This window comes from Homo sapiens, chromosome X (genome assembly GCF_000001405.40).
Source record: "Homo sapiens chromosome X, GRCh38.p14 Primary Assembly".
NCBI classification, from domain to species: domain Eukaryota; kingdom Metazoa; phylum Chordata; class Mammalia; order Primates; family Hominidae; genus Homo; species Homo sapiens.
The window spans coordinates 153,235,577-153,307,665 of NC_000023.11; the positions used below are offsets into that span (position 1 = coordinate 153,235,577).

The following is a 72,089-nucleotide window of genomic DNA, read 5'->3' on the forward strand; positions in this document are numbered from 1 at the left end:
ATATAAATTAATTTTACAGGAAGACTCTACTCTTATATGAATGGCAAAAAGACGTCATCTTCCTTGGCTTCTAGGTAATAGATTTCAATTCTGTCAAACTGAGGTTATAAAATTAAAGAAACTTATGTGCTTGGAGAAAAATCAAGTAAAATATATTCTTCACTGGAGACTCCAATAATTACAGGATAGTGGTTGTCTGAAATTATTTGCAGCAATGAATACAAAGCAATGATACAAATATCACGGTTCAAAAAAGCCAACAGCCATACTTTGCTCTCCGTGTGTTTTCCAAACATGTTTGATTTTTTTGATAGAAGCATTTGTATTCATTTCAAACTTTTTTCTCTTTGCAAGAAGAGCCTGTTTAATGTCAGTGAGATAGTAAACGAAAATTAATTAAAAGGTAATGTTGAAAAGTAGTTTCTTCACATATATTCAAAACAATATGGGATATGATGTTTCAGCAACTTTAGAAGAACATTAAAAATTTATAATGCAAGCATCATTTCAAAAAGCAAGATTTGCTCACTTAATTTCTGTGAAAACATTCAGATATTGGTACTCCTATTCTACACGATATAACTGAAGATCACTTTTAATTAATAGATGGAAACAAAGGCTAATAATGAAAATAGTTGCTATTTTTAAATGTGCATAAAGGGTTACAAACACAATCTTTTATTTTTAAATTTATAAATCGTCCTACAATTCAAATGACATGTTTATATGAAATATTGTCACAACCCATTGCATAAAACACACAAAAGTAATTTATTTAGGCTGGGTGTGGTGGCTCATGCCTGTAATGCCAGCACTTTGGGAGGCCGAGGCGGGCGGATCACGAGGTCAGGAGATCGAGACCATCCTGGATAACACGGTGAAACCCCGTCTCTACTAAAAATACAAAAAAATTAGCCAGGCGTGGTGGCGGGCGCCTGTAGTCCCAGCTACTCGGGAGGCTGAGGCAGGAGAATGGCGTGAACCCGGGAGGCGGAGCTTGCAGTGAGCAGCGATGGTGCCACTGCACTCCAGCCTGGGCAACAGAGCGAGACTCCGTCTCAAAAAAAAAAAAAAAAAGTAATTTATTTAATAAGACCATCAAAAGTGTAGAAATAATACAAAATAAGAAAATTATGTTTAAGCAATCCAATGACTGGTGCTTTTAACTATATTTTACTAAAAGTAGCAATGTCCGTGGGTTTAAACATTTAAGTAGATAAATAAATACAAGGACACTTTTGAAATATTTTCTTGGAGATTTTTATATGATATTTTTATCCATAGTGCTGTGTTTCAGAAAACTGTAATACTACAAATCCTTTCCTAAACATGGTTTCACATCAGACATCTACCATTAATTGCTAGTTTTCAGCAACCATAAAAGAACTGCATCATAATATGAATATTTTTACATACAGTATCCACCTATAATACTCAACTTTTTAGGCAGCTCACAACACCAGCACTTTGTCACCAACATGAACAGCAAAGCTTGTCACATATACTGCCTGTGTGAATTGTCTCTATAGAAGAGTCAAAAATTAAACTGGACTTTTTAAAAATAAGAGCATTGTCTCTACAGTCTTGACAGAAATTTACTCAGACTTGTTAAAGAATATGGTCCTATAACATAGTCAGTGCAAGGATTATTTCACATGGCAATATAAAATTTATGAGTTTCTAGATCCAATTACATGTTTCTCACTTTGTAGAAAAGTTGTCTTTACTTTTCTACTACACAGTTGATTAATGGAATAATAATGAAAAAGAACCATTTTAGAGAGTTCCATTTTGAGTGGTACTCCAAAGAAAACAAAATCAGAAAGCAATGAAAACAGAATTGCTAAATTAAGAACATGAAGAACTCTGATATTAAAAACTGATGTATCACTTCATCTGTGTATACAAAGAAGAATAGAGCTAATTCTCTGGGAAATAACTGAAATGGCACTAGGCTCATAGCTGTTGTTTGTGGCTTCTCAGGTCTATAACTTTTCTATTCTCTCAGAGCCTCTAAGTGATTGAAAGCAGTGAATGGAATAACTATAGGGTGCACATTATGATCTAACTGATTTAGTAGATGGAGCTCTTCTCTTTAAGTCTGTATTTAAATGAACATCCCAGAGAGAGTGGGGCTCTCTCTTTTAAGGTATGTCATACTACACACATAAAATTGAGGCCTGCATAGCTGGAGAAGAGATTTCCTGGTGCTTTTCAAAAGACATGAAGCATTTGTTCTGAAATGCAAAACCGTGCAGGGGAACACTAAGGATGGGGTGGGTTTGTTGATATTCTTAAGTATGAAGTTAAATCCAGCAGTTATTGTAGAATATACTTATTTATTAGCTGTTTTGTAAATGTAGAAAAATATACTGCACTTGCAAGATTTTGGCGATATTCATTGCAAATCTACCAAGCTATCCAAACTGTGGAGATCTCCTTTCATTTGATTCTTCAAAGGAATCTTAATACTGTGATGCACTTTTTTCATTTAATTAGTCTAGAGAACCTGACTAAAATGTCAGTGTGACAGCACAGTGGAGGGCAACGTAGGCATATTAGTAAAGTGCCTTTATGGAAGCCAAAATATTTTCAGCAATAACAGAAAATAGATTTTCAGTATCTGTTTTAATGAAGGAAGAACTGCTTGTTCATTTCTTTTTAAATTAATTAAAATGAATAACTGCCACAAAATTTTCGGTCAGTTTTATATTATATTCAGTACCAATAGAATAAATTTGATCATGTCTCTTCCTGGTACCAAGCGGGGAAATATATGTACACTGTATGTAATAAATTGTAGCTCTAGACAAGGCCCCAGGCAAAAACTGCAAAAGAGACTGAGTCCTTTTTAGTCCTGGTCACCTCTTTCGTCTTCTCCTCTGCCAGCAAAACCCAGGGTCCTTGTGTTAATCTGATTATTTCCTTCAACTTCCCCTATTCCAATATGATCCCCATCTCTTCCCGCAGCTCCAGTCCAAAACTGCTTTACACTAAGATAACTCTCTTGGAGTTTAAGTGATTACAGCATCAAAACATGAATGCTTTAAGCCCTCCATGGCATATTTGCATCTCAGAAGTCTTGGAAAACCTTACTAACAAGGAGACTTTTTACCCTCCTGCCTGCTCAGAATCAGCTATGTTCCCCATGTGGCTGTATCCACCCAACTCCCTCCCTCCCTCCCTCCCTCCCTCCCTCCCTCCCTTCCTTCCTTCCTTCCTTCCTTCCTTCCTTCCTTCCTTCCTTCCTTCCTTCTTCCTTTCTGCTTTCTTGCTTTCTTGCTTTCTCTTTCTTTTTTAAGAGTTGGGGCCTCGTTCTATCACCCAGGCTGGAGTACAATGTTGCAATCATAGCTCACTGCAGCCTCAAACTCCTGTCTTTCCTTTATCCTTGATCACACCTGTGATGTGAACTCAGAAAAGCAAACTTTTTTCTGGGGTAGAGAGAGAAGGGAATATAGCTTTACATAGTGAATAATACCCAGGCTGATAGCAAAGGGTCTCTCTTTCAAAAATACATCAAAATATTACTTTTTTGTATGAAAATAAGTTTCTATCTTGGATAGCCAAAACCCTAACAGGTAAGGTTACAAGAATACTGTAAACAACTTAAAACCCAAATGCTTTGTGATAAGTCAAGGCTTCTACCTCCTGTGAAATCTAGGCATTTTGCAAATTTGAATAATCAGTCATCTTGAGTCTCTTCTTTTGACAGATGAGAGTATTAAGGCTCAAACTGCACACAGTTTTTCTTCCAGGTCACCCAACTCAACAGCAGAGCCACCTCCTCAGATGCTTTTGATAGCAAAGTTGTGGAAAACTGGTAGAAGACAAGTTTGTACCCGAACCTCTGCTTTAGTCTGCAGTAACCTTGGCTGCAGTAACCTTCATGTTCTTAATTTAGCTATTAAAAACATTTTAGTGTTTATTAAAATGTTTATTTTAGCTATTCTGTTTTCATGGTATAACTTGGTATAACTTCATAGCTTTCTGATTTTGTTTTGTTTGGAGTACCACCAAAAAGTGAATCTCTAAGATGATTATTTCTTATTATTATTCCATTAATAAACTGTGTAGTGTAAAAGTAAAGACAACTTTTCTACCCAGCGAGAAACATAATTGGATCCAAAATCTCATACATTTTATATTTAAATTTTCTTTTTGTCCTTTGATGGATCTTGGCTCTCTTGCTTATCACCCAATGTAAATATTCCTTAAGGTTCTACTTTCCTTTTTTCTCTCAACAGTCTTCTTTGAAGTTTATTCCCATATTTATAGGTTGTAGTGTAGCCTCTTGGCCAATGTGTTTGCTAGTCGTAATTTCAAGTATTTCTGCTCCACTCCAGGACCCTGTTTGTAACTCAGTGTTAGTTGTCTCCACCAGGAACACCCCTGGTAGCTCATATTCAGCACTATACAAAATGGAACTCTATTCTATCCCTCTAAACACTTTCCATCACTTTTTGATATCTTGGAGTTATCTTTGATAATTGCCCTTCTTGTACCTAATATTCAGCTTCTGGGGCAGTCCACCCTCATCCACAAAATCTGTTGCACCAAGCTCCGCCATTCCTCCTATTACCAGCCCCCTTAGGGTACCAATAGTGTGAAATACTAACAATGCTGTCTGCGCCCTCTCCTTCCTCCAGTGGCTCCCTCCTACATCCATGCATCCTCCACACCCTTGCTGCAAAGTCTTGATCATGGCAGCCCCTACTTAAAACCCTTCCACAGCTTTACAACAGAGTGCAAAGCCCTCATTCCTTACCCTAATGCCTTACCTCCAGTCTTTCAGAAAAGCTCAAATGGAACCATTTCTGATAAGCCTAAGTAGATATCACTGTTGACTGGGTTAAAATGTACTTTACAAACTTTCTAAATTCTATCTAAGATAATGGTGATGTGAGGACATGTGCTGTTTTAAGATTCTTGATGGGCCAGACGCGGTGGCTCACGCCTGTAATCCCAGCACTTTGGGACGCCACAGAGGGCGGATCACAAGGTCAGGAGATTGAGACCATCCTGGCCAACATGGTGAAACCCTGTCTCTTCTAAAATACAAAAAGTTAGCCGGACTTGGTGGCACATGCCTGTAGTCACAGCTACTCGGGAGGCTGAGGCAGGAGAATCGCTTGAACCCGGGAGGCAGAGGTTGCAGTGAGCCGAGACTGCGCCACTGTACTCCAGCCTAGCAGCAGAGCAAGACTCCATCTCAACAAAAAAAAAACAAAAAAAAAATTCTTGGTGATGGGGTCTGTTTGTCTCTACCTTTGTGCCCTCATGTAACTCACTGTAGTGACAGGCACATAAGATATATTCTATACATACTTGCCAAGTGACTGAGTCAATGCTCTCGTGGATCTGTGTATGTGGGGACAGGACATATCTTTAACCCTTCTACAGGGAGGTTGTTTGTGAGTGTTATTTGATCTTCTCTACAAGACTCTAAGTCTCTGAGCCTAGGGCTCCTGTTTATAAAACTGCATCCTGCACAATACCTAGCCTGTAGTCCTCTACACTGAAAGTATCCACTATATTGATGGATGAGTAGTCCTGACTCCTTTCTGTTCAGAAAACATAAGTTCACTCAGAATCAGACTTGGATATAGGCAGCATACATGATGAGAGAAAGAGCAGGGTTCTGTTTCTGGCTCCGTCACTCTCTATGCTGGGAAACTTTTGCTAACACCACTTGTCTTATTTGGGCCTCAGTTTATTCATGTGTACAATAGTGGGTATACAGTAATGCTGAAAAATATTTGAACTGGCACACATTCCTCAGAGAGAACAAAAGATGTAGAGACAGAAGAAAAGCAAAAAAAGAAAGCAGAAAGTGCTCATTCTGCTGATGAGGTAATAAGGTATTTGACTGTCGTACTTACTGTGAGGTGACTGATGGAAGGATCTGGTTGAAATTTCCTTACAGCAAGGAAGTCCTGAAATAATCCTCACGCACGTTTCCAATCAATCCTAAATGATCCAACTCCAAGGGTGGTAGTGCATGTGGCCTTTTTTTAAAGTAAGGATGTGAGAAGTCTTGACAGATAGGGAGAAGCACTAATTTTATATAATGAAATTTGCCATGAGTAGAGAAGCACATGTGAAACTGCCACAAGCAGCTGCAGATAAGGATTAAATATGTACTCCTGCATAAGATGTGATGGCAAGATGAAGAATATAACCCTAGAATCGGCACTAGGTTCTAACAATTACATGTGGACAATCATAAGCATATCTATGCAATGTTTGGGATAACAATAGGGCATGGTATAACCTGAGACAATGGGCAATGAGACCAGACTTGCCAAGAAACCTGGGAGGATTTTATAAAAGGACAGATTGCTAGAAACTGGAAAGACCACAAGTCAATGACAAAGTTCCAGCGTAGCAACTATAGGTGACTGTGGCTCCAGGAATGGACTTTTCTCGTTAAGAAAAGTTATTTTGATATTTACTGATCAATAAATCATCACTAGGTCCCTCGGAATACTTTCTTACTTTTTCTGACTGTATGGACAGAAGGGCACTTTTGCCTATTAGAAAATAAGCGGGTGTCTTCCTTTACTATATATTGGGGAAAGCAAATGTCTTTAAAAGGGACATATGATTCAGCCCAGCTGAATTACAACAACAGGCAACGTTACCCAAATACAAATTGTCCCACGATTAAAATGAGGCAAAGTATAAGAAGGTTTCAGTGTCATAACTGAATTGTTCTGTTTTCTGAAAACACCATGCTCTTCTTATGCCTCTGTGATTTTGCTTCTGTTCCTTCTACCTGGAATGCCATTCCCTCTGTCTTCTACTTTATTAGTTTAATGTCATCTTTGGTGTAGAACTCTCCCCACTGTTACAGGTTCCTTCCTCAGGGGCTCTGTAGCATTTTGTGCATAGTAGAACACTTTAATTCTGCATTTGTATTTACCCCTTTACTGGCTTAATAAAGTGTTTAGTAAAGTATTTAGGAACATCCTGACTTCCTAAAGTGAGGGGATTCAGTCTTATTCCTATCTTCATCTCTAATCCTAGGTAAGGAATTACTGCATTACGTGATCATGAAAGAAACCCAAGTAAATTAGTATTGTGGGGAAATAACAAGTTTCATCAAAAGAGGGTGAATTTTATATACAGAGGTAGACTAAAATGCAAAATATCAAACCCTGTGCTTTTTAAAAATGAATGTGTCCCCAAATATACTAAATGGAAACTCTAGGAAATTAGGGCAAATTTTTTAAAAATGGCCTTCTAATGTATAAGTGCTGGACTAAGCACTAAAAACTCTAAAGAAAGGGTGTAAAAGGTAATAGAAATAATTCCAAAGAGATTATATATCAGTTAACTCAGAGGAACAAAGGTGACTTTTTTAAAAAGGGAAAGAATATCTTTAAAGACAAAATCCACAGTTCACAGATGAGGGGCTTACTTGGTTAATGAAATGCCAGAAAAACAATTTAAATGAACAAAACAAATATATAATTTCTCAAAGAACATAGAATAAAGTAGAATGTGAGACACTTTGGAGGCAACAACAGCACTTAGTTATATTAAAGATGCTCTATTTACTGCTTAACTGGTAGGAAAATTTATTAGAAAATAAATAACAAGCCATTGGAAAGTAACTCTCTGTGGCTGTTATTCCATCCCATTTTGGCTATATTTTCTCTGCAAATCAGTGTGACCTCAAAATGTTTTCAGGATTGTCCAACTTGTCCTAAATTCCATAAATAAACTCTTTCAGAGGATGCTGTTTTTTGCCATGTCTCTATTACAATTCTTCACAGATGGACCATTTTTGTCCTTCCAAAGTCTAAGAATAACTCTTTCATTTATCAAGACACACAAAAATCCAGTTCAGCTGCTTCTGTGGGATCCAGTTAGTTTAGACACATCTGCTAAAATACATGCATTTGAATCCAAATGAAGCTTTTGTTTGGTTATTATACATTTTGAACATTTATGGAGTTTTTTGGGGGCCAAAACATTTTTCATTTTTTGGCACACCAAACAGAGATCTTCAGTTATAAATACTACCTTCTGAGCACCTCCAACAGAAATCCAATATTTTCATGTGGGTGCCTCAAGAAGTTTTTGGAAGGTTTTATACTGAATCAACTTTCTGACCAGAAACTTTCTGAACATGCAATCAAATTTGCCAAAGAGACCTTCAAACTTGCTTGAGCAGTTTTCACTCACACAGACATACATTCACACATAGAGACAGCCCAAGTAAAAGTAAATCAGAATCCTGTAAAACTGAAATATCTGTCTTAAAGATTAAATACCATATGCAACCAGACTGAACAAAAAGAAATACATGACAGGAAACAGAATGAACAAGTAGCAAGAACCCTTAAATCCTTACCTAAGAGTTTAAGCTACACATCCTTTCAGTAAAATTTTTTTGTCTCATCAGGTTTCAAATATATACTCAAGCATTTGCATTTTTAAACACTGTATCAGAGTATTGCTACTAATTTCTTTCATTCACAAACCTGTTCAAACAGTTATTTTGAAATGCTTCCTTCTCTAACACAAATGGGTAAACCAGATTTAAATGTAAAGGAAGAAAAAACACTACTCTTTCACTCAGGGGTTCTTTGGCAAAGCCCTCATCTTGCTTGATTCCTCGTAAATTTTACTTGCCAGTTTGAATACAGCATAAAATTAAAAAGTTGTTATAGCGCAAAAATAACTTTTTAAGCCTTAAGCCTAAAAGTTATTACAGAGTAAAATCACTTTCCCAGTGGGCATGCCTCGAATTCAAGGGGAAATATGCTTTCAAGTTGTTCTTATGGCCATGAACCAGAGGCTCTATGGTGGCCAAAAACCTTTGTCTATACCCACTTAGCAGATTTCTGGCTCCTTATCAGAAACTAAAATGTTTATTTGCAGAAATGAATAATTTCCTTCAAAATATCCCTTACCCTATTTACATGCTTGCATATTCCTCCCATTTTGTTTTCCCCTTACAGCTTTATTAGGGGAATTAATTATATGGAAGAATAGGAACATAGAGTAAGTACATCTGAGATACAGGATGAGACACAGTATGTCATCTGTTAGGCCTGGTTAAAGACCAGCAGCTGATGTTAAACGGGAAGGAACATGCACCAAATGTTTTTTAATCACAAAGCTAGTAATTACTTTCTCTTTAAATTACATTTATGCTTCTCTCTGTCTGTGTATATGAAACGCACATTTATTACATGCCAAAAATTACACTATGGTTTAAATGTGACTGGCACGGAAGTCTGGAAATCAGAGTTAATGATGTTCCCACAGCAACTTTAATTCTGTCCATGTTCACATAGAGTATGCACGTAGAGCTATAATAATGCTATGTAATCAGGGAATGAAAGAATCTGCTGTGATGCCAACACTCAGGGGACAGTTTCCGTTGCTGTGGGAACATGAACTTTGCATTTCCTGACTTTGGAAATGCAGCTTTCATGCGGTATTTGTTTTGTTCCCTAAAACATTGCTTAAAAATTCAAAATGAGTAAAGTGTACTAAAAATTTTAATCACAGAAACTTGGACTGGTGAAGCAAATGGTTGGGAAGGGGAAGACCAAGGAAGGTGGATGGCAAGAAATGGAAAAGGAAGAGCTCACCGGTCTCCTCCACAGTGTTCAGCCCCAGGAAAGTCATGCTACCTACAGAGCTAAAGTTAAACGCACCCATACAACAGTTTGGTAATGTGTAGAGGTTCAATGAAAAATAAGTAAAAACTGTTCACGCATAAGTGCATCATGGCAAGGAGACAGAAAACGAGACAGTCTGATGAGGCCAGTGTAAAACATGGGATATCAGCTTCCAACAAAAGAATAGGTGAATCTACAGCCAAAAGTGGGGAGGACCACCAAAGGGAGGAAAATCACTTCCTTCAATGAGAGCCTTATTTGGGAGAAAACCAAATGGAAGAAATATGCAAGTAAAATTTCTGGTTGTGTCTATCAAATGTACATGACTGTGATGTGCTACAGCTTGATAGCTGTCAAGAAAGTTTTTTCATATGGAGAGCTTCACCTGCTCTACTGACTTGGTTTAGTCCTGCTTAAGCCGCTAAAGCATTTAAAGGCGGAGCTTGGCTGAGCTCATACTCAGCCTGTCTAGTGGGTAACTGCTCTGTCAAACACCTAGGCTTTTTTCACTTTTGGATTCCATAACTCATCTTAATACCTTCTATTATCACTATCTGAATTTGTTTACTATTAGAGTTTTAGAAATGGTGAAGGGGTGATAAGCTAGGAGGCAATGGGGGAATATTACTCATAGAAAATTGTGTCAGTGGGCGCACTGCAAAACAGCACACATTTTAGCAGCAATATTAACCTCACCATCTCACAAAGGAAAGCATATCTCAACTGTATTCATTCTTGTTTTGAATATTACTGGGATCTTTTGCCAAATTTGAAGTGGATCATCAGGTAAAATAGCCAACTGAGAATTTAGGGGGTCAGACTTGTCATCTTTTCTCTAAAACAAGACCTGTGTCATTCATATGCCAAAAGACTGTGGCTTACCCACCTTGCCAGTTCATATGCAGAGTTGACTTTTCTTCCTGTGGGTATGCTTTATCCATTATGTTTTACAACCCAATCACCAATATAAGTTGCTCATTTTCAAGATCCCTCTTCAGAGTCAGGAATGCCATCTTTGGTCTCGAAATTTCCTAAGAGAAATGCTCTCACAATGAAAGCAAACCCATAAACACCCCTCAGTATTCAAATGAGTTAACCACAACCATGTCATTCATCTAACTGGGTGTCCATTTCCTCAGTTTTCTCACCTGTAAATTGGGAAAGATCATACTGACTGACAGGAAATAGGCATTAAGGCATGATTAAGATCAATTTTGCTAAAAACACAACAAATAAAAAGGTGCTATAAAAATTCAGGCACTTGTGGAAGGTTGGACACCACAACTTAACGGAATTTTTCTGAAGTAAAAGAGACTAACAAATCAAGGGCATTATTTTTAGATGCCCCAAATCTGTTAGTTTTAAATAGGAACTGAATACTTTAAAGAAATTAGATGTTTAAATTAATCTATGGTAAGAATTACATTTGAAAGTAAAAACAAAAATCCTCTTGAATGCAAGAAGAGCATCCGAAAATTTTAACAGCTTAAAATACACGGTTTTCCTGTCTTCTCCCAAGCAATCTTTAAATGGACAGATTTCTGTGCATCTTTTCTAAAATCAATTTTCTTGTAAGTATAGGCTCAAGTCAAGACAAACTACAATCCAAATATATTTGAAGAAAGTATAATCAATTTAAACAAGTTGAAACAGGGAAGACTTACACATCTTAATGGTAGAATCAAAATGACTTTCTAAACACCTGGAGATTAGGGTTCTTCTCCCAGTTTGTTCTTCCAACTACATTCAGACAAACTACTGAGCTCAAATCCTCTGGCTTCTTCAGGGCCAACAAGGAGCTATATGGTGACACCATACTCGCACAATTCTTAAAACATATTTCATGCCAATGCCAAGGCCTGGACAGAGAATGCTTATGTTAAAGCACAATAAGTGCCCCAATGCCTTTTCTATTAAGTAAAACATTAATTTTTGCTGTAACATAAGATTTCTGGGCTAAGGCAATTGTATATAATCCACACCCAGAAGGTGTGGCAGAAAGCCAGGTAATGAAGGTCTGCATGTAGAAACCCCAGGCCCTTCACCATGTGAAGGGGCTACTTTCCTGGTGGGTAAGGACAGCATGCACCTGCCTATGGGCACTGTGCCATGCTCCTTTCCAATTCTTCCTGTAATTACTACTATGCTGGAGACTGCTAGGCAAGAAGGTCCAAGGAGGTGACTATTAGGATGGTCCAAAGAACACAATCCCTGCTTCTGCCCTCTATAGAAGCTACAAGTTTGATTGTAGCTTCTCAAACCACATGGGCCATAGAGATTTGGCTCACGTTATTTCTCTTTCCATTTTCTACTGACAGCTGGAGGGTGGTCTCAGCCCAACCATAAGTAGACCAAGCTGTCTTTACTCCAACCCTCCCCCCAGGTCGTTTCTCTCTATTTAAAGACTATCATGATGAAGTAAGTAGAGAATGGAATCTCCTGGACCCATTTACCTCTTGCCGTCTTTGCAGAATTTTACATTTTTTTTTCAGAAAAATAACAATAGGAGATTTAGATTCTCATTTCCTAATTAATAATTTTTGTCTTTGTGGACAGGATTTTATTTTTGAAATAAGACTTTGTTGGTCTTATATTGCTCATTTTAAAGAAAAAGTTTCCTAATTTTTGCATGTTACCAGATATCCTTTATGGAGATCAGTTCAGAAGAATTGTTGGGTATCTTAAGACTAAAAGGAATATTCTTTTGGATTCAACTGCAAATTTATTTCATGCCTTTCCATTGGCAACACATATGTTTCTTTCTCTCTGAAGTATTGGGTTACGTTTCAGAAAGAAAAGAAAATCTCCTAAACGTGATTTATCAACTTTCTTGAAATAGATTTTAAAGTGACTTCCAGATTAGTGTGAATATGGCAAAAATAAACATCACATAAGTGATTTCAATAGTGACAATCCCATTAGGCTGCACATTTCCAAATTTAGCACATAGGCAGTTTTTTCTTTTTCTTTTTCTTTTCTTTTCTTTCTTGCTTTTTTTTTTTTTTTTTTTTTTGAGACAAGGTCTGGCTTTGTCACCCAGGGTGGAGTGCAGCGGCGCCATCTCCGTTCACTGCAACCTCAGCCTCACAGGCTCAAGCCTTCTTCCTAACTCAACCTCCCGAGTAGCTGGGACTATAGGTGCATGCCACCATGCCCAGCTAATTTTTGTATTTTTTGTAGAGATGAGGTTTCACCATGTTGCCCAGGCGGGTCTCAAACTCTTAGGCTTAAGCCATCCACCTGTCTCAGCCTCCCAAAGTGCTGGGATTATAGGCGTGAGCCACATCACCTCGATTGTTTTTCTAATTAAAAAATATTTTAAACCTGAATTCTCATTGGCTATGTGAAGTCTGCATGACTTCTGAACTTTTGAAAGCCATTATCTTTTCTTATGTAAATTTTCATTATCCTTTAACCATTTCAAATAAATTAAAAACTGGAAAGACAGAAATTCAGCCAAGCTACATGAGACTCTAATAACTAGTGCAAATCTGGCTTGTGTTATGTAATTTCAAAATGGATGTTTCCTTGTGTCTAACTGACCTTCTGAGGTCCGTGTTTGGTTGTTCAATTTAATAATTGAGGAAGTGCCATTATTCAGATCAAGAATAATTAGACACTGGCAACAAAACTTCTTTTTCTGAGTTAGTGTTATGAAGAGAATGTGGTTTATGTAATTAATCAGCCTTTGAGGCCAAATGGCTTGTCATTTGGCTTTAAAATATATTCTAGCTTTGAAAATACACAGATGTTGGCTGAATGAAAATGGTGGCACATTACTTTTGACTGCTTTAGAAGACTGAAAGCAAACAGCTTGTTTGGAAAGTAAAAAAGCCAGAACCCAGGGAGAAGCACTACTCCAAGCACTGCCAAGACACCATCACCTTGGTGGTGTACTTACAATCAGATGACCCTGTGTGAGCGAGTTTGTCAGTGAATGTGTTGAGTGGATATGGGCTGGGTCTGGAGACTAAACAGCTTCAAAGTTCTGGCAGGGAAGGCCTAGCTTGGCGCTGGAGCCACCTGGCTGAGTAATCTCATTTTGCTCAGATGCCTTCTGCTTTTCAGGTGTCTCGGGCTTCTTCCTGCAATTAAACAAAGGGCCCTTTGAAGGAACTGACTGCATATTTGGGAAGAGGCGTTTTAGAATCTTTTAAAGATAACTTGATTTTTCTTTTTCTGAACGAGTATGGGAGGTAGTCTAATATGTCCCTTGTTTTGAAACAAGATGATTCTTGGATTTTGTTTTTTTTGTTTTTGTTTTTGTTTTTTTTTCCCCCTTCAGTAAAGGCCCAACTGGGAACACAGCACTACATTCGCACTCTGTTGGCTATATAAAAAGACCCTGTCCCAGAACTTTAGAGAGTGTGAGCTACGTATGGCTGACATTATCCAAGAAAGCATCCCTTCTTACCTCCTTAGCAGTTTTAACACGGTCTGGAAAAATACTAGTGGAGGTTTACTGTTCTAGAGTTTGTCAGGAAGCTTCAAAACAAGATTCATGGAGGAACGGGAGGAACACTGGACTGGGAGTCAGGATATTTAGCTATGGAACTCGCTGTGCCTCTCAGTTGCTGTCTGGCGTTGGGCACCTCACTTTACCTCTTTGTGCTTCAGTTTCTTCATCTGTCTAATAAAGGGCTTGTGTTAGAAGGCCTTCAAGTTTTCATCCAACTTTAAATTTCTACTTAATTAAGTCGAGCATTCAACTTTTGTGCTGTTATTTTATTTTAGATTTTATTTTAAATCGATACATAATTTCAAATTACAATTTCAATTTGCAGGCTATACAGATGAAGTGGTAGTGGTGGAGGTTTTTCTTAGAGTAGCAAGTGAAGCATGTAAAGAAGAGCTCAGACATTTATGCAGCCAAAAGACACATGAAAAAATGCTCACCATCACTGGTCATCAGAGAAATGCAAATCAAAACCACAGTGAGATACCATTTTAATAAACATTAAAATGTTTTCAATAGCTAAAATAAACATTAAAATGTTTTTTAAAAAACATTTTAATATTTCAAATAATGCTTTGCTAACTATATGGTTGATTCTAAGTTATGGGCCTACCATCAATGCATATTTTCCAGTATTCATAAGGGAGATGTATTATTTTACAAATATTTTACAAATCAAGCTTACTATCTATAGTAACCAATTAATAAGACAGCTCATGCATCAAGCACACTTTCATCACAAAATAGAGCAAAGCTTTCAACACATATCTGCTTGTATGTATGATCCATAGAGAGGAGACAAAACTGAAGTATGACACGGTTAAGAGTTTGTCCTTTTACATAGTTAATTTAACTGATAGCTGAGGTATCCATTTAAAACTTAGATGCTTGATAGCTGAGGTACCCATTTAAAACTTAGATGTTTTTGGTTGTGATCACACGTCTCTCACATGCCAGCAAAGTTGTCTGAGTTCTCCACTACAGAGGTTATTAATGTAAACATAACAATAAGAGGCTATTTTAGAGGCCTCAGTTTGCACTGCCCACCCCAAGAAAGAAATGGGAAAGTCTTATAAAATAACTAGAATAAGAAAACAGCAATGGATATGAAAAACAGATATATCACTTACTATCTGACACAATGTGGAATATATATTATTTGTAAATTATTTTCTCATATTCCACAGTGAATAAAGTAAAAGCATTACTCTGCCTAACCACTGTGTGTACCATCCACTTCACTCAACAGCTTAAAAGGGTAAGGAAGGAAATCGATGGAGCTGAATCACACTCAATCCTTATGTGGCATCCTGGATAGGAGAACAAAGCATTAAATAACACTAATGCAGCCCCCTCATTAGCATTTCTTGCTATAAAAGATATATGGCTGACAACAATGTTCTTGAATTACAAGTATCTCCCAGACACCTACAAAGCTTTCCCACATATTTTGAAATTCATTCCTGGAAGAAATTACTTTTTTTTTTTTCACTAGGTGTGAATAAGATACCACGCTTGTGTTGTAGGGCATGCCTGATGCCCAGTGTTTTAAACACAAAATGTGCCACGAGTCAAAGTTGATTTTTCTGAACTTACTTTACTAGGAGGCACAATTACATTAAACACATTACCACATGTCTTCCTCATCTGTTTCTGCAAAATGACTACTTTCGGGATGGCTGTGCATTCCTGAATTCCGTGCTGCACTGAAAATTTGAAAAGGCAAACGTTTTTAGAGGAAGGATGCTATTGTGGACATTTTTTCACATGGAAATGTACTATTTGTGGGTTTGTATGGCTGTTTGCCAATTAAAGCTTTAAAGCAGACCTATATACATGGAGTCCCTTGAGCCCTGACCATTTTACAGAGACATTTTTGCAAGCCCTCCAGGACTGAAGTCATAGATAACCATGCACTGCGGATCAGACTCCTTGGACGTCACGGACTGCACACATCCAGAAGAGCAGCTCTAAGGGCATCTGTAACTCTGCCGTGGGGCAGGAGCTTCCCATGGGAAACCTAAAGCCCTTGAAACTGCTTTAGAAACCTAGGGCTTCTTAGCATATGCAAGGTGGGCACCAAAGTAACGAGGGTGCCACGGGCTGCCCATGTGCTCCCCACGACCCGGTGCAAGGAGATAAGACAGACCGTCCCCTTGGGCGGGCACCTGTTTCCTTGACCCTTCATTCCAGTTTTACGTCCATGCCCCGTTTCCTGGGCTACCATAAACTGAGTTTACAGCAGGGCCTTGTCAGCCTCCCTGACGCACTTCCCGTCCATACGCACCATGGCTGGCCGTCCTGGGAGGCTAGAGACGACTCCTGAACCTTGTGAGTGCAAAGACACACTAAGGAACCCAGGTGTGTTAAATGAGAGCCAACGGGGAGGTCCCCAGGTTGAAGAAGAGTGGGGCTGGCATGCTCCGTGTCTACTGCTGAAGGAGCAAAGGACAAGGGAGAAGAGGCCAGCGTCCCCACCTGTCCCGTTGTGTCCCATCCAGCCCTTCCCTGGGGCTGCCTGCAGAGCTCACACCTGCTCCGCACACCTGAACTCCAGGTCCTCTGCTGAATTCTTGCCGTGCCCTTGGGACAGAGATTGCCCCTGCCCCGGGTCCCCAAGTGACCCCGTGTTGGTCGGGAGAGCTGTAGGGTGACACAGGACCTCCCCAGCCATCTGCATGGGAATGAACCTCTGTGTACCCGTCCTCGACAGTCAGGTGCTGGCATCTGCCCTCTCACCTGCCTGGACGCCCAGCAGACCCCCGGTGACCAAGGGTCCCATCCAGATGGGTGGCCGAGCAAGAGGGACACACGCGGACTCTCCCCCAGCCTCCAGCACATGCACAGAACCCAGTGATGCTCCCGGGCACTGGGGACCACCTGGACCCCTCGATCTCCCTTCCCTGGCCCACGCCAGCCTGCCCCTAGGGGACTCTCCCTGACCCAGGCCCCAGGTGACGCTGGGGAGATTTCCTCACAGGTCAGCCTGAGCTGCCCCAAGATCCACACTCTCGTCCTCTGAGGACCTCGGACTACACGGTCCCAGTCTCCCCTCCGGCCAGGTCCTCTCCTGAGGTACCCTCGACCTCTCCTCCTCACAGGACCTCCAGGACCTGGCACCTTGATGCTCCTCTGAGGGCCTGGGTCCTTGGTCCTCGCGAGAGCAGCTGGCCTGACTGTGGGTGCCCTTTCCTGATTGGCTGGCTCAGTGCATGTGGGAGGTGGGGCTATGTGGAGCCACGCCCCCCCCCCACTGGGCACGCCTTCCCCTGAGGGATGGCCCATGGCTGCTGTGGACTGGACTTCCACCCCTACGGTCCTCCAGCTCCTCATCCTGGGGAAGGACAGAAGGACCTGGGAGTGGAGTGGGGAGCAGCTACTGACCCTGCCCTGAGAGGTGGAGGCCATGTGGCTGTGGCCTAGGACCTTGTACCTGGACTCCTTCCAGCCACCCTTCTCCTTTGGGAGAAATGGCCATCACCCTGGAAGTGGGGCCCAGGCTCCCTCCCATGCCCTGTGTGCTTCCAACACGCCCAGCTGCATCCCAGGCATTCCTGCTGTGCGTCCCGTGCACCCACCACATCACAAGACCTGCTTCCTTATCTCTGTGGGATTCTGCCCCTTCCTCCTTAGCTCACCGTTGAGTCACTTAGGGTGCCTATGGGGTGGCAGGTGCCGTCCTGCCCTCATCTCCCCTGTTGCATCAGGTACCCGTGTGGGGCCACTCCACCCCGCATGCGTCCATTTCCTGTCCATTCACCTCTGGGCAGGGCTGTTGTGAAAGAGGGCTGCTCTATTGTTGTGGCTAGGGCTGTTGTGAAAGAGGGCCGCTCTGACTTTGATTAAATGTTGTGGTTACCTGTAGACATGCTGCTTTCATTTCCCCTATTCCATCACCTACCTCTGTGGGGCTAATCTACAAAAAATCCACTTAGTTCTCTGTCTATGGACATGTCAGTTCTTTCCAGTGTCAGTCCCTTCTAAGCAAGGATGCTATGAAGAGTGAGATGTCTGGCATACGTGCCAAAGGTTTACACGGTTATCAGAGAGTGGAATTCCTGGATCATAGACTCAGGGAATATTCCCCAGTGCTCAATTGTTTCCAAGAGGCATCCCCCACCAGAAGAGTGTGTTCCCACTGTTACACAGACTCGCTGGTGGAATAGGCCTTTTGCTTAATGCTGTCATTCTAGTGGGTGTGAAATGGCATGGATTTGGGATCTTGCATTTCTCCAGTTACTAATAAGACTGGGTTCTTTTTCTCGGCTGTTTGCATATCCTTTTACAGTACAATATCCATGTTGGTGAATTAACCATTTTTCACTTTAATAAGATGTTTTTCTTCCATTTCTTATATATTGTGAGGCTAAGCTTTATAACTGTGTTTACCTGTGCCTTTTGTAATAAATTTATCTTTTCTCTGAAGTCATAAAAATTTCCCCTCTATTTTCTAATAAAGATTGTGAGATTTAATTTTTCATGTTCTTTTTAACCTTTAAGTTCAGAGGTATATGTGCAGGTTTGTTATAGGGTAAACTTGTGTCATGGGGCTTTGTTGTACAGATTATTTCATCACCCACTTATTAAGCTTAGTACCCATTAGTTATTTTTCCTGACTTACCTACAATTGATTTTTGTGCCTGATGTCAGGTGGAGAACCAATTCCTTTTTTTCCTTCCCGTGCAGAAATTCGGTTTTCTTGTCCTCATTAGTTGAAGAGCATACACTTTCCCCATTATCAGCTTATTTACTGCAAAGTCCCTCTTTGTTCCTGCTGATTTGAAATGCTACCTTTATCATACTCCCAATTTGCAAATATTACTGGGTCGTCTTATCACTTTCTAGAATGTTGCCTTGGTCTGTCTCTCTATTCCCATGCCAGTGAATACCACAGTGTTTTAATTATGGAGGCTGGGTGTATACTGTAATGTGTTTGGGGCCAGTTTTCCCATATAGCTCTTCCTTTCCCGTGACTTTGTAGCTATTCTTGCCTTTTGAAATGGGCATTATGATACCATCTTCTTCTCTCCAGGAAAAAGGGAATGGTGTTGGTATTTTTATGGAATTGTATTAAACTTATAAACTCACTTAGGGAGAACCAACATCTTGATGATGCCGTAATGTCCTAACACTGAACAAACGATTTCTACCCACTTGCCCAAGTCTGCTTTTGTGTCTTTTTAAAAGGCACCGTATAGTGCTTTCAATATGTCTTAATTTTATGCCTAAATATTTTCATCATTTTTGTTGCTTTTGTAAATGATTGTTTTATTTGTAATTGTATCCCCTACCTGGTTATGTTTTGGTGGGCGTGGAGCCTTTTGATCTGAGCAGTAGCTCTCAAGAGTAGGCTTTGGTTTGGAGAAAGTGCCTATGAAACAGTCTGTGCCTGGTGGTCTCATATGGGAGATTTCCTTCGTAAGGCTATTTCCTCTGTACAAATGTTCTTTTATCCTTTTGGGCGCTATTGGGGTCAATTATATAGTGAGTGTATTTTCACAAGAAATTACATAGTTCATATAGTTTTACAAGGTTATCGGCATAGAGATGTGTAAAGAGGCCCCTCTGATTTTTAAAAATTTCCTCTTTATTGTTATTTACAGGCATACCTCAAAGATATTGTGGGTTTAGTTCCAGACCATCACAATAAAGCAAGTGACATGAATTTTTTGGTGTTTCTTGCATGTAAAAGTTAAGTTTACAGTATATTATAGTCTATTAGATGTGCAATAGCACTATGGCAAAAATATATACATACCTTAACTTAAAAAGAGTTTATTATAACAAATGCTCAATATCACCTGAGCCGTCAGTGAGTCATACACTCTTAGCTGGTGTGAAGTGTTGCCTCAATGTTCATGGCTGCTGAGTGATCGGTGGGGTGGTTGGTGAAAGTTGGGGTGGCTGTGGCAATTTCTTAAAATTAGACATCAATGAAGTTTGACACATAGATTGACTCTTCTTTTCATGAAACCTGTCTCCATAGCATACGATGCTGTTTATAGCATTTTACTCACCCATAGTTGAATATCCTTCAAAGTTGTAACGAACCCTCTTAAACCCTGCCACTGCTGTATCAACTAAGTTTATGCAATACTCTAAATCCCGTACTGTCATTTCAACTACTACTACGTTCACAGCATCTTCTCCAGGAATGGATTCCATTCCATTTCAAGAAATCACTTTCTTTGTTCTTCCGTAAGAAGCAACTCCTTGTCCCTTCCAGTTTGATCATGAGATTGCAGTGATTCAGTTTCTTCTTCAGGCTCCACTACTCTTTCTGGTTCTCTTGCTATTTCCATCACATCTGCAGGTACTTCCCCCACTGACATTGTGAACCCCTCAAAGTGATTTGTGAGGGTTGGAATCAACTTCATCCTTTAATGTTGATATTTTGACTTCCTCCCATGAATCACGAATGTTCTTAGTGGCATGCAGAAAGGGGAATCATTTCCAGAAGGTTTTCAATTTCCTTTTTTCAGATCCTTCAGAGGAATCACTATCTATAGCAGCTACAGCCTTATGGAATCTGTTTGCTAAACAGGAAGACTTGAAAGTTAAAATCATTTCTTGATCCATGGGCTGCAGAGTGAATGTTTCATGCATGCTAGCAGGCATAAAATTAAAAAAAAAAAAAACCTCCTTGTACATCTTCATGACAGCTCTTGAGTGACCAGACACACTGTGAATGAGTGGTAATATTTGGAAGGGAATCTTTTTATTTCTGAGCAGTAGGTCTCAAGAGTGGGCTTAAAATCTTCAGTAAGTCACGATGTAAACAGATGTGCTGTCGTCCAGGCTTTGTTGTTTCATTTCTAGAGCACAGGCAGAGTAGCTTTAGCATCATTCTTAAAGGCCCTAGGATTTTCAAAGCGATAAATTAGCATCGGCTTCAACTTACAGTCACCAGCTGCATTAGCCCCCTAACAAGAGAGTCAGCCTGTCCTTTGAAAGTTTGGAGCCAGGCATTGACTTCTCCTCTCTACCTACAAAAGTCCTAGATGGTATCTTCTTCCAGTAGAAGGCCGTTTCATCTAGAAGGAAAACCTGTCGTGAGCACAGCCACCTTCACCCATGATCTCAGCTAGATCTTCTGGAGAACTTCCTGCAGTGCCTCCATCAGCACTTGATGATCCATCTTGCACTTTTATGTGATGGAGATGGCCTCTCTCCTTACACTCCATGAACCAGTATCTGCTAGCTTCTCCTTTTTTTTGTTTTTGTTTTTTGTCTTGTTTTGTTTTGTTTTTTGTTTTTTGTCTTTTTTCTGCAGCTTCCTCATCTCTCTCGGCCTCAGAGAAGTGAGGAAAGATAGGGCTGTGCTCTGGATTAGGCCTTGGCTTAAGGGCATCTGGTGGCTGGTTTGATGATATGTCCACTAAAACTCTCTGCATATCAGCACGAAATCTGTTTCGCTTCCTTATCATTCATGTGTTCGCCGGAGTGGCACTTTTCATTTCTTTCACCACCTGGCTAAGACTTTGGCACAGGTGGTCTAGTTTGGGGCCTATCTCAGCTTGCAACGTGCCCTCCTCACTGAGCTTAATAATTTCTCCCTTTTGATTTAAAGTGAGAGATCTGCAATTCCTCCTTTCACTTGAACCTTTAGAGGCCATCGTAGGGTTATTATTTGGCCTAATTTCAATTCTGTCGTGTCACAGGGAGTAGAGAGACCAGAGCAGAGTGAGAGAGATGGGGAGAGGCCAGTCAGTGGAGCAGTCAAAACACACACAACATTGATTGATTAAGCTTGCTTCTTCTAGGGTGCATTTTGTGGCTTCCCAATGTGATTACAATAGCAAAATCAAAGAGCACTGATCACGGATCACCAAAACAGATATAGTCCTACTGAAAATTTGAGATGTTGTAAGAATTACCAAAATGTGACACAGAGACACGAGGTGAGCACATGCTGTGAAAAATGGTGCCCACGGATTATTCAAATCAGGGTCATTAGGAACCTTCCAAAACAAGCTGCATCTGCAAAGTGCAATAAAGCACAATCAAACAAAGTATGCTGGTAGTTGTGTGTCTCCTGTGCAAACATCTATCTATCATCTATCTATCTATCTATCTATCTATCTATCTATCTATCTATCTCTATGCCTATCTATCTAGCTATCTATCTACCTGCCTACCTATCTACCTGTCTGTGTACCTATTATATATATACAGAAACACTATCTCTGCATCTTTGATTCAGTTAGCTACTGCTTCATCTGCCTCATTGATTTAAAAAGACACTCTTCAATATTTGTGTCTCCTATTTCTGTTTCTCCCTCATTAATGTCTGCTTTATATATTAACATTATTACTTGTTCGTGCTTTCTTTTAACTTTGTTTTATGTCTAGCCCTTGAGCTAGAAATGTCACTGATTCATTTTTATACTCCCATTGTCATGGTTATGAGTATTCAAAGCGGTCTACTTTTCTCTGATCACCTCTTTAAATATATGTCATAGATTCAAATCTATAGGGTTTATTATAATTTATCAGAAAGTAGATAATTCCTCCTCATATCTAGGCCGGCACCCAGTAGTTCTTTAACAGTTGATTTTTATGAGTTCTGGGGCACGTGAGCTTATTTACAGCTTTTAGTTGTATTGTACTACGACCACAGCAGTAGTTTGTGATATCTCTATATGTGGAGCTTACTAATGTTTTCTTCGTGACCTCACATATGATCAATTTCTGTAAATGTTCTTTGTAAACCTGAGAAGGTATATTTTCCAGTATCATGTTGTAGTTTCAATACATGTACATTAGTTCTACCTTTTCAAATATGTTTAAAGTGTTACAGTGGGCTGTGTGCAGTGGCTCACCCTTGTAGTCCCAGCACTTTGCGGGGCTGAGATGGGAGGATCACTTAAGCCCAGGAGCTCAAGACCAGACTTAGTACCACAGAGAGATCCTGTTTCTACCAAAAATAAGAAGATTAGCTAGGCATGACGGCATGTCCTGGTAGTCCCAGTGACTCAGGAGGCTGAGACAGGAGGATCATGTGAGTCTGGGAAATCAAGGCTTCTGTGAGTCATGAACCCACAGTGGCAGTGACACTGGGAAATCAGAGCCAGACTCTGTCTCAAACAGAAACAAACAAATCTCATGTACCCCATAAATATATACACCTACTATGTATACATAAAAATTTTAAAGCTAAAATTAAAAAAATTTTTTATGTTACACTGTTATTCCTTTTTAACCATTTAACTGGTTGTGGCAAATTGCATTTTCTGAAGATGGTCACAGTACCACCTTCTTTCCCACAAGCTCTTCTTTCCATGTGACCTGGGGCCCTGCTCCTATCAAGGAGTGCAGCCTATATGTCCTTCTCTTGGACTCAGGCAGTGTATGAAGCTGCTGAGTGTGAGAGAGGACCACACAAGTGAGGATTTCTGTCTGTGGAGACTAGGACACAAAAATGCCATGAAATCCCACCTTGCTCCTTCAGGACACTTGATCTGGGAACCCACCCATTATGCTTTGAGGAAGCTCAAGCAGCCCGTGGAGAAACCCGTGGAGAGCATCAGAGGCTCCCAGCCTCAGCTAAGTTTCCAGCTAATAACCAGCTGCAGCTTGCCAGCCATGAGAGCAAGCCATCTTTGAACGTGGATCCTCCAGTCTCCACTTGAGCAACACTAAGTCGCATCCTTGGGTCACAGATGACTCACCTCCATTAAGCCCCCAAAAAACTACATGATGATTTTTATTTTCAGCCACAGAGGAAATCCTCCCCTTTAACCAGAGCTCTATTTCCCCCCAAGTCCCCTTAGGAGAGCTTCATGACAGCTGCCAGCTTTCTCCCAGTATCTCTCTTACTTGCTCACTCCCCATTCCATCTCTCTACATTTCCTCCTTCCGTTACCTGACTCTTCTGTTTTGGGTTCCCTATCTCTGTCTTATAGGAGCATCACTTTCTCTCTCTTCTCTGCTCTACTCACCCTTCAGGTTTGCTCCTTCCACTCCCAACTCCCTGTCACACGCACCATTTGTCTCCCTTGCTGGTTTTGTGACAGAACAATTCAGACGAAATCCCCCAAAACTTCTGCCATCAAACCTACAAGCTACCTGCATCTGTGCCCTGTCTCTCCCTCTGTTAGAGGAGGAAAGACGTCCCTGCCCCTGTGTTCTAGGTTCCATGGCCTCCTGTCTTCCAGAAACCTCGTGTTATCCATTAGTTTATCCATTATCTTTCTCCTCCCTCTATCTTCTGCATGTCTTTCTCTTGCCATCCTTCTTATTCCCATTTGCGCATACTCGAATCTCCTTCAACTTGAAAATCCCTGGGCCTTATTCACCACCAATGTAATTCCCACCACTCTCTTACTCTTTGTGTCAAAGTTTCCAAAGGATTATCTCTGCTTGGTGCCTCTATTGCCTCATCTCTCACATTTTCTGTAATCCACTAGAAACCAACGTGGGCCCGCACATCTCTTCTAAAAGGATTCTCCCTCAAAAGTCACTGGTGACCTCCATGTGACTAGATCTAATGCACATTCTCTGGCACTCATCTCAGTTGATTCTCAGCTGCGGTCAACACTGTTGAGCACTCTCCTCTTTTTCTCAGTGCCCTCCTTTTGTCTTCCTTTGTCTTCCATAACAACACATTCTCCTGTTATTCTCTTCATCTTGGCCACGTCTCAATATCTTTTCTAGCAGCACCTTCTCCACGGGGCCCTTTCAAGATGGAATTTCCAGGGATTTGGGTCTTGCTCAATTCTCTTCCAGCTGTATACTCTTTCTCTATTTATTTTCATATATGGCCATAACTACCATTACCATTGAAATCAAAGTTTCTCAAAGTGTGACTTGTGGACCAGCCTGTATCAGGGTCACAGTGAAAGGGATTTGGGAAAGTTTGGATTTCATGGCCCTCTTCAGGCCTACCAAATGAACTCTCTCTGTGGGAGGGAATGTGAAATCTGCATTGGAAATAAGTTATCCAGGTTGTTCTCATACCCACACACTATGCGTCAGGGACTGCCTGGCTGACATTAACAATGGCAGCTCAACGCCTCCATCTGGTGGCTTTTGGACACCATCGTCTTCTTTTTGCAAATACAGTCCATGGAGATTACGAAACTATTGAAAATGTGAAAAATGAGAAAGAAGTAAAAAAACAGGATATGAATGGAGTCTCTACTCCACAAATAATCAAGACTGAATTACATCATTTTATGGCATGTCTAGCACAAAGTAGAACTTGTCTATATTACAGTTTTGAGAGTAAATCCAATGGACACATTTCCATTTTCATCTAAGGGCAGGAAAACACAGGTATTGGATGACTCCCCCTCTACAGATCATTACACCAAGTTTCTAACTCCTAAGAATGCTGCATTTAATGAATTTGTAAACTTAGTCTTCCAGAAGTTAGCTAATAAAGAACCCTCTGCTTTCCACTAATAAATTAATATGGGTTTTGATTCCCATTTCTCCGATGATTAGTGATGTGAATCACTTTTTTCATACACCTGTGGGACATTGGTATGTCTTCTTTTGGGAAATGTCAATTCAGTTCCTTGGCCCACTTTTTAAGGGGCTCCTTTTTCTCCTGTCGAGTCGTTTGAGTTCCTCGTATGTTCTGGATATCAGTCACCTGTCGGGTGATTAGTTTGCAAATATCTTCTCCCATTCAATAGGTTATTTCTTTACTCTGCTGATTGTGCCTTTTGTTGTGCAGAAGCTTTTCAGCTGTATGCACTGTATTTGTCTATTTTTGGTCGTTTTTGCTGCCTGTGCTTTCAAAGTCTTAGGAATTCTTTGCCTAGACCGGTGTCAAAGAGAGTTTTCACTAGGTTTTCTCCTAGCATTTATATAGCTTCAGGTTGTTTTTTGTGTTTTCTTTTATTTTACTTTGTTTTGTTTTGCTTTGCTTTGTTTTGTTTTGTTTTGTTTTGTTTTTGAGACGGAGTCTCGCTCTGTCTCCCAGGCTGGAGTGCAGTGGCGCCATCTCGGCTCACTGCAAGCTCCACCTCCTGGGTTCAAGCGATTCTCCTGCCTCAGCCTCCCGAGTAGCTGGGACTACAGGCACGTGCCACCACGCCCGGTTAATTTTCTGTAATTTTAGTAGAGACGGGGTTTCACCGTGTTAGCCAGGATGGCCTCGATCGCCTGACCTCATGATCCGCCCGCCTCGGCCTCCCAAAGTGCTGGGATTACAGGCGTGAGCCACCACACCCGGCCTCAGCTCTTTTATGTAACTCCTTAATCTATTTGCGTTCATTTTTGTATACGGTGAGAGACACAGGCCTAATTTCACTAACCACCACAGAAATGCAAACCAAAACCGCAATGACATATCATCTTTCCTCAGTCAGAATGGCCACTATTTAAAAAGACACAAAATAACAGAGGTTGGCAAGAATAAGAAGCAAAGGCAAATCTTACAGCCTGTTGGTGAGAGTGTAAACTACTACAGCCACCGTGGAAAAGAGTATGGCGACTTCTCAACAAAACTGAAAACAGAACTACCATTCGATGCAGCAATCCCATGACTGGGTATCTACCAAAAGGAAAAGAAATCAATATATTAAAAAAATACCTGCTCTTGCATGTTTACTATATAGCACTATTCACAATAGCAAAGACGTGGAATCAACTTCAGTGTGCATCAACAGATGAATGGTTTTTTAACAAGATGGTGTATATATGTATACATATATCTAGGTGTATTTGTGTGTGTGTGTGTGTGTGTGGAACACAAATTATTCCTTTAAAAAGAAGAATGAAATCATGTTATTTGCAGCCGCATGGACGGAACTAGAGGCCATTATCGTCAGTGAAATAAAGTAGGCATAAAAAGACAAATATCACATGTCCTCTATTATATGTGGGAGCTAAAACATCTGATCGCGTGGAGCTAGAGAATGGAGAGGTAGAGAATGGAGACTGGGAAGAGTGAGTCAGCAGGAGAAGGATGCAGAGAAGTGCGTTGAAGGGAACAAACCTACAGTGAGATAGAAGCAATCAATTCCGTGTTTGAGAGCAGAGTAGGGTGACGGTCCTTCACAAAAATGTATTGTACTCAGGCGACGGACACCCTAAATATCCTGACTTAATCACTACACATTGTATACATGTAACAAAATTTCACATGTACCCATAAATTTATATACAAAATACAAAAATTAAAATTAATAACAAATAAAGAAATACTATAATATGAGGCTCTCTAAGGTAACTTAAATTCTACTTTCAAGTCTGTGTTCTAGTTAAAAATGTAATACATCTTCACTGTAAAATGTTATGAAAATATAATTTATAAAGGAAATGAAATTCACACATAATTCCACCAAGCAGATATAATATTCCATTTAAAATCCCGGGTATTATTTCCTTTCATCCTTTTCTCTCTCTAGATAGATAGAGGCGTGGGTATACATAAAGACATAGCTATGGACTCAAATAGATACAGCTATAGATTGTCTTTACGTCTTCTAAAATTATCTTTAACTTTCGTACCTGTCTTTGTTTGCTACCAGCTCTGCAAGTTTCTTTCTGTTTGTAATCATGCATTTTCCTTCTTTCATCTACATTTAGCAAAGTCTTCAAGACTGTATTCACTCTCATCGTGCTTTCCCACTGCCTGTGCGAGTAACAGGTTAAAGGTAAGGCTACTGTATCCTATTCCCTTTGAATTCACTTGCTTGTGACCATCAGCATTTCACTGGCTCATAGCAAGCCACCAACGTGTTGGGTGAGGAACAATGGGCAAAGGCTGCCAGAGCCCTTGCTGTACTACAGACTCTTTGTGAGATCATATAATTGAATGTGGTTTCCTACAGTAACTTTACTGAAAATTATCTCTCGTTTCACTTACTCATGTTAAACATTGCCTCAGATTGATCTCCGTCACAATGGCACGTTACTACTGGAAAAGGCATATAGTAGTCTGAAAATATCTGGAGATTTCACCATGTGCTCCAAGAGGTAATACATAGATGTCTACGTACCATAGATACATCAAGATTTCATAACTCATCTCAGTGCTAATTCTAAGAACAGCACATTGCTAATACTACTCCACCTTGATCACTGCCAATTTACTCCTTCTGATTACCTAGACTCGTGACAAAACATTTTCTCACTGTTTTAGAAGCCCGTGGTGTAGAATTTTCTCAAGGCCATTTGACAGCCTAAATATCACGCTTTGTTGTTTCGTTCATAGTCTCAAAGAAATCAAGGTGAGAGTCTGGCTTTTAGAGAAGCACTCAGCAGACTAAATATTGCTGATCGATATTGAGATGTGGGTAGGAGTTTAACACATGAATGAGGACGGAAAAGATGGCCCATGCAATAAGCAAAATAGGATCCAGGCATGTGCAAGGGTACAGGGACGGAGAACATAGGCTCAACGTCATTACTCTTAGGGAAATGCAAATCACACCACAATCCTACCAGCTAACCACCCCCCAGGTTGTTTACTTTCAAGAGGAAGACAAAAATTGCTGCTGTTAAAGATGTGGAGAAACTGCAAGCCTTATACACTGCTGACGGGAATGTAAAATGGTGTGTGGCTGCTACGAAAAACAGTTTGGTGTTTCCTCAAGATGTTAAAAGTAATGAACATATGACACCATCATTCCACTCCTAGATACATGCAGAAAAATTTAAAACAGACATTCAAGCAAATACATGTGTATGAATGTCCCTAACAGCACCATGGACAACAGCCAAATAGGAGCATCCCACATTACCACCAACAGATAAATGGATGAACACAACATGATGGATCCACCTAACGGGATACTCCGTAGCTGTGAGAAAGAATGACGCTCTGATACATGGTACGACGTGGGATGAACTTGGAAACCATGTTACGTGAAATAGGCCAGACACAAAGGGTCACATACCCTATGATTCCATTTCTATGGAATGTCCAGAAGAAGCAAATGTTAAGGATTAGCGATACTTAGAAATCAGGTTGTTATCATGTCATCTGATTACAAAACGGATGAGTGGATGCCAGGGAAGGAGGGAGGCGGGAATCAGTAGTGACTGCCTCATGGGTACAGGGTTTTCTTTGGGATTGATGCAAATGTTGTGTAAATAGACAGAGGTGATGATTTTGCAATACTGTGAATTTACTTTATGCCACCAAACGGTATGCTTAAATATCTAATTTTATGTTATCTGAGTTTCACTTCAATAAATATTTCTTTCAAAAATAACAATTCTTAGACCCATGCAATATATGTTCAAGTGTTTTGAAAAAACCTGAGCTATCAATTAAATGAAAATTTCAATTTAAAAATAATCTTCAGCCCATTCATGTTTACATACAAATATGGTCCATGAAAAATAAGTCCATTTTTGACAACAACACAAGTATCGAAAGAAATATGCCAAAGAAATTATCAACAGAGTAACAAGGTAACCTGAAGAATGGAAGAAAATATTTGCAAACTGTGCTTGCGACAAAGAACTAATATGCAGAATCTACAAGGAACTCTACAAAAACAGCAAGGAGAAAGAGCAAATAATCCCATTAAAACGTGGGCATATGACGTGGACAGACATTTCTCAAAAGAGGATATACAAATGGACAAGACATATTTGAAAAAATGTTCAACATTGCTCATCATCAAGGAAACACCAATGAACACCAGGGTGAGATAGCACCTTACCCCGGCCAGAATGACCACGATTAAAAACTCAATAAACAATAGATGTTGGTGCAAATGTGGTGGAAAAGAATGCTTTTACGCTGCTGGTGGGAATCAAAATTAGTCCAACCCCTATGGACAACAGTATGGAGACTCCTTAAAGAACTAATAGTCGATACACCATACGATCCAGCAATACCACGACTGGGTATCTACCCAACGGAAACGAAGTCATTATGTGAAAAAGACAGCTGCACATGTATGTTTATCGCAGCACAATTCACAATCGCCAGCGTGTGGCATCGACCTAAGTGCCCATCGACTGATGAGTGGAGGAAGAAAATGTGTATATACACCATGAAATGCTAGTCAGGCGTAAAAAAAAGAACAAAATCGTGTCTTTTGTGGCAACTTGGATGCAACTGCAGGCCATTATCCTAAGTGAGCTAACTCAGGAACGGAAAACCGAATACCGCATGTTCTCGGTGTGAGCTAAGCTATAGGTACACAAAAGTACCTGATCTCGTGTGTTCTGGCGGTGGGAAAGGTGGCCCCTCAGGGAACCTGGCTCCCACGTCCCTGTGCCTCAAGGGAGAACAGAACCTGTGACGCCTTCACTTGCCTCCCTCCATGACCCGTTCTGTGAAACTTCCCCTGCCCCCAGCGCCTAGGCCAAGGAGAATTCCCAGCCCTGTTGCGAATCCTTTCTTGGTTCCCGCGTGAGATTGAGCGGGGTGCCACTGAGTGAGCTCCAGATCGACGCTGAGCCTCGGGGGATGTATTGGCGCTTCCTGCTCTCCGTAGCAAGTCGTCATCCAGCAGAACCTCGGGACGACACTTCGGTTTCTATGACAACCAAGGTAAACGTTTCTTTCCTGGCGGCAGACACACATCGCAAGGATATTTACAGAGCGGACAGCTGGAATAGCTGTAGGAACGTCAAGACTAGTAGGTGTCTGCTATCGATGTGACTGTGTCGGGGGCGGGGGGGAGGTGAGGGCGTATGTGTGAGGATGTGTGTCTGTGTGTGTGTGTGTGACGGTGTGTGCGTGTGTGGGTGTGTGTGTGAGGATGTGTGTGGACATGTGTGTATGTGTGTGCGCGCGTGTGTGTGGATGTGTGTGTGTTTGGGGGTGTGTGTGTGGATGTGTGTGGATGCGTGTGCATGTGTGTGCGTGTTTGTATGTGAGGATGTGTGTGTGAGGATGTGTGTGTGTGAGGATGTGTGTGTGTTTGGGGGTGTGTGTATGGATGTGTGTGTGTGAGGAAGTATGTGTCTCTGTGTGTGTGTGAATGTGTGTGGCATTGAGTTGACTGTCCTGACTCACTGTCCTGAGGTGACACCTGTTGAGCCAGAGCATTGTCACCCGAGTCAGTCCTTTAAAGCAGAGATCCACAAGGATTTCTGAACTCAAAGGAATGTCGCAGGTCTCCTTCAGGATGGAAATTTGCTCGCCTCCTCATTGTAAGAACGTACGATGCATACATTAGGAGAGGGAAATCTGATGCCGGCAAATGAGGAGCTACCATGGGTAGGACTGGAAGGCCTCCTGTCACTTTGAGCAGGCCGGGACTCATGCTGGGCTCATCCTGCGTAGCTGACCCTTGAGACCCATGTTCTGTAAAAGGTGAATTTCCTGGTCTCACTCCGCTAACTACGATGAGGTGAATTGAGTGAAAATCAGTGAGGGCCCCTTCTCGATGACAGAAGCGAAAAACACAGGCTCCTTCACCAGGGCGGGCCATTGTGTTCCTATTGTCTACCAAACGGCTCTGCTCTCCAGGTCGGAGAGCGGTGCAATTGTTCACTAATTGCATCCTCTACTGATGCATGCAATTAGTGAACAGAATAAGGGGAAAACTGGACCGATACCAATTCTCACCCAATGGTGCTACAAGTGCACTGCAAACCCTAGGAAAGCGTAGACCTGTCTCTAAAGTTACGTTGAAAGTTTATGTGCAATTCACCAGCGCAAACGGAAGGTGTAGGAATACACAAGAATGTACTTCCTTTAGAGAAACCATTTAATACACGGTGCCTTTATTGTACTAAAGGATGCCGCCAGCTCATCCTTTGAAGGAAACACCTGTTTGGGGGAAGGTCTAAAATCACACACCCAGCAGCCGACGGGAGCTCCACAAAGCTCTGGTAATGCTAGGGAGGGGTGCTGGAGGGAGGATGCATGCCTCTCGGTGGGAGGGGGACCACGTCAGGAAACGGACCCCACTTTGAGAAGAGCTGCTGAGGACTGTGTTCTTTTACTTGTTCCTAAAAAGTAAATGAACCCTCACTTGAGAAAGGAATTAACACAGGGCTTCCAAAATAATTATCCCCCAAATCATGGCTGTCGTTGGGAGAAATAAAAGCTCACGGTCTTCTAGTTCCTTCATCCCTCAACTAAAGAGCAAATGGAATAGAATAAAAGTTATATACCAAAAATAGAAAATGCTCTACTGATAATGTCTTTAGGGACCTAAAATGGACTGTGATGTTATAGATTGTAGACTCACTATTTATCCTGTCTTCCTTTTATGTTCATCTGCTTAGTCTCATTGTGCAGGTGGTGTTTGATTTCATTTTGAAGTAAAATATTCAACACATTGTCCTACTCACTCAATAGTCTGAGAACTTGGGTTCACTCACAAAACTGAGTTGGGCTTAGTGAATGTTCCCTTTTTATCTCATAGATCCCGGTATGCGGAAGTAGATCAATATTTGCACATCGTGATCTAGCTGGATCTGCAATATAGACAGGTAAAGGTAAACCTAGACAGACATAGATGTAGACCTGTCTAGCTATCTTGCTCTATCTCTAGCCACTCTGCTGTCCATCCATCATCTCTCTGTCTTCATCCATCTCTATCTTTATCTCTATCCATCCATCTATCACCTATCTATTCTTATCATTCTTCATATCTATCAAGCCGCTATCTTCTATAAAATTATATTTATCTATCTCTATATCCAACTGTCTTTCTCTCTATATATCTCTTCATCATCTGTCTCCACCATCTATGTCTCTATCTCTGGCTCTCTATTATTCTGAATATCTATAGACCTTCTAGCTAATATATATCTTTATCTATCTCTATCTTTTATCCATCTATTTTTATCTATCCCTATGAGTCATTCAACCTCATCAATCTATATCCATCTCTACCTGTATGCATCCATCTATCTATCTGTCTATCCATCTGTCTATCCCCCATCTACCTGCCTACCTACCTACCTACCTCTCTCTCTCTCTCTAGAGGGAGGGAAAACAATTGTGTTTCCCTTAGTACAAAATATGGGGAGAAAGTCACCAGCAAGACTATATGCAAACCCTTGATAGAAGGTATTTGGGCGATGGGCCAACGCATGTGGTGAGAGAACATTTCATATTTTGATTTCACACACTTCCCTTCTGATGATCTCTCTTAAGGAGGCATGGCTTTGGCCATCCGAACTTAGCTGCAATGGATATTTTGGAGGTCTGTAGGAGGCAGTCCCTTAAACTGTTTCACACCTGTAAAGATGTTGCCAGATGCCAATACTGAAGAATATTCAAATGGCTGTGCAAACTTTAAGCTTTTAAATATCTTGTAGAAATATACATGTATAAACAGGACAAAAATTCTGGAGTGTGTGGACTCATATACTTGCAATAAGCATTTCTGGGTGATGGGATTGCTGATGCTTACTATATTTCCTATTTAGAAATTTTAGACATCCCTTTAGATGTTTCCCTGTCTATGTTTAAAATAAGAAACTAAATGGAGAAGAAAACAGCATTTGTACTGGAAGCAGAAACATTTGCAGGAATGTGTAGAGGCAGTGAGCATGGATTCTATGCATCAATGCCAGGCTCCTTGAGTTTCCAACGTGTGTGTGTGTGTGTGTGTGTGTGTGTGTGTGTGTGTGTGTGTGTGTGGAGAGAGAGAGAGAGAAAGAGAGAGAGGAAGAGAGGAGAGACTCTGCATTTGGGGATGTGGGTAGGCATTGACTTGGGCTTGAGGGTGCCCAGTCACACCTGTTTTGTGACATGGGCTGGCAGGTCCAGTTAAGGGGAGATTGAAGTGCCAGGGTCATTGGTGATTCCTTCTCACTTTTGTTCGGGGTCCTCAGTTGACACTTGTGCTTGACAACCCAGTACTCTGAGTTCTCTAAAGAAGAGGGCATTAAACCTGTACGTTCATATACCCTCGTCTAAGAAAGGTTTTGTACAACTTTTCCCTAAAGTATGTATATCTCATCATCATTATACATTTCATATTACATCTACCAGTGCCCGTGAACAAAGACACACATACATGCATTTATTAAGAAAATAATTATTGGCCTATGAAACCTGTAATTTGAAGTCCACAATGCATGAGCTAAAATATGTAAGTGAGCTATGATACCCAATGTTGCACAGTACCAAATATTGTACAATGGCTATAGAAAACAACAACAGGCTAGCAGAGTATTTCGATGTGGAAGGTGGGAAGTGAAGGATTGACAAAAGAGTTGCATCTTCGGTGCACGTTTCTATAATATGGGACATTTCATTAAATAAAGTTTGGAACTAGCAGGGAAACCTCACTGTACAGACGTTCACACAAATGAGGTAGGAACACGGGCATTCACAAGACAATGTATCCAGTTATGCTCTTAGGTTAGGAGCTCCAGTTGAAGATGATATGTGCATGTGTGTGTGCACATTGGCGCATCGGCAATGCCTTGGAAGCGGGCACATTATCATGTAGACTGAGATTCTGTGACGTGATGTCCTTTCACATGTCTGTCTACACATCTCATATTCTATGCTAACCCATTTCATGTTATTTGAGAATCAGAAAAACACAATAACATGACAAGACTCACCTGTCATGTTTCCTCATTTTATCAATCTCGTTGAGCACATTTCATTTCTCTCTCTCTCTCTCTCTCTCTCACACACACACACAGAGAGAGAGAGAGAGAGAGGAGAGAGAGAGAGAGAGAGACTGCTAACATGGAATCCTTCTGTCTTAGGGGGATGCTCTCGGGAAAGCACTAGTTCCCAAGGTTCTGAAATGGAAAAAGACTAGCATACGCTAAGTGGCATAACAGGGAAATTGTTTGAGATGCAAAAGAAGGCAGAAAACAAAGATGACAACTACGTGATGCCTGAGATGAAGACGTCAGTTCTGTTTCAAAAGGGCATGCATTCAAGAGTTGGGGAGGGGAACAGGATAAATCACTTGATTGGCTTAATTTCCTATCTGTGTTTGTGTTTCCAGGTTGACATTAGGAGTGCATAGGTCCTGAGCATCTACACGCGGTGCCACTGGGTCGCCAGAAGAACAGCGCACTTCAGGGGCACAGAGTGGGGTTGAAGGGTCTGCACACCAGCGCTTGCAGTGTGAGCAGCAAGAGATCCAGCTCACAGAACCAAACCTGCTGCGATCCATGTGACACTGGGTAAGATTTCCCCATTTACTAAACATTCACTTGCATTCACCTCACGCTGACATTTCACAGTGGAATTTTCCTTGCCCATCGTTGTACAGACACTTGTTTTCAGGATAAGAGTCACTGATTTGGTGTCGGCAGGCAAAAGTTTAAAACCACGGTAGAGAGGTGCAGATGGCAGCCAGTGACCGCTGCCTGCAGCGATCCTCACGACCGATGGTAGCCAGTAATCACCAGGATGATCGCCACGCAGCTCTGGGTTCTGGGTGCTCTTGCACATGACATGGTGCCGACACCCAGCATCTGCATGTGGGAGACCTCCTCGGGCTTCCTGGGAAGCACAGGTCCATACTAGCACCCTAGAAATAAAAACATGAAGCATTTCCCCAGGTTTCCGCCCAAGGAGCCCAAAGGCACAGAATACTCAGTAAGAAACGTGGGGTCCCTGCTGGTACACCCACCTCCCCATGCAGGTGCTCCTCAAGACGGAATTGTTAAAATTAGGAGAAGGCCTTGGGTTTGCTGTGTAATAAAGCTTCTGTGGACCTTCTGTATGATCCCAAATACTTGCCATCTGTCTATCCCTCTGTCTAAGACTCACTTGTCACGTTTCCTTATTTTATCAACCTCACTGAGCAGGGTGCTTCGCGTTTCACGAAAGGATGCTTTCCTGATACATTTCCGCTCTCCCTTTACCATGTTGCAGCATACTCCAGAATTGTCCATTGGAAACACGAGTTCAAGTGCCTCAGGGAGATTCAGGAGGAGGAACACAGCCCACCCACACTGCACCCCCTTTGCAGTCTGAAGGCAAGGGATGCTCTGAAGAGCAGCTTGGTTTAGGAGAGACCTACGGTAGCAGAGGGTGTGGCAGGCAGACCCCTCGGCCTCCCTTAGCTACCTTTTCCCAGCTCATCATGGACTCGGAGTACGTCCTATGCTCTTGGAAAGGCCGACTATGGCCAGCAAAGGTTTTGTGCACACGTGGGACTTCACCAAAAACGAAGCCTGAAAAGGCGATTTCTCTAGAAGTTCAAATCCTCGCAGTAGATGAAAAAATCAAGGTGAAAAGCACAGACGTGAAGACCCCAACTAAGTTTGAGATGGAAGACATTGCCGCCTCTGCAGCAGCACAGACGAAGCTCGGTGCCCCACTCAGAGAGAAGATGGGGTACAGAGGAACCCTTCGGGTGGCCCTGGAGATTCTGAAAGAGAGAACAAATCTGGGTGGAGGAAGGAAACCACATGAACTAGAGAGCACCACACCCTCTCAGCTTTCTCAAAAGGTGCCCGAAAAGCCAGCCAGTTCTGTCCCTCGTGAAGATGACTGGAGATGCAAAGGCGACCTAAGGAGGAGTCTTGGGAAGAGGGAAAACCCAAGCTCACCGACGGTCCCTTCAGAGAGTAAGCGTGCCCTGCGGGATGACAGGTCGCAGGAGCCCACAGCCATTGCCCCTACTCCAGGCGCCCTGCCCGGGGACAGGTCAGGGGCGCCCAGGGCCATTGCCCCTACTCCAGGAGCCATGCTCAGTGGCAGGTCACGGGCACGCAGGGCCATTGCCCCTACGCCAAGCGCCCTGCGAGGTTACAGGTCTTGGGCGCACAGGGCCATTGCCCCTACCCCAGGCTGCCTGTACAGTGACAGGTCACGGGCGCACAGGGCCATTGCCCCTGCTCGAGGCACCAAGCATGGTGGCAGGTCATGGGCATGCAGGTCCATTGCCCCCAAACCAGGCTCCCTGTGCGGGGACAGGTCACAGGCGAGCAGGGCCATTGACCCTACCTTAGGCGCCAGGCGCGGTGGCAGGTCACGGGCCCACAGAGCCATTGCCCCTACTCCAGGCTCCCTGTGCGGCAACAGGTCACGGGCTTGCGGAGCCATTGCCCTTACTCCAGGTGTCCTGTGCGGTGTCAGGTCACGGGTGCCAAAGGACATTACCCCTACTCCAGGCGCCCTGCGAGGTTACAAGTCATGGGTGTGCAGGGCCATTGCCCCTACTCCAGGTGCCCTGCGCGGAGACAGGTCAGCAGCACGCACGGCCGTTGTCCGTACTCCAGGTGCCCTTGGCAGGGACAGGTCACGGGCACGCAGCGCCATTGCTTCTACTCCAGGGACCCTGCAGGGAAACAGGTCATCTGTGTCCAAGGCCATTGCCCCTACTCCAGGTGCCCTGCGTGGAGACAGGTCAGCAGCGCGCACGGCCTTTGTCCCTACTCCAGGCGCCCTTCACAGGGACAGGTCACGGGCCCGCAGCGCCATTGCTTCTACTCCAGGGACCCTGCGGGGAAACACGTCATCTGCGTGCAAGGCCATTGCCCCTACTCCAGGTGCCCTGCGAGGTTACAAGTCATGGGCGCGCAGGGCCATTGCACCTAACCCAGGTGCCTGGCGCGGTTACAGGTCAACGACAGGCACCGCCATTGCACCTAATCTGGGCGCCCTGGGCGGCAACAGGTCAGCGGCACGCACGGACATTGCCCCTACTCCAGGCGCCCTGCGAGGTTACAGGTCATGGACGCGCAGGGCCATTGCCCCTACTCCAGGCACTCTGAGCAGTTACAGGTCACGGTCCCGCAGGACCATTGCCTCTACTCCAGCCACCCTGCGTGGTGAAAAGTCACGGGCGCACACCAGCCTTGCCCCCACCCCAGGTGCTTTGCGCGGTGACGGTTCACGAGCACGCAGGGCCATTGTCCCTACTACATGCCCATTGTGCGAGATATGGTCACGGGTGGGCATAGGCATTGCCCCTATTGCAGATGCCCTGCGCCGTGACAGGTCACCAGTGCGCAGGGCCATTGCCCCTACTCCAGGCACTCTGAGCGGTTACAGGTCACGGGCACGCACGGCCATTGCCCCTACTCCAGGCACCCTGCGAGGTTACAGGCCACGGTCCCGCAGGGCCATTGCCTCTACTCCAGCCACCCTGCGTGGTGAAAAGTCACGGGCGCACACCAGCCTTGCCCCCGCCCCAGGTGCTTTGCGCGGTGACGGTTCACGAGCACGCAGGGCCATTGTCCCTACTACATGCCCATTGTGCGAGATATGGTCACGGGTGGGCATAGGCATTGCCCCTATTGCAGATGCCCTGCGCCGTGACAGGCCACCAGTGCGCAGGGCCATTGCTCCTACTCCAGGCGCCCTGCGCTGTGACAGGTCACGAGAGCTCACAGCCATTGATCCTACTCCAGGAGCTCTGTGCAGTGACAGGTCAGGGGCAAGCAGGGCCATTGCCCCCACTCCAGGCACTTTGTGCAGTGAAAGGTCCCGGGTGCGCAGGGCCATTGCCCCTACTCCATGCGCACTGTGCGGGAAGGGGTCACAGGTGGGCATGGGCGTTGCCCCTACTCCAGGTGCACTGCGCAGGGACAGGTCACAGGCAGGCAGGGCCATTGCACCTACTCCATCCGCACTGTTCAGGGTTGGGTCACGGGTGGGCACAGGCATTGCCCTTCCTGCAGGTGCCCTGCACCGTGACAGGTCACCGGTGCGCAGGGCCGTTGCTCCCACTCCAGGCACCCTGCACTGTGACGGGTCACGAAAATGCACGGCCACTGGTTCTACTCCAGGAGCCCTGCCCGGCGACAGGTCAGGGGTGAGCAAGGCCACTGCCCCTGCTCCAGGCGCCTTGTGCAGTGAAAGGTCCCGCGCACGCAGGAGCATTGCCCCTACTCCATGTTTACTGTGCGGGGACAGGTCATGGGTGGGTATGGGCATTGCACCTACTCCAGGCGCCCTGCTTGGTGGCAAATCAAGGAAATGCAGGGCCATTGCTATTACTCCCGGCGCCCTGCGTGGTGGCAGGTCACAGAAACGCAGGGTCGTTGCTCCTACTCCAGAGGCCCTGCACGGTGACGGGTCATGGACTTATATGGCCATTGCTCCTACTCCAGGTGCCCTGCACGGTGACAGCTCACCAGCCCACACGTCCATTATTCCCTCTCCAGGCGCCCTGCATGGTGACGGGCCACCAGCGCACATGGCCTTTCCTTCTACTCCAGGCACCCTGCATGGTGATGCCTCTCACGCACACATGGCCATTGCTCCTACTCCAGGCACGATGCGCGGTGACAGCTCAACAGCGCGCACGGCCACTGCCCCATCTCCAGGGGCCCTGCGAGGTGACAGGTCATGGAAACGCAAGGCCATTGCTTCTACTCCAGGTGCCCTGCATGGTAACAGGTCTGACAGGTCACGGAAATGCAAGGCCATTGCTTCTACTCCAGGCACCCTGCACGTTGAGAGGTCACCAGCACTCAGGGCCATTGTTCCAACTCCAGGCACCCTGGGCCGTGACAGCTCACCAGGGCGCACGTCCATTATTCCTTCTCCAGGCGCCCTGCATGGTGACAGGTCACCAGCACACCTGGACATTGCTTCTACTCCAGGCGCCCTGCACGGTGACAGCTCTCAGGCACACACGGCCATTGCTCCTACTCCAGGCACCATGCGCGGTGACAGCTCAACAGCTCGCATGGCCATTGCCCCATCTGCAGGGGCCCTGAGAGGTGACAGGTCATGGAAACGCAAGGCCATTGCTTCTACTCCAGGTGCCCTGCGTGGTAACAGGTCTGACAGGTCACGGAAACGCAAAGCCATTGCTTCTACTCCAGGTGCCCTGCTCGGTAACAGGTCTGACAGGTCACGGAAACACAAGGCCATTGCTCCTACTCCAGGTGCCCCGCGCATTGACAGGTCACCAGCATGCAGGGCCATTGCTCCTACTCCAGGCGCCCTGGGTGATGACAGCTCAACGGCCATTGCCCCTACTCCAGGGACCCCGCGAGGTGACAGTTCGCCAGCAAACACGGCCATTGCTTCTACTCCAGGCGCCCTGCACGGTGACACCTCTCAGACACACAAGGCCATTGCTCCTACTCCAGGTGACCTGGGCGGTGGCAGCTCATCAGCGCACAAGGCCATCACTCCTTCTCCAGGTGCCCTGCATGGTGACAGGTCACCAGCACACACGGCCATTGCTTCTACTCCAGGAGCCCTGCATGGTGACAGCTCCCAGGTGCACACGACCATTGCTCCAACTCCAGGCGCCCTGCGCGATGACAAGTCATGGAAACGCAAGGCCATTGCTCCCACTCCAGGCACCCTGCACTGTGACAGCTCACGAACGTGCACCGCCTTTGCTCCTACTCCAGGCGCCCTGCATGCTGACAGGTCACCAGCGCACCAGGACATTACTCTTACTTCAGGCGCCCTGCACTGTGACAGCTCAAGAGAAAGCAGGGCCGTTGCTCCTATTCTAGGCGCCCTGCACCGTGTCGGCTCTCAGGCACACAAGGCTATTGCTTCTACTCCAGGCCCTCTGCGCGGTGACAGCTCACCATTTCACACAGCCATTGCACCTATGCCAGGGGCCCTGCATGGTACCAGGTCATGGAAACGCGAAGCCATTTCTCAGACTCCATTTGTCACCCTGTGTGGTGACAGCTCAGGAGAACGCATGGCCATTGCTCCTACTCCAGGCGCCCTGCACAGTGACAGGTCACAGACACATACGGCCATCGATCCTACTCCAAGTGTCCTGCGCAGTGACAGCTCACCAGCGTGCATGGCCATTGATCCTACTCCAGGTGCCCTGGGCAGGGACAGGTCACAGGCGCTCATGGCCATTGCTCCTACTCCAGTTGGAATGCAAGCACATGTGTTGCAAAGCCCCCGAGCCTGCCAGGATTCCCTGACGCTTTCGCGGCATGTTTGTGAGAAAAAGGGGAAGAAAAGGGCAAACGCCTCGACTCTTATGTCCCTGCCTCCCACAGTAACGGAGGAGGGTGCATCTCTGCCTCCAGGTCTCACCAGCCCTGCACCCCCCGCTCTGAAGGAAGAGACACAGGACAGCCGCCCGAAGAAGGCCCTGGCTGCATCCCCGGAAAGTTCTCCCTTCTCGGGAAACATTCAGGACCCCGGAGAGGGTGCCTGGAAGCCAGGCTGGGCAGGTATGGCTGCATCCTCTGGGTCCCGTCAGCACAGGCTGCCTTCTTCACTCCGGCTTGCCAATAGAAAAAGGAAGCGTCCAGGTCCAGATTTTCAGAGGAGACCTCAAGGACCTCAGACGCCTGGTGACGCTAAGCTTGCTAATCCTGTCACCACCATTCAAAGGGCTGGCGGTAAACAGGATGGGCAGCCCCCCAGCCTTGCTTTTCCACAGGAGCCACATCCCATCGAAAGGGGAACGATGGTCTGGTTCAAATTTCAAGATCATCCGTTTTGGCCAGCAGTGGTCAAGAGTGTCAGCAACACAGACAAGACCGCGAGGGTGCTCCTGCTTGAGGCCAACCTGCACCATGGAAAGCGGGGCATTCAAGTTCCTCTTCGAAGGCTGAAGCACCTGGATTGTAAGGAGAAAGAGAAACTGCTGAAGAGAGCCCAGAAGGCCTACAAGCAAAGCGTCAACTGGTGCTTCTCACTGATCTCCCACTACAGAGAAGGACTGGTCCGGGGTTCTTTCCGGGGCTCTTTCCTGGACTATTATGCCGCAGACATCAGCTACCCAATCAGGAGAGCCATCCAAGAGGGAGACCTGCAGATTGACTTTCCAAAGGTGAATTATGGCGACCTGGAAGACTGGGAGGAGGAGACCTCCCTGGGCGGGAAGAGGCCTTGCAAGAAAATCCTCCCGGACCGGATGAGGGCCTCTTGGGACCGAGACAACCAGAAGCTCGTGGACTTCATCGTGAGGAGAAAGGGGGCCGACCCCCACCTTCTGGACATCTTGCAAGGCAGGAAGCAGTCCAGGTGGCTGACCGCGTTTCTGAAGCCACACAGGGATTTGCACTGCATTGAAACATACCTGGAGGATGACGATCAGTTGGAAGTCGTGGCCAAGCATTTACAAGAAATCTACAAGCAAATTGACAAGGCCAGGCTGACTCTGATAAGGGATGACAAAGTCAATTTTGTTCTGGAAGTTCTTCTGCCGGAAGCCATGATTTGTACCATCGCCGCACTTGATGGGCTGGATTACAAGGCAGCAGAGGAGAAGTACCTGCGAGGACCACCTGTGCATTACCGGGAGAAAGAGCTGTTTGACAGAAATATCTTAAAGAAGGCAAGAAGAGAACCAGCAACCACCCATACAGCTAATTAGCTCCCGCCTGCCTCCCCCGCACCCATACCTTCCCAGGGAGCTGCCTCCTTTCTAGAATTAATGAGGAAGCCTCCTCCCTTCCCCAACGCGTGTAAGTATGTTCTGGATATTCGAGACTTTGGGAATGTGAGGAATTCATTTGGGGCCCATCTCTCGCATGTGCTGGTGGCACATTCATCACCAGGTCTTCATCGCAAACTCGTGAAGAGCTATTTTGTTAAACGATTGCAACCCCTTGCGATTCCCTCAACGTCTTTGGATGTGTAGTTGTCCCGATAGGTTTGAAAGACAAGAGCATTGATTTTCATAACGTGTCTTTTGACTGGACTTGGTACTTTCACTTAGGACCTATATTCTTTTACACAAAAAGCCACTGGTATCAGCTTTTAAACAACAATAATTTTTAAAGCCTAATGTATATTTTTATGGAAACGTCAGTGAGACTTTTCATTCTTTTGGCGATACGTGGATAGAAACCATCAGATTCCTCTTTCAGATAATTCCTGCCTTTTCCCTGCTAGGCTTGTTTATTTTTTGAAAAGTAGCCCCGAGAGTTGAATCCCATGAGAGAGTCATTTTCTCCTATGTTAACACGACCTTCCGATACTTTTTCAAAAAGCAAACTGCAGGCCAAACATGAAGTTACCGAATGGCTTGCACGTAGTCCATATGTGCTTGAGTGAAATCTCAGTGTGCAGTGAGCGTCTTGTCAGCCTCATGCAAGATTGTCGCTCTGCATTTCCCTGAAATTCCACACCCTCCTTCAACGGCTGAACTGTTTCCTAGAACAGGCTTCAGGCTGTCTTCATAACTGACAGTGATGGATCTTCTCCCTCTAACTGTCGGTCCCCTGTGGAGGGCAGCTAGAGCCATCTCCTTCTTGGCCTGGCTTCTCTCCACCTGTGTGGCTGGCCCAACTGCTTAGGAGCCCGTCTACCTGCCCGTAAACTGGAGTAAAGCCAGCTCCTTGTTCTGGATCCAGAATCCCCCAAGACGTGGCCATTTGTCTCAATGTCACCAAGCTTCATCTTCCAACTTATTCACGGGCCGGCTCCAACAGGTCCCAACAATCTAGACACAGGCTGGTAAGCCATTCCCGGCTGCTAGAGGCGCCAGGGCTGGGAGTTGGAAAAATGGGTCACAGGGGCAGCCTTCATTCCGCTAAGTGGGGCCGGCCCTTGGTGGAATAATATTAAACAGATGCAATTCAGACCTAAGTTGTGAAGCCCACAGATTGCTAGGCTAACTTGAAACAAGATGGTTTTTGAGGATAAGTGTTATGGAAAAGCCAGTTTGTTTTTCAAACTTGATGCTAAAATAAACGTGAAGGCCTTCACATGAACCTGAGTCCTTTTTTAGTTCTTAGAGGAAGTCACCTGTTCTCATGAGACCATGTTATGTGTTCACATGGCCATGTGTTGGGGCGACATTGGCAGAGGAGCTGTTTGGAGTCACCTTAAAACCACTGTGTCTCCCACCTTGAACTTCAGCTGTGTCATGCTTGAGATTGTCCAAATCCATAGGTGGAAGGTCTAGGAAATATATAGACACACTTCCAAAGCAATAATAGCTTGGAAATTCTGACGAAATTTTAGAAGAGAGCCTTCCAAGTGGTGTATACATCAGACCCGACGGAACCCTCTCTAGACTCTGCCTGAGTGTGACCAAGACTCCTGGGCACACTGCCTGGGCAGTCCATGTGACATCCTCATGGCCCCGGCAATTATTTGGAAACAGATCGTCTCCGTGCTGTGTGTGGACCTCACACACCGAGACAACACACTTTAGTTACTCCACAACACTGTCTCCCCGAGTCCAACATATCACCTGAGTTCAGCTTTCTCATGGAGCCATGTTTATCTCTAGCTTCTAATATTACTTTCCTACCCCATTCATTCATTCCTGACCTCATGCTAGATCGGGAGAGCAAGTGAGGTGTGGTTGAAGGCTCTGCTCTGAAGACCGACTTCAGGTGACATAGAAACAGACGGGAATGTGGTGACTCAGGTGACAACCTAATCTTTAAGGTAACAAGGATGCACTGCTTCCCTCTGTCAGTGAGAAATTCTCACCAGTGTCATGGGCCGACGGCCTGTTTTTGAGAGCACAGCCCCAGGTTCACCCAACTATGTGAGGTCATAGGTGCCTGTTGGCTTGGGGTGAAGGGAGGAGACCTGGTCTCTCTTGGATGTCACTGACACCTGGGGCATCCACTGAAGAGAGGCAGACATGCCTCGGACATGCATCTATTCTCCTCCTCCTTGAATCAGGGTCACTGAAAGGCATCCGGGGCACGTGTGTGGGTTGAGGGATATATAGACTCTGAGATCCTTTCCAGCCTGAGCAGGTGCTGCGGCCCCTCCATGATTGCCCTCAGCTGGACCTCCATCACAGGTGCCTGTGTGTTTGATGACAGAGCCCAGCCTGTCACCCACCCTGGCCCGCTAGGTTAAGGTGACCTCCTCTTCTCCAGTCAGAAGGAAGACTGCTGCCCATCAGGCCCTGATCTTAACTGTTGCTTGGCAGAGCTGCACACACAGAGACGGCTCACACCACATTCGTAGGTCTCTATATCCAAGTAAGCAACTGATGGGGAAAGAGGGGAACCCTCAGATTTGTAAGAGTGATGCCCATGAGAATTTTGAATACCTAGAATCTCCTGAACCCTCACCCTGGCATTAGCAACCACCTAACCCTTGCTAATTGGGGAGCAATCCCCTTATTCATGGAGGCTCTGTAAAGACCTCGTCCAAGGGAGCTGCCGTAAAGGAAGTTGCCTTCGAGCCTGTAATTCCAGCACACTGAGAGGCCGAAGCAGGAGCATCGCTTGGATCTAGGAGTTGGAGACCAGTCTGGGCAACATAGTAAGACTCTGTCTCCACAATAATAAACATTTAAAAACTACACAGGCGTGGTGGTATGTGCCTATAGTCCCAGCTACTCGGAAGGCTGAGGCGGGAGGATTGCTTGAGCTCAGGAGGTTGAGGCTGCAGAGAGGTATGATGGCACCCTCGCACTCCAGCCTGGGAGACAGAGCAAGACCCAGTCTCTAAGAAAAAAAATTGCTTGTCTTACCTAACATCCATCCCGCTAACTTTCATCGCTCTGACAAGCGCGAAGTTTGAATAGGAAAGATCACAGCACAGAAGAGAAATACGGTTTCTGTTTGGGTGGGAAATACCTCATATTCAGATAAGCTGCAGAAGCTGGCTAGTTCGCCTTGGCATGACCTGGGACAGCATAGGTGGGAATGGATTTTGGGCATGCGGAACCAGCAAGACAGCAGACAGAATACAGTTCAATATAGGGGAGAGTGTATTTACGTGGGAGCACGGAGCTATAAGGTGGGGTTCCCTGTCTTGGGGCTGGCCTCAGATCCTGCTGGGCTGGCAGCTTCACGTTTGGACAACAGCCTACAGTAAATGACATGGAGTTATGGGAACTGCCTTGGCAGAATATTGACCAATTGGTGAAAGGGTTGAGCGGAGAGCAGTATTAGATGTGATTCATTATGTGAGACCAGTGGCCCTACCTGTGAATGTTGTCCCCTTCGAGGGCTGAGAAGACACTCTAAAATGAGGAATTTGCTAGTGGGGTGGCCCCGGCATCTTTGAGAGCCTCTGCTTTGACTCCTCTCAAAACAATGGTTGGAAGCAAGCGACGCCGCCATGGAACTGGCAGGCAATGAGAGGATTCTCAAATGGCAGGGTCCAGACGGTGACACAAAATTACCAGGGCTCAGGTGGGCACCACTGTCGTACTGGGCAGCACAATCAGGGTGGGGTCAGGCTCATTTGATGAACAGGGACCTGTGGCAACGTTACAGATTGTAGTATCTCAGGGCCTGCATGTAAGGACAGCTGACTGGACTATTACTTGATTTTTATTAAAAGAATAACATGAGCTGGCAAGCAGAAGGCTGATGTTAGCAGCTGCCGTGGAAAACTGTGGTCCCCCACCGAGGGTCCAGATCTGTCAGTTCATAGGCCCAGAGCTTATTGATGGAAGTGGAGGTCAGAAACACTCAGCCACACATTCTCCCAGAAAACCTGTGGCTATTTACCAACATAAATAATGCAGTTCTGTCTAAAGTTCTTCTAACCGGGGATCCGATAGTTCTTTGGACCCATCCCAAGTTTGTTTCCCTCAGGACCTAGTTGTCAGTGATGTACTTTGGATGTTGCATCATCTTCATGTTGGTTCAAGCAACATTACATAGAAAGGTACATATGGGAGCCTACTAAGCTGCTCCCTCTTTACAATACAGGAACAAAGAAGTAATACCACTTCTATAGTGAAAACGAAGAGAAGACCCAAATTTCTAAATCAGAAATGAAAGCAAGGACATTGCTACTTACCTTACAGGGATTAAAAAAAAAGACTCTAAGAGTGTATCATGAGCAATTTTACATTAAGAATGAATCTAGAGGAAACAGACAAATTATTAGAAGCACACAACTAACAAACTGGCTCATAAACAAAGAGAAATTCTCTATAGACCTATAACAAGTGAAGAGATTGGTTTTGTTATCAAAAATCTCAGAACAAATAAAAGCCCAGCACCAAGTGGCTTCACCAGTAAACTCTACCACACCTTTAAAGAAGAATTAACATAACTCCTTCTCAAACTCTTCCAAAAAATAAAAGAGGAGGGGAGTCTTCCCAACTCCTTCTATGAGGCCAACATTACCATGACACTAAAGGAAGAAAAAGACACCATAGGAAAACTACAGGCGATGACCCTTATGAAAACAAAGTTTAAAAATCCTCAAAAAAATGCTAGCAAATACAGGAGGCTGAGGCAGGGGGATATCCTGAGCCCAGGAGTTTAAGACTGCAGTAAGCTATGATGGTACCACTGCAGTCCAGCCTGGGTGACGGAGTTAAATGCCATCTCCAAAGAAAAAAAAAGTAATAGCAAACAAAATTGGGCAGCATAGTAACAGGGTTATGCACCACGACCAAGTGAGATTTATTGCAAGTGAGATCAGTGTGAGGGTGGTCCAACACGAAAATCAGACAACGTAATACACCACATTAATAAAATGAAGGAAACAAACCACGTGATTATCTCAAATGGTGTGGAAAAAGCATCTGAGAAAATCAAACACTCTTTCATGATAAGGACACTCAGAAAAATAAGAAGAGAATTTCCTAAACATGAAAAGGGTCATTCATGAAAAATCCACAGCTAAAATCACGCTCGATGGTGAAAAAATAAAAGCTTTCTCCCTAAGATCATGACCAAGACAAGATGTTCACTTTCACCACTTCTAGTCAACAGTTTACTTGAAGTTGTAGCCAAAGCAATTAGGCAAAAAAAAAAAAAAAAGAAAAGAAAAGAAAAAGAAACAAAAGACATCCAATTTGGAAAAGAAGAAATAGAATGACCTAGACCCATAGATGGCATGTTCTTATATATAGAAACTCCCAAAGAATCCACCAAACAAAGCCATCAGAGCTAATGACAAAGTCAGCAAAGTTATAGGATACCAGGTCAATATGCAAGATCCATTTGCATTTCCACACATTATGAACAATTTGAATAGGAAATTAAGAAAACACTTCTATTTACGATAGCCTTAAAGAGAACAAAATACTCAGGAATAAATTTAGCCAGGGAGATGTACACTGAAAACCACAAAACACTATTGAAAGAAATAAAAGACCTAAACAAATGGAAAGCCATACTGTGTCCATGGACTGGAAGATGTAATGTTGCTATAATATAAAATTGTTATTGTTTAGGGAGATGAAAATACTCCCCCAATTTACCTACTTATTCCATGCAATCCCTCTCAAAATCCCAACAGCCCTTTGCAGAAATGGAAAAGCAGACCCCAAATTCCTATGGGATTGCAAGGGACTCTGAAACCAAAACAATCTTGGAAACAAACAACAAAGTTGGAGGACTCGCACTTCCCAGTTTCAAAACTTACTATGAGGCTATGGCAGTCAAGACAGTGTGGTACTGCCACAAATCTAGGCATACAAATCAATGGCATAGAATTGAGAGTGCAGAAATAAACACCTCCATGTTTGATCATTGATTTTCAGTAAGGCTGGCAAGGCTACCCAGTGGGGCAAAGGGTTTAGGTGTGTGATGAGCAATAAGGTTTCAGAGCAAGCCACTGGGCAGGGCAATGACATTCAGTGGAAGCCTGTCTACATTTGGTAGCCACTGTCTTGAGTAGGCACCCTCCTGAGGCTGCAGGGGAGGAATAGGTCTCCTCCTTGAACTGAAGTGAAGTCCACGCATCCTCCAGATGGGACAGCCTCCCAGTCTCATTTTGGAGAAGCCCAACAGAGCTCAGCATCCTGTTGCTGAGAGCCCCGTGTCCTGCCACAGACGGCCCCCCAGCCTTGCCGCCCGCCAACGTTCCTGGAAACTCCTTTCTGTACCTCCCTTGCATGCTGTCATGGAAACAGGACTTCCCCACCCCCACCCCCGGATACCGCATCCTCTGAGCCCTTTCCAGCAGGGCTATTCTTGTCCACCCTCCTTGGAGCACAGGGCCTGGAGGTGGCATAGGTGACCTCCTTGCTTCTCACAGTGGCTTCCACATCATTCTCCCTCAATCCTCCCTGAAAAATACCCAGTCCCTTTGAAGTGCATGCTCTCAGACTACACTGCTAGGATTACCAGATTTAGCAAATAAAAACACTGGAAGCCCAGTTAAATTCAAACATCCCATTAAGGATGGCTATCTTGAGTAGAAGGGGTCCCATGCATTTCCAAATTTAACTGGGCATGACCACTGCCCCTCCTCACGCAGGCCAGGCTCCTCAGCCCAGAGCATGGATGGCTCTTGCCCGTCTCCTTACGGTTCTACTCACCTAGTTCAGCCTCCACTTTGCAGATGCAATGAAACATTCAGGACGTGCACCAGAGTTGAAAATGGGACCCACTTTTTGTCCAGTCCTGTGTTTTGAGCCATCTCTCGGGATGCTGTCTGTGAACTGGAGCCCAGTCAGTATAACTCAACCATTCCTTCTTTTTCAAACCATGTAAATCATAGAGACCTCCCTTCTCCCGGCCCTTGACCCCATCAACAGCAGAAAGCGATACATCCAACTGGCTGTCCACCTCTTCCAGGAGAAGGTTCAGGCTAAGATCATTGTATGTTAGATACCCAGGCGTCATAGAAACCCAACACCCCCAGCCTGTTCTTCATCACCCAGACTCTTTTCTGCATAAAGCACCGCACGTGCTGCCCTTAATCTGGCTGAGATTCCCACTGCCCCTTGCTCATGCGTGTGCTGGGAAATGCTAGAGCCTGCCAGCCACAAACGCCTCTATCGTCACCTTCCACTGCGCCCTTCACCTGCCTCCATGCCTTGACTGTGTCGTCCCCACTGCAGCTCTCTTGGGCCCACTAATGGCTAGAGCAGCCTAAGTGGCTTCTGAAGGGGAGGGGAATGCTGGGGGGTGGTGGGGGCTGGACGGTGAAGCTGCAGAGGTCAGAAGGGCCTGGGGGCAGAGAGGGAGAGAGACGGCGGGAAGGAGAAGCAAGTGCCACACTCCCCTGCCTGCAGGTGGGCCCCATGGTGACTTGGGCCCCCAGCAGGCCTAGTGACAAAAGGCCTTCCAGGGCTCTTGGATAAACCTGCTCAGGGGTCGGGGGTGCGGAGGGTCAAGGAGACCTCGGGGAGGTGGGGGAGGCCTGTTTCTCTCATTTGTTACCAAGGAGGGGCCCCTGGCTTGAACGAGCCCTTGCTCCAGGAGACACGCACGTGGTGAGTGGGGCTGGTGGGCCAGTGTCTTCACAGACATCTCAGGGTGGAGTCAGCCCCTGTGCCAGCCACCAGGCACACAGAGAGGTAGGGGCCAATGCCCCCACTATCCAGGAGCCCACAGTCTCCCAGAGGAGACGCAAGGGAGGGCTCATCATCACCCTGAAGGTCTAAAGGCGCTGAAACAGACCGGACCCAATTAACTCTCAAATCTTCCCTCCAGGACAAAGGCCCCCACAGAGCAGAAACTTCTGGGAATAGAAGACAAGTAAAGCAAGACAGGCACAATAGGGGCAAAGAAAAGAGAAAGTCCGAATCACAATGGAGAGGGAGAACAAACGGAGAACGTACAATGGAAGGTAAACAGACAGATGGTCACAGTTCTCACAGTCACCAGAAGAGAGTGCCCTTCATACGCGAAATCAGAAAACCTAGCCTCTCCCACCCTTCCACAAGTGCAGAAGGACTGATTTCATGGGAAAACCAGTTGACAAGAGGATCAAAGGCAAATTTCGTACAAAGTTACTAAAAGAAAGAAGAGAATAAGGAGCGGAATAACATCCCTCCAAGCCCAAGCCTGGGCCTGACGGAGGCGTCCCTTAGCCCAGCACGTCCTCAGCCTTGGGGATCATGAACCCCTTTGAGAACCAGAAGGGGGAAGGGCCCTTCCCTGGAAACAGACATGTATGCACAAGACCCCTAGAAGGGTGCCTTCTCTGGCCGGGCAGTCACAGGCACCCTGGCCCCATCCATGGTCCCAGCTGGAGCCTGACTTCCGAAGGTGAGCTCTATGTTATTTCCATGATGATACTTTGTCATTGTAATAGGACCTGGGGAAGAATCAGAGCAAAACAATCAATCACTTTGTTTAGTAAAATAATTTTATTTTCTATTTCAAAGTTGGGGAGAGATTTGGTTATTTTTATTTTTATTTTAAAAAAGCAAGCAAATATTATGATGGCTCCTCACAAAATGAAACATAAAATTACCCAGCAACCCCACTTTTAGGTAATACCCCCCAAAATTGAAAGCAGAGTCAAAGGGGTTTTTGAACATCCATTTTGACAACATTTTATTATTATTATTATTATTATTTATTATTATTTGAGACAAGCTCTCACTCTGTTGCCCAGGCCCAAGTGCAGTGGTGTGGTCATGGCTAATTGCAGCCTCCACCTCCTGGGCTCAGGTGATCCCCCTGCCTCAGCCTCTCAAGTAGCTGGGACTACAGGCACGCATCACCACACCTAGCTACCCGTTTTATTTTTTGCAGAGAGGATGTCTCAGTATGTTGCCCAGGCTGGTCTTGAGCTCCTGGGCTCAAGGGATCCTCCCACCCCAGCCTCCCACAGTGCTGGGATGACAGGCGTGAGCCACCGCACCTGGCCGATAGCAGCACTATTCGCAGTAGCCAAAAGGTGAAAGCAGCCCAAGCTCCCATCCATGGATGGATACGCAAACGTGCTCCACGCACATGACAGAATACGATTCAGCCTTCGAAAGGCAGGAAATTCTGAGCCAAGCTACAAGGTGGATGACCCTTGAGGACATTATGCTAAGTGAAGTCGGCCAGATACAAAAAGACAAATACTGTAAGATTCCACTTCCATGAGGCCCTTAGAGTAGTCAAATTCAGAGACAGGAAGTAGAATGGTGGTTGCCTTGGGCTGAGGGGTGCGGGGAGTTGGTGCTGAACAGGGACAGGGCTTCAGTTTGGGAGGACAAAGATCTCCGGTGACAGATGGTGGTGATGGCTGCACAGCACCGTGAATGTGCTGAACGCCTCCTAACTGTCCATTTCAAAATGGTTAAAGTGGTATATTAAAGTGGTATGCTTTATGTGATGTGTATTTTACCACGATTAAAATTGTAGAAAGGAAAAGAAAAGCTGGCCAAGCATCTTAGTTTCGGCACACTGACACTCCATGTCACAGCCAGAACGAGGGACTTCCACCACCGGGATTCGAGAACCTGAAGACGCTGGCCACCAGAGAGAGTCACCAGGCGCCAATGTCTGTGGCCCGCGGCCCATCCCAGAGGCGAGGCTCTCGGTATCCAGGGCCAGCTCGACCTGTGGCCCGCAGCCAGCCTCCTGCAACCACAGGGAGGAACCAAGAGAGGCGGGAGGGCCTTCGGAAATAGGCACGTCACTGACCTGCTAGAAGTTACTTGAGCACATCCATTCCTTGGCAATCACGGAAAAGAAAGTATTTTCTTCTAGCGTACCCAGAATGCTCAGCTGAGCTATCTGACCTGACCTGGCCCGGCTCACGGCCCCAGCATGTGGATTTGGAACCTACAAGCACACTGGCTCTGTTGGCAGCCCCAACTCGCACACCCAGTCTCGTCTCCCCGGCGGGGCTCACCGCTGCTGCGTGGGCCTGTGGGGACTCCTCTCTGCTCTCCCACTGGCTGCAGCGTTCATAAGTCCCCCTTCCCCCAACACGGTGCTCGGTGCTGAGTAAAAATATACACACGCACGTGGAGCCCAAAACCATATTTGTCCTAGGGATTGGCTCATGCTAGATGGGAAGAATAATCGGAGTGTGCACAAGCAGGAGCATTTGCTATTTCTTTTCCAGTCTACGATGAAGCAGGAACGTAAACTGAGTTACTCTAGTCGGCCACAACATGGAGTTCTGGTGTTTATCTAGCTGAAAGCCTGTGTAATGTGAGCACAGAGACACATTCATTCATTCAAGAAGCACTTTGGGAGCACCCACGCTACGCCAATAAGACGGCTGGGAGCCGGGATTACAAAACACCCCCGGTCAAGGTGTGCCACAAAAGATGACAGCCCCCCAGAGGGGATCCCGAAAGCAGCAGCTGGAAGTCAGTGGGATGTGTGCTAAGATCCCAAACGGGGGAAGCCACGGGACTACAGGAGGCAACGGCAAGGGCGCCTGCCCCTACCGAGTGGGCAGGGAAGGCGTCCCATGGGAACCGTTTAAGCGAGAAAGGCACTACGAGTAGGAGTTACCCAGGCTGAGGACAGGGGTGCGCAGGCAATACCAGGCAGGGACAAGCACTTCCAGACAAAAAGGAGCAGAGTCATTGGAAGGCGGGGGATGGCAAACATTTTCTGGGCAGGGCCGGAGGGTCAATATTTTCAGCTTTGCCACCTCAACTCTGCGGTCGTGGCACGAAAGCCACCCCGCAGGCACAACACAGAGATGAAGGATCATGGCGACTTGATTCCTGGACAGTGGCATCTGCATTTCCCATCACTCTTGCCTGTCCTGAGATAATACCACTCTCCCTTTGGTCATTTAACTACTCTCCCCGGGCTGGACACTTGGAACTTTCCCAGTCTTATGCTGTCACTAGCTATGCTGCACTGAAGAAGATCTTAAACATATTTCTTTCATCTATGAGAGGGTTCATCTGTCGGCTGGATATTCCTCCCACACAGTGGAGGGATCAAAGGTTCTGTGCATCTGAATTTTTAATGGATCTTGCCAAACTGCCCTCCATGGGAGTTGTGCCAATGTCTACTCCTGCCAACAACCAGTGGGGGCATCTATGTCCCATCAGGCTCACCAACACTGTGTGATCTGACATTTAGAATTTAGCCCATTGAATCAGTAAAAACAAACAAACCAACAAACCAAAAGGGATAATCTCAGTGTCTTTTGATGTGCATGTCTGGGGATGTGCATCTTTTCATAGGTTCAAGAGCCTCTTGTATTTCCTTTCTTGTTCACTGTCTGTTCACGTCCTTTACCCATTTTTCCCACTGGGTGCTTCATCCTTTTCTCTGTAAGAGTTCCTTGCGTATTGAGATAGGAGTTGGAGACAGTTTTCCCTAGTGTGTCATTTGTCCTTTGGCTTTGCTGATCGTATTAGTCTGTTCTCACATTGCTATAAAGAAATGCCTGAGACGACTGGGTAATTTATAGAGAAAAGAGGTTTAATTGGCTCACGGTTCCGCAGGCTGTACAGGAAGCATGGTGTTGGCATCTACTCTGCTTCTGGGGAGGCCTCAGGAAGCTTGCAATCATGGCAGAAGGCAAAGGGGGAGCAGGCACGTCACCTGGCCAGAGCGGGAGCAAGAGAGAGAGTGTGAGGTGCCACACACTTTAAAACAGCCCGATCTCACAAGAACTCCTCACTATCACGAGGACAGCACCAGGGGGATGGTGTTAAACCATTCATGGAAAATCCACCCCCAGGATCCAATCACCTCCCACCAGGCCCCACCTCCAATACCGCAGATGATAATTCAATAGGAGATTTGGGAGGGGACACAGATCCAAACTACATCACTGATGATGGATCGCTTTGCCACTCACAAGGTTTGGCTCGGCTTTGTACCTTTCTGTTACAGAAGAGACTTTCTAAATCTCATGAAGGAACAGGTGTCAGCGGTGGCAGAGATCCTCGTTACCCCGAGTTACTGGTGGCGAATCTGTACGCGTCTGCAGTAACTGCAATTCTCGCCTCCTCAGAAGAAAGCATTCAACTGAGGGGTATAGGGCAGAAAGGGGGACCGAGGTGAGTTCCAGAGCAGGAGTGTAAGTTTATTAAAAAAAGGTTTTAGAATAGGAAAGAACCCTTGGAAGAGATCCAAGTGGGCACCTGAAGGTCAAAGAGAAAGAGAAAAAAGGGCCTTTCCCCTTGACCCTGGGACTTTATAGGCTCACATCTTTCCGATGATTCTTCCCTTAGGGTGGGCTTTCTGCACGCACCGTGTCCTCCTTACCCTTGAGAACTGCACCTGCCCAGTGTGTTGTGGGATTTGTACGCATGCCCACCTCAGGCTTTTTCCCTTTTTCCAGTGGCGTGTGTCCGCGAGATCATAAAATACTTCAGCATTTTTGTCTCTTAATGTGCGTGCCCAGGAAGTTGCTTCTCCCTTGGGGCCTGCCTTTAATCAACACTTTAATGTTAACAGGTACGGACCGTCAGGAACTGGCCTCTGTCTGGCGCCGGCACTACTTTTAGAGAGGCGATGCGATAACTGCTGAACCGTCACCCGACATTTCCAGTGGGTAGGGGGAAGAGCCCTCACCTGCCCCACTCATGGCTAGCTACCTGTATAACACAGGGACTTGATCCTAAAGGCAGTGGAGGGCTGACACGGAGGTGTTTTCAGCAAGGAAGTGACCCGGTCATGGGTCCATGTTATTTATGAAGCTCATTCTGGCTACAGGGTGGTGGAGGGACTGGAAAGGGACTGAAATGGCCCCAAAGAGACCAGCTGGTGGCCAGGACCAGGGTGTGGAAGTTGCGGCGGGCCAAGAAGCATTTCTGAGTGGAGCTATGTGATGGGGAGAGGGTGCCGTCCAGGAGCAGGCCAGGCTTTGGGCTTGTCCAGCTGGGTCACTGTGTGGATGTCCATGATGAAGCCATGGAATGTAGAAAGAAGAGCACGGCTTCCTTTTCCTTCCTTCTTTTATTGGGGTGCAGGGGAGACAATGAGTTCTGCATCCTACAGGGACCCTTTTCTTAAACCCCACAAGGAGCTGAGTGCCACACCTCTGTGCTCCAGGGCAATGGCCTGTGCAGTGCCTGTTTCCCTCAAGAGCCTCCCCCAGGGGCAGGGACGATGCTTTAGCCGTAATGTGGATCCCTAGTGCCTAGCACAGTGCCAGGCACTGAAAAAATACTAAAAGAATAATGCTTACACCAGAGGAAGAGAGCTCCCGAGCGGAAGATAAATCTAAGTCATTAACAACAGCTCAGAGGGCAGGATCCATGCTCTGGAGGTGGCACCATAGGCCCACAGGCGGGGCTGGGCCTGGAGAATGAATGAATGGATAAGTGAATGAATGAGGTGCCAGGCAGAGAGGAGGCCTTTCTCCACCCCCTGCCAGTGTCTCTCAGGCTTCCATCCTTCCTTGGCCCTGCTCTTCTCAACAGGCCATGACCCACCCTCAGCTCCAAAGGCCACGTCCCACCCTCAGCTCCAAAGGCCACTTGCCCGTTCTGTGTTCAAACTTGAAGGTCAGTGGTCCACGGAAAGGAATGGTGGGCGGCGCATGGGTGGGGGGCAGGAGAAGAAGGGCCATAGAACCTCCCTTATTCCAACACCACTTTCTGAGTGTCTAGTTTGTGGATGTTTCATGGGATAGTAAGTACCATATTACAGCAGTGACGTGTGTGATTTAGACATATCTAGGTGTGCACTTCTTTGGTGGGGAGGTGTCTGTTGGGTCCTCTAGGGATGCCAAAAGAGCCTTAGGAGTGCCAGTGTCTGCCAGCCCACAGCGGGAGATGGAAGCAAAGACGGCCCCTTGGAGGGGCCCCGTGGTGAGCAGAGATAAGAGGTGCAGGCAGACAGGAGGAGTTTGGCTGGGTTGGGGGGATGTTTTGTGGCGGCAGCATCATTGATATAGGATGAGCTGGGCAAGGAGGAGCTGGGCAAGGAGGAGCTGCCACCACACAGAAGCAGTTACAAATCCGTAAGCTCTGCCTCAAGCAGCAGTAGACTCAGCACCCGTTTCCTGAGCGAGCACAATGTGGCCAGCAGAGTTCAAGAAGGAGAGTGGCATGGCCCCTGCCCCAGGAGGCTTGCAGCAGGGGGTACCCCTCTAAATACATCTGCCTCTGTGTGCTTCCCTCGGCTGCCGTAAGAAAGCACCACAAACCAGTTGACCCAATCACTCCACAGAAACTGATTCTGTCCCAGTTCTGGAGGCCAGAAGTCTAAAACCAAGCTGTCTGCAGGGCCGTGCTCCCTGGGAAGGCTCCAGGGGATGATCCTTCCTCGTCTCTCCCAGCTTCCAGTGGCCCCAGGTGTCCCTTGGCCTGTGGCCTCCTGGCCCTAATCTCCACCTCCTTCTTCATGTGGCTTTCTCCCCTGGGTCTCCATGTCTGCGTTTCTCCTCTGTTTGGTTCCTATAAGGACATTTGTGATTGGATTTAAGGCCCACTCGGGTAATGTAGGATCATCTCCTCTCAAAATGCTCAACTTCATGATCTCTGCAAAGACCCCTTTTCCAAATAAGGTCACATTTGCAAGATCAGAAGGTGAGGATGAGGCCATGTGTGTTTTTTTTTTTGGGGGGGGGGAGGTGCAGGTGGGGGGGGCACAATTCAGCCATGACCCTGGCCCTGTCTCAGCTTGTGCATGGCCGTGCTTCTCAGGGGTTGCCCTCTGCCTTGGAGTCCAGCCCGAGAGGCGGCGGCAGGCTTTGCCACACTCGCTGCATCTGGAGGATTTCCCTCGGCTAGAAAGAATGTGATGGGGATGAAGAGCTGACTGCCTGGAAGTCTTCGCATGCTCAGTGCCCTTGTGGGCACCTCCTGGGTCTGAACTCTCTGATATCCCTGCCCTGCCTTACAGTTCTGGAGGTCAGAAGTCCAAAACGGGAAGTTCTAAGGGACGAATCCTTTTCCTTGCCACTGCAGGGCCAGTGAGCACAGAAGTCAGGGAGAGCAGAGAGGAGAGCTCCTGGCCCAGATTAGCAGAGCCTGGCCTTTGCCTAGGGGCCCCCCCAGAATCAAACAGGGAGCCATAAGGATGCCAGAAGTATCTCCTCACCTCATCTGCAGGACCCAGCCCTTGAGCAGGGTGCACAAGACTCAGCTCGTTACTGCCTGTGGTGGCACAGTAACAGCCCCCAAAGATGTTCGTGGCCTAACCCCTGGGAGCTGCACATATGTTACCTTACATGACAATAGCGATTGGGCAGATGTGAGATGGGTGGGGAGATTATCCTGGATTGGCCAGGTCTTTACACTTGAAGGACAAGGGTCCTTAAGTGAGGGAGAGGGAGGAAGAAGAGTCAGTGTCAGAATGATGCCGCCAGAGAAGGACTCAACCGGATGTTGCTGGCTTTGAAGACGGAAGGAGCCAAGAGCCAAGGAATTCAGGCAGCCTCAAGGTGACAGGAAAGGCAAGGAAAAGGGTTCTTCCCCTAGAACTTCCTATTTTAGACTTCTGACCTCCAGAACTGTAAGACGATAGATCTGTGTTGCTTGAAGCAGCGGGTTTGTGATAATTTGTTACGGCAGCAACGGGGAACGAAAACACCACCTGCCTGCAGGTGCACATCTGCAGCACACTGCGGGGGTGGGGGTTGCTTTCACTGTGGTGAAATAGACATCACATTACATTTACTATTTTAACCACTCTAAAGTGTACAGCTCAGTGTCATTAAGTACATTTGCAATGTTGTGCAACCACCATCTCTACCCAGTTCCAAAAAGAATTTCATCATCCTCACAAAGACTCCTCCTCCCATTAGCAGTCACGCCCCATTTACTCCTCCTCCCAGCCCCTGGAAACCACAAATGCACTTTCTGTCTCTATGGATTTACCTCTCTGGGCGTTTCATAGAAATGGCTTCCTGTCATATGTGAACCTTTGTGACTGACTTCCTTGTCTTTTTTTTTTTAATTGTAGTGAACTACACATAACACAAGATTTACCGTTTTCACCATGTCTAAGTGTAGACTTCAGTGGCACTAAGTCCATTCACATTGTTGTGCCACCATCACCACCATCCATCACCAGAGACCTTCATCCTTCCAAACTGAAATGATGTCCCCCCATTAAACACTAGCTCCCTTTCTGTCCCTCCCCGGAGACCCTGGCACCCACCATTCTACTTTTTGTCTCCATGAATTTGACTGCTCTAGACCCTCGTATAAGTGGAATCATAGAGTATGTTCCCCTCTGTGACTGGCATGTTTTGCTCAGCATAACGTCTTCAAAGTTCATCCATGTTATAGCATGTGTCATAATCTCCTTCCTTTCCAAAGCTGAATACTATTCCATTGTGTGGATGTACCACAATTCGTTTATCCATTCATCTGTCAATGAACAACCTCGTGTCGTTTTACAGCCCCAGTGCCTGCATGTTTGTAAATTTAATGCAAATTTATCAGTAGGTAAAGTGCTGCCCATTCTGTATTTGTACAATTGTCATTCTAGACTATAAATACATCACTGCACTTGTCCCACAAAGTAAATCTAGGTATTAACTGCCCCTCTAAGCCTTGTGACAACTACAGATTTCATGAGCTCGAGCAGCTTCATCAAACTTCACGCTTGAACAGAAGACCTAGATGCACAGGACTGCTCAATGTAACGGAAACTTCAAGCTGCAGTTTGTTACATGTGGAACATTTTTTAGTTATTCCCAGGTAGGAACCTGGCTGTGACTATCAGAGACCAAAGGTGTTTAATCTGGAATTGTAAGGAGATTTTGACAGTTGAAGACATATTCCAAGAAGAAATAATCACACACACACAGAGAGAGACAAAACTCTAGTGAATGTGTTAGCCGTGAGTGTCATTTCCTGCTTCCTCATATCTTAGAAGTTTTCATATACTGCTTTACTTTAAGTACCTGCCTGCATGTCACTTACCTACAAGGTAAGTATCATTGCTCCTGTTTTACAAATCGAGAGAGAGAGAGAGAGAGACGTAGAAAGGTTAAGTGGCCCAGGGAACCAGCTACTGAGAGATTCTACCAGATTGCACTTTGCTTCTCACTGCCCCAAGCTTTCTCCAAATGGGGTCCCAGTTCAACTCTGTTTCTGAAGAGATGAAATCTCGGCCAGGCACAGTGGCTCACGCCTGTAATCCCAGCACTTTGGGAGGCCGAGGCAGGCGGATCACTTAAGGTTGGGGGTTCGAGACCAGCCTGACCAACATGGAGAAACCCTGTCTCTACTAAAAATACAAAATTAGCCAGACGTGGTGGCACATGCCTGTAATCCCAGCTACTCGGGAGGTTGAGGCAGGAGAATCACTTGAACCCAGGAGGCAGAGGTTGTGGTGAGCTGAGATCGCACCATTGCACTCCAGCGTGGACAACAAGAGCAAAACTCCATCTAAAAAAAAAAAAAAAGAAAAACAGAAAGAAGTACATACATTCTGGGATGGGGTCCAGGCACTGACATAAGTTTAGAGCCCCACCCACATGTTCCTGTGCAGTTAGGGCTCAGAACCATTCCCGGTGCACCAAAAACCCATGTTTCTCCTGTTGGTGGGAATGTAAATTAGTGTAGCCTTTATGGAAAGCAGTATGGGGCTCTCTTAAAAAGAAGAAAAAAAAAAACTACAAGTAGAACTACCATATGATCCAGCATAGCAATCCCACTACTGGGTATATATCCAAAATAAGGAAATCAGTAGATCAAAGAAATATCTACACTTCCATATTTATTGCAGCACTATTCACAATAGCCAAGATATGAGATCAACCTAAGTGTCCTACTGCTGGTCCTATGTATAGGACTCACATGAGTCCTACATATAGGTCTCAGCCTACCCACTGAGACCTGACAAGGAAAATAGGCAAGAAAAAATATGAAAGCACAATTCATAGAAGAGTAATCTACCAATTAATGCTTCAAACAACATCCAGACTCACCAGTCATCAAACACAAATTCAAATTAAAATGATATGTCACTTTTCACCTATCAAATTAGTGAAGGTTGTACAAAGGCAATAAGGAACGCTGGACAAGGCACATTCAGAAGGAACTCTCACTCAGACACTGCCCATCGAGTGTAATTTGGTAAAGGTTTTGTAGAAAGCAATCTGACCATATTGAATGAGACCCTCAAAATGCATTAACGCCTTGAGCCAGTAAAGGAACATTTAGTATCTATCCTAAAACAAACCAGAGACTGAAAATAAGGGTTTAAATGTAAAAATGGTCACTGCAGCATCATTGAAAACAGTCAAAACAGACGAAAAGCCAAAATGATGAACAAAGAACTGATTGGTTATGTACGTCAGAGAACTACACTACAATGTGAAGAATTATTATTTAGATATGAAAAAGAATTTTTAAGGAATTTTAATTGTCATGAAAAAATGATTCAGTGGAAAAAAGCAAAACTGAATACACAGTATGGTCCTAAGTATGTTTAAAGATACACGCTCGCCCCTGCTTAAAAAAAAAAAAAAAAAAATGACTGAAAGGAAAGAATACACTAATGACATTAGAGTTAGGTTTCAAGACAATAAATAACATTTGGTTTTCCATGATAAGCACAAGTGGCTTACATAACCAGCAAACAATAAAGGGGGAAAACTGAGGCTTAGAGGGGTGAAAAAATGTACCCAAAGATCATATGGCTAGGAAGTACCAGAGATGAGCCTCTCTACCAAGCCTAGCTCTGCCCTCAGCATTGTTTACTCACTGTCTCTCTTCCTTTCTCTCTCCCTTCTCTCTCTCTCTCTCTCTCTCTCAGCCACACCACTCTAACCAGATGCAAATCCACTCAACTTTGGAGAAACCACATAAACAAGAAGGGTAAGATCCAGAGGGAACACTCCAGCCTGCTGAGACTTCCACTGTCCCAACAACCCTAAAGGTTATAGAGACATCCTTGAGACCATTTTTAAAGTGTGAGTCACATTGCAGGGATAGAATGCTGAAGCCATCCTACTCAACAATAGGTGACAGAAGAAACAACACAAGGAGAGAGGAAATGGGAAAGGCGGCAGGCCCTGCTTCATCCCAAATCACCCCTATCCTCACCTCCAGGGAAGAGAAAGGGGTACAAGACAAAGGAGATGATTGATGGGGCTCCCTACCCAAGCTAAGCTGTTCTCACTTCCACATCCCTGCTTGTCCCTTCTTCCTACCCTGGCCAGGCATGTCTATACATATCTCCAAAACTCAAGAATCCACTGGATTTCTCTTGCACCAGGCCTAACATCACTTACAGTTGGAAGCTGTTGATCCTGTTCCTGAGAATGAAGAGACACACTGTAGTTCTATCTTGAGAGAGATGGCCCTCTTTCGTGAATCACGACAGGTACAGACGGCATGTGGCAACATGGGAAAAGAGAAAATAGAATAGCCAAGAAACTGATACTCAGAAGATCATGGAAGAGGGCTCCAGTTCCATGGTTCCAAAGACCCCCTGAATAGCCCCAGGACAATTCAACACCAACATGATGAAAACCAACTCATCCCTCCACCATGTGGTTTCTCCCATAGTCCCTGTCTCTGTTGGTGGCACCTTCCAACCCAAGTGCCAAGCTAGAAACAGTGGAGTCATCTGTAACATTTTCCTTTGCACTGCCAACCACATCCTATCATCCTCACTGTCTCCAGCCCCAGGATATGGCTCTATCCCTTGAGGTTTCCCGACCTCCAGCCCACATTCCCCTCAATTACCCAGCTCAAGTGTGACTCCTGCTTCCTGCAAGACCTACAGAAAGAAAATCACAGTACATCCAATCTTATATCCTGCCTTTTTTCTATTTAACATATTTTGAACAATATTCCAAGCTAAAAAATAGTTTTAAATGTCATGTTAATGGTTGCATGACATTTCATTGAATGGATAGTTTAGCCATTGTTGGATGTTGGTTTGCTTTTGATATTTTACAGTTAAAATGGTACTATGATAAAAAAAAAAAAAAAACACAGCACAGAAAAGTTCTCTGGGTTAAAGAGATAGGAACTAAAGAAACACATAGCATAAGGTAATGGGCAAGTCAGCAGTCATGGGATCCAGTAAAAAATTAAAGGAAATTTCTGTGGGCCTAAATGGCATCTGTTCACATCAGGAAGCCAGGAGCACACCTGGAGACCAATGCTACTAGACCACCCTCCTTGGTAGTGTCTTATGGTATGTTAAGGGGGGCTGGAGAATAAACCCTTTGTATGCCTATTTACCACAACTCCCTCCCAGCACCCAGGAAAGGGACCTGCCATTGTTGCCCATAAAAGAAGCCAGAGTCTCCCTTCTCTCTCCTGCTTCAGGAGGAGGCACTGCCACATCTTGAGGCAAGAACAATGATAAAATCTACAACACCCTATTGTTCTTAGACAGTGGAGCCTCATTCCAGCATCACTCTAATACCAAAACCAGATAAAGACACAACACAAAAGGAAACTGCAGGCCAATATCTCTGATGAACAGAGGTGCAAAAATCCTCCAAAAAAATGCAGGCAAACCAAATCCAACAGCACATCAAAAAGATTATTCACCATGATGAAGTGAGATTTAGCCCAGAGATACAAGGATGTTCCAACATAACAAATCAGTAAATGTGATACAACACATCAACAGAATAAAGGACAAAAACTAAATGATCATCTCAATATACACAGAAAAAGCATTAGATAAAATTCAACAGCCCTGCATGACAAAAACTCTCAACAAATTAGATATAGAAGGAACATACCTCAATGCAATAAAGGCCACGTATAACAAACCAACCCAAAACATCGTATTGAATGGGGAAACTTAAAAAGCTTTTCCTCTAGGAATTGGAACAAGACAAGGATGCCTACTCTCAACACTCTTGTTCAACATAGTACTGTAATTACTAGCCAGAACAATTAGGCAAGAGAAATAAATACACAGCATCCAAATTGGAAAGAGGAAAGTCAAATTGTCCCTCTTTGCTGATAACATGCTCTTATATACATACATGCATATATATATATATAAAGATTTCACAAAAATACTCTTAGAGCTAAAAAATGAATTCAGTAAAATTGCGGGATACAAAATCAACATACAACAGTTAGTAGCATTTCTATACACCAACAACAAACTAGCTGAAAAATAAATCAAAAAAGCAATCTCATTGACAATAGCTACAAAAACAATCAAATGCCTAGGAATAAACTTAACCAAAGAGGTGAAAGATTTCTACAAGAAAAACTATAAAATATTGGTGAAAGAAATTGAGGAGGACAGCAAAGATAAAAGGCACCAGTATTAGCCCATTTTCACGCTGCTGATAAAGACACACCTGAGACTGGGTAATTTATAAAGAAAAAGAGCTTTAATGGACTCAGAGTTCCACGTGGCTGGGGAGGCCTCACGATGATGATGAAAGGTGAAAGGCATGTCTTACTTGGCAGCAGGCAAGAGAGAATGAGAGAACCAAGTAAAAGGGGTTTCTGCTTATAAAACCGTCGGATCTCATGAGACTTATTCACTACCAGGAGAACAGAATGGGTGAAACTGCCCCTATGACTCAATTATCTCCCACTGGGTCCCTCCCACAACACATGGGAATTAAGGGAGCTACAATTCAAGATGAGATTTGGGTGGGGATACAGCCAAACCATATCAGCATCCCATGTTCATGGACCATAAGAATTAATATTGTTAAAATGACCATACTACCCAAAGTGATCTACAGATTCCATGTAATCTCTATGAAAATACTAATGACATTCTTCACAGAAGCAGAAAAGGCAATCCTAAGATTCGTATGGATCCAGAAAAGACCCCTAATAGCCAAAGCAATCCCAAGAAAAAAGAAAAAAGCTGGAGGCACTACACTACCAGATTACAAAATATACTACATAGCTATATGCTATTGTCTGGATATGGTTTGTTTACCTCTCCAAATCACATTTTAAAATTTAATCCCCAGTGTGGCGGTGTTAGTAGGTGGGAACTAGTGGGAGGTGTTTTGGTCATAGGGGCAGATCCCTTATGAATGACTGGCTGCCACCCTCGTCTTCACAGTAGTGAGTGAGTTCATGCTCTATTATTTCCCATGAGAACTGCTTGTTAAAAAGAGCCTGGCACCTCCTTCTCTCTGTCTTGCTTGCCTCCTCTCACCATGTGATCTCTGTACATGCCAGCTCCCCTTCCCCTTCTGCCATGATTGGAAACAGCTCGAGGCCCTCACTTGACGTTAATGCCAGTGCCATGCTTCTTATACAGCCCACAGAACCGTAAGCCAAATAAACCCCTTTTCTGTATAAGTTACCCAACCTCAGGTATTCCTTCATAGCAACACAAAGGAAATAAGGCACTGTAGGAACCAAAATAGCATGGTACTGGCATAAAAACAGATAAATAGACCAATGGAACAGAATAGAACACCCAGAAATAGAGCCACATATTTACAGCCGACAGATTTTTTTAAAAGCACCAAGAACATTCACTGGGGAAAGGACAGTCTCTCCAATAAAGGGTGCCAGAAAAACTGGATCTCCATATGCAAAAGAAAGAAACCAGATCCTTATCTCTCACCTTATACAAAAACCAATTCAAAATGGATTAAAGACTTAAACCTAAGACCCAAAACTATAAAACACTACTAGAAGAAAATATAGGGGAAACACTTTAGGACATTGGTCTGGGAAAAGAATTTATAAATAAGACCTCAAAAGCATAGAAAACAAAAGCAAAAGTAGACAAATAAGATTATATCAAAATAAAAAGCTTCAACACAGAAAAGGAAACAATCAACAGAGTGAAAAGACAACCTACAGAATGGAAGAAAATATGTGCATTCTGTTCATCTGACAGGGGACTGATATCCAGAATATACAAGGAACTCAACAGCAAAAATACAAATAATCTGATTTAAAAATGAGTAAAAAATCTTAACAGACATTTCTCAAAAAAAAACAGAAATAATCAACAAATGTATAAAAAATGCTCAACATCACTATTCATCAGGGGCATGCAAATCAAAACCACAATGAGATATCGTCTCACCCCAGTTAGAATGGCTATATTGTCAAAAAGACAAAAAATAACAAATGCTGATAAAGATGCAGAGAAACCAGAACTTTTATACACTATTGGTAGGAATGCAAACTAGTGCAGCCACTATGGAGAACAGTATGGAGGTGTCTCAAAAAAACTACAAATAAAACTACCACATGATCTGTCAATCCCATTACTGGGTATATAAAAAACTACAAATAAAACTACCACATAATCCAGCAATCCCATTACTGGGTATATACCCCAAAGAAAGGAACTCAATATATCAAAGAGATATCTGCATCTCCATGTTTAGTGCAGCACTATTCACAATATCCAAGATATGGAATCAACCTAGATGTCCAATAACAGATAAATTGATAAAGAAAATATGATATCTATACACAATGGAATATTACTCAACCATAAAAAAGAAGGAATTCTGTCATTCATGGCAACATGATGAGCCTGGGGGACATTACATTAAGTGAAATAAGCCAGGAACAGAAAATTAAATAATGCATATTCTCATTCATATATGGAAGCTAAACAAGTTGATCTCAAAGAAGTAGAGAGTAGAATAGTGGTTACTAGAGGCTGGGAAAGGTGGAGGGGAGAGAGAGTAGGAAAGGATTGGTTAAAGGATACCAAATGACAGCTAGATGGGAGGAATGAGTTCTAGTGTTCTATAGCACTGTAGGGTGACTACAGTCAACAATAATTTATTATGTAGAAGAGAGGAGTTGGAATGTTCCCAACACAAAAAAATGATAAATGTTGAGATGAATAATATGTGAATTACCCTGATTAGATCACCGTACATTGTAAGTATTGAAACTCACTATGTGCCCCATAAATATGTACAAGTATTATGTGTCTATTTAAAAATTTTTAATTAAAAATAAATAGTGGATGGAGACTCATGAAAAGTTTCAAATTGGTGGAAACACATTGTCCAGAAGTGGCTGAGGCATGTCCAGCGCAGACAAGAAAGGCAGGAAGGCAGGTCGGAGGCTCAGACTCTCCAGGCTGAGTTTGTGAAAGAGTTAGAATAAGATCTATCTTCATGATGCTTTTGAAGCTACTTGGTTTTAATTCTAGGATTCAATGAGAGATGTACGAGATTAGATTTGATGTAAGGAAAGACTTGGCATCTGTCCTACCCTTGTGGTTAAGGAGTCCAAGTGGAAACTTTCCATGATATTCCAGTAGATCTCCCAGGGTAGGCCCTCCCAAGTGGCATGAGGAAATATGCCCTCAGTTTTAGGGCAAAAATTGGTGATTCCTAGCTTTTTATGATTGCAGACCCTTCTGGAAATCTGGTGTATTTTTGATGGCTGCTTTTGTGCCACAAGGGCAGAGTTAAGTAGTTGTGACAGAAAATCGATGCTATCTTCTCTTTCAGGAAAAACATGCTGACCCCTGGTGTGGATGGCTGAGTTTTTCGTGTCTTACAAGGTAGTGAGGTGATTTCAAATGTTCGAAAGAACTGTGTGTGCTGCCTCATTATCTTAACCCATCCATCTATCCACTCTGAAGATGGCTACTCGCTGGTTGGCCCAAGGTGTGTCTAACCCATGGAGCCAGTGCGGGAAGCAGGGAGCAGGGAATCTTTTGTGGTTCTTTTCTGTATTCTTTGGAGAATGGTGAACAGGCTTTTACAGACCTAAATAAGCTGTAGAGTTTTTGGTGTTGACTACAAATAAAAATCAGGGAGATGATGAAAGAGCCAGTTAAGATATCTTGTTTTCTAACAAAACTGAGAAAAGGGGTTATTTGGCCACCATGTGTGACCTTAGGTAAGGAACCACTCTCTTTGGGTATCGGTTTCCTTGCAAGTAGAATGAGGGGCACTGGGGAGATGCCCAAGATTCCCCTCCAACTGAAAGGCACTCAAAGAGCCTGTGATTCTCCCCAGTAGGTGCCCAGTTGGCAAAGTAAGTACAAAGGAGCAAAGTTGGGATTCGAATCCAGGTTCATGTGCTCCAAAGCTCTGCCCCACGGATTCACAAATTGGGGGCAAGTTTAAGAACCACAGAGCCAGACTGAAGCCAAGAGACAAGAGGATCACATACATTTGTGGGGGCTTCAGCTGGCTCTTGCTGTAGTTAGCTCCTGCCCCAGGGCCTTTGCATTTACAGTCCCTCTGTGCTAGACCATGCCTCTCTCATTATCTCCACAGCTGTCCACACCTCCTGCAGCTGTCCGATCAAATACCACGTTCTCAGGGACCTTCCCTGACCACCTTTTACAAAGTAAAATTGCAACCCCCTCCCCATGTTCCCCAGCCCCTTACTCTGCTATACAATCAGTTCACAGCACATCTCTCCACCTGACATGTTTAGTGTAAATTTCCCTGTTAACTCTTTTGTTGTCTGCTTCCCTCCACTAGAATGTCAGCTCCAAGAGGCAAACCTGTTTTGTTCACTACCATATCCCCACAGCCTCCGCCAGCATCAGCCATGGAGACAGAGCCCAGTCCTTTTTGGGGCACAGATGTGAAGCATAATGGGGACCAGGATGGCCCATGGCACTGAGACTGTGTGCTAACCCCTGTGTTGCTACTCAGAGTGCCCTGCCAGAAGGACAGTAGTGATGAAAAGCCATGCATTTTTCATATGTGAACAGAAGGCAAGAAGTTCCCGGATACCAGCCTCCATGCTGCTTTTAAAGCCCTCTGTCTCCAGGGATGACAGCCTCCTGCCCTCTTTGGAAGCTGTTGAGTTACCATCCAGCTACCTAATTGTCCATAAAGAGGAAGTCCTTCACTCTCCTGAGAAACATGCACGTGAGGACTGGGGAACCAACGCATGAATGCAGGTGACTGCTACCTCCTCCAGAGCCCTTCTGACATGGTCACCCAATTCAAGCATGTACAGAGGACATTCATCAATTCAAATGTCCACTGGAGAAAAACCTATGGCCTCCTGGCCAGCGGCTTTCCTCCTTTCCTCAGCCCATTAACCCACTCAAGGCTTTCTATGCTTTAAAAACAAATGAATGAACAAACACCATGAAATGCTCCTTCCCTTCATCCTGCGTCCATCTAGCAACTGCCCCGCCTCCCTTCCCCTTCAGAGCCAAACTTCTAACAAAAGAGTCTGCACTGGTCCTGGCCCGTGCTGTTTCCTCACTGCCCATTTCTGTCTCTCTCCTGGGACCAGCACTCACCCCCACCACTTCCCGGAACTGCTTTTGCACTGAGGTTTCAACCATCGCCCATTTGCCCGTGATTCTCAAATCTTCCCCGTAGTCTCAAACTCTCTCCTCACCTCTCATCCTACATTTCCAGCTGTCTAGAAGGCATTTCCTTTGGGTTATCTCCTGATCACTGAACATGCTTAAAACTGACCTCATTAGTTCCCCGTAAGCTCTCCAGCTTGCCTGAATTCTCGACAGCAGGGAGTGATAACCTCGCCTCCAAAGCTCCTCTGGCTAGCACTGCTGAAATCTCACTCTTTTGCTTACTCTTTAGCCTCAGTTTCCTCATCCTTAAAACAGGGATAATAACTCAGAACCTGAAGGGTGGTTTATAAGGGGTATAAATAATTGAGGTAGGTGCCTGGTACCCCATCGGTAGTCCACAGATTATAGCCATTATTACCCTTGACTGCTTCCTCTCCCTCATGTCCCCTACCCAATCCTGAACAAGTCCTGGCAATCCCACCTCCTAAATAGGACTAGAACACAATCATTTGTCTCCAGGCCCACTACCCTGAAACACAGACAAGTCATTGTAGATTCTTGCAATCACCCCAAGGAACTCCCCAGAATCCACCCTCTCCTGTACCAATCCTATCTTCCACCCGACCACCACACTGAGCTTTCAGAAAAGCAAACCTTGCTGACATACAACTGCTTCAAAGCCTTCCAAACATCTGCAGTGCCTACGGGACACAAGTCCAAAATCTTTAACGTAGTCTCCATAGTTCTTTGTGATTTGGCACAGCACTCCTCCAAAGCTATCCCCAGAAGCTTCTATGCTCTGTCACTCCTGTGAACCTCTGAAAATGAGCTACCCCTCATCCTATCCATTCATTTCACAAAGCTCTACTGAGCACTTACTATGTGACAGGCAGTGTGCCAAGTGCCATCCTAAAGAGTTTACCATCTGCTGGTATAGGCAGTGCTCTGCAAAGGACAGGATGCCAGGGGGGCACAGAACAAGAGGTCATGGGTACACCTTCAGCAGTGAGCCAAAAAAAGAGAGGATGGCAGGAACAAGCAGACGTGGTCAACCGGGACATCCTTGACATTTCTCTCTTGTCGTAGCCTTGTGAAGTCATCCTTGAATGTCAAGTTAATCATTTGTTTCTCTTGGCTCCCACAGACCAACTGAACAGCCCTCTCCAGGTTTTCACATCTGCCTTCCCACTAGCTGGTGGGCTCTTTGGGAGAAGCCATCGTGTTTTTCCAGAAGTGGAGACTTTAGGACCTGAGGGTGCTCAGTGAATGGATAAAAAGAAGTTGGTTCTAGCTTTACATGCATGCACCATACATGTGTGTACAAAATCTGCCCGGAGGAGCCTTCCAGACTGCCCACACTAGGCCAGGTGTGGGAGGTCTGGAAGGCTCCCCAGGCAGATTCATGCACCCCCATTGTCTGAGAAGCTCTCGATTTCACAGTCTCAGCTGTCAATCACATGCCGTGGTTATTGGAGTAATGTGTCTCACTGCCATTAGCCTGCAGGCTGCATGAGGCAAAGGACTGTGTGGGCCATACTCACTGCAGTGCCCGGCACACGGGAGTGCTCAATAAGAAATCCTTGCTGGTAATTGAAAGTGAGCAGGCTGCATCATCTCTTTGTTTTATATCTCCCACAGCACCAAGAACCAGAATAAGCCCCTCAGTAACCAGATACTCGTGGAGTTGGACTTATTAAATCACATATATTCTCAAATGACTCCACTGCAAATGATCTCAACAAGTCAGGTCAGCAAAGGAAAGTGATGGTGATCCACCACGTGTGAGGAGAAAGTGGATTTGAATTCCTGGCCCTACCAGAGAGCAGCTATGTGGCCTTGGCAAGTCACCTAGCCTGTCCATCTCTGTTTCTTCACCTGAAAAAAAATGGTCACACTGGATTCCCATGAGGTGTCTATGAAATAACCAACACAGAATGTTTAATACATGCGTCATGATCACTCAGCATCTGCTTCAGTTATTGTAATTACTGTGAGTGTAGTCATGGAATTCAGTCTCCTCCTGGCCCATGTCACCAGGGCCCGCCCTTGCCCCCAAGCCACCTTATTGACTAACTTCTCCCCTCTTCCCCCACATAGTCAGTAGCAATGAGTTCACCATCCAATGACCCTTTCATCTGAGTTCCTCCTCATCCACCTACTCATTCACAGCCTGGGACATTCAGCCTAGGCGCTAAACCCCACACATTCACACCAGGTGTCCTGAGCAGCTAGTTATTGAGAATGGCATCTAGTTATTGGGCCACTAAGCACAACACTTACAGATTTTTCACTCCGAAGGATTGGAATACAATGGAAAACTGAAATTATGCTCAAAGTTATACTCAAAACCTTGGAGTCCTGGTCAATTCCGAAGCTGCCTGGATCTTTCAACAGCCTTAATCTTGCGTGGTCCCCTGTCCCTGATCCTGGAATGGCAGCATTGCCACCCCAGTTTCAGACATGTTTCTCAGCATCATCCTGGCCATGTGACTAAAATGCGGACTCCAAGGCCCCACCCTAAGACTGATTCCGAGAACAGGACCGAAGCCCTAGCATTTGCATTTCCCTAGGCTCCCTGAGGACCCGGATGCTGGGGAGGGGCTGCTGCGTGGAAGTCCAGGCCTGCGGTGCATCTGAGCAGAGCCTAGGTGCCTGCAGGGTGCAGGGTGCAAGGTGCTCACTGTGCCTGTGGAACACCTGTAACTGTGCTGCTCAGTGGCTCCAGAGCCCCGCCTTCTGGCCTTTGCCCATGTGACCACAGGCTCCCGCACCCTCGGATCCCTGCCTGCCATGCCCCAACCACCCTGCCCCCTCATAGGAGCTGGTGGGATCCCATGAAGTGCAGCCCAGCCTTCCCGCCCCGAGGCAGGGCCCAGGCAGGCAGGAGCCGGGCTGACTGTAGGGGGAGGCCCCTCCGGGAAAACGGCACTGCTGCTTCCCACCCCACCTTTGCGCAGCGCGGAGTGTGGAGATGCACAGAGTGATGCTGGGGACACCTGGAAGAGCAATCCCAGCAGTGATGGAAAGGACAGACAGGAGTGGCCACTGAGGTGCAGGAGAGACTGTCTCTTGTAATCTCAATTGCTCGCTCCACCCAGAGAGCACATATTATGATCCCCATTCTGCAGATGAGGAAACTGAGGCCGGGAGGTGGGGAGGGAGTGGTGCTAGATGGCGATGAAGGGCAGGCTGCAGAGGACTCCCGGGTCTGACAGTGCTCATGGAGGCAGCCGCAGGTGGGCCCTGGGGGCTATGTGGGACTGAGTGCTGCCTACACACTACCCCATTGATGTTCCCTGCACTCCCAGTGAATATCTTTATTATGGTCGTTTTACAGATGATGAAACTGAGGTTCCAAAAGGTTAAGAGCATTGCTCAGAGTCACAAGGGTACTAAGTGGTGGAACTGGGCCTAGAATTCAGCCAACCACACAAACCTCTGTGGCCCCGGTCTCCACCTCATCTCCCATCATTCCCCCCAGCACTGGCCCAGCAGTTCTCCAAATCCTGGAGATTCTGTCCTGCCTGCATCTTTGGGACAAACCCTTTGCCCTG

At 45.2% G+C, this 72,089-nt stretch overlaps 1 protein-coding gene across 2 annotated transcripts; it reads left to right on the forward strand.

Annotated features, from left to right (window-relative positions):
• The first annotated feature begins 30,570 nt into the window (after positions 1-30,570).
• Positions 30,571-43,569, forward strand: PWWP4 (PWWP domain containing 4). Of its 2 annotated transcripts, none has more exons than XM_047442418.1 (4): positions 30,571-30,653; positions 32,394-32,460; positions 34,953-35,133; positions 35,831-43,544. In XM_047442418.1, the coding sequence occupies exon 4, from the start codon at positions 36,042-36,044 to the stop codon at positions 42,225-42,227; it is 6,186 nt and encodes a 2,061-aa protein (XP_047298374.1). In that variant the 5' UTR covers positions 30,571-30,653; positions 32,394-32,460; positions 34,953-35,133; positions 35,831-36,041; the 3' UTR covers positions 42,228-43,544. The 2 variants fall into 2 exon arrangements, with proteins under 2 accessions (XP_047298374.1, NP_001382925.1); NM_001395996.1 differs by having other exon boundaries at positions 30,576-30,653; positions 32,394-32,466; positions 35,831-43,569.
• Positions 43,570-72,089: the final 28,520 nt, after the last annotated feature.

Coding starts and splice junctions, on each gene's coding strand:
- PWWP4 (XM_047442418.1), top strand. CDS start 36,042: ATGGACTCGGAGTACGTCCTATGCTCTTGGAAAGGCCGACTATGGCCA.